The 72,089-nt window shown below is 38.1% G+C and overlaps 2 long non-coding RNA genes across 2 annotated transcripts; both read right to left on the bottom strand.

Moving 5' to 3' along the window:
- Positions 1-40,021: 40,021 nt before the first annotated feature.
- LOC122032130 lies at positions 40,022-42,924 on the bottom strand. The gene is made up of 2 exons (XR_006125961.1): positions 42,713-42,924; positions 40,022-40,307 (listed from the first exon to the last, which is right to left on the bottom strand). It is a non-coding gene; the product is annotated as an uncharacterized LOC122032130 (long non-coding RNA).
- A 10,433-nt stretch (positions 42,925-53,357) lies between these two features.
- LOC122032796 lies at positions 53,358-53,699 on the bottom strand. The gene is made up of 3 exons (XR_006126228.1): positions 53,610-53,699; positions 53,450-53,496; positions 53,358-53,374 (listed from the first exon to the last, which is right to left on the bottom strand). It is a non-coding gene; the product is annotated as an uncharacterized LOC122032796 (long non-coding RNA).
- Between the last annotated feature and the right edge of the window lie 18,390 nt (positions 53,700-72,089).

Raw genomic sequence — 72,089 nt, 5'->3', positions numbered from 1 at the left:
CCTTTTTCTTATAACTAAAATTTTTATTAATTACTATACCTTAAATATTTTTCTCTCCCTCTTAGGCTAACACAGCCCGCGGGCGCAGCCGGTCAGGCGGGTTTTGCTCGAAGCCACAGATTGCAAGTTCGATTCTCGCTGCACACCTTTTTCCTCTTATTCTCCGTTACTAACTTCTATCTTATATACATTTTATTCCCTTCTTGATTAACAAAATACACGCAGACCAGCTGGTTGGGCTGAGTTCGTTAAGACTCGGGTTCGGGTCCGTGATCTTGGGTTCAAAACCCGGGTTCAACACTTTTTTTTTCTCTTTTTTTTTTAAACTTCTTCCTCTTGGTAAAAATACCAAACGAACTCCAAAAATTACATAAAAATACTCTAAAAATTTCTAAAAATCTCTAGAATTTTTCTATAGCATTTCTAGATTTTAATAAGGTCTTTTAGGATTCCAAATCATGAAATTTGGGGTGTTACAATTCTCCCTACCTTATAAAAAGTTCGTCCTCGAACTTAGACTAATTCTGGATATTTCTGTCTTATACTATCCTTTACTAGTGGTACTTCTTTGTTTCTTAATCTCTTAACTTCTCGGTCCTCTAGTATTCATCTCGCATCATATCCATTAGTGGTCTTTGAAAGGCTTAATATCTTCTCTACTCTTTCTAAAGATACTTGTGTATATAAATATAAAAGAAACAAAACTTCCATATTGTCTCTATTCTTTCTAATCTTATGTATCAAAACATAAAAAATTAAAACATGAATTTTCTTCTTTCCTAAGCACATATAAGCAGATACTATATACTGCAAATAATAAAGAAAGCATAAAAGAAAATTAAATACTTTCTTACTTGAAGACGGCAAGGATGGTGCTGATGTGTGATGCTGGAGAATGGGAACTGCTCTGATACCAACTGTAATGACCACCCTTCTTACTACTACTACTCTTTAAGGATGACCGTTACTTAACTACTAACTCTACTTAACCGGTATGATTAAAAATCATATGGAAACCCTATCGAAAAATTTCGACAGAGTCTCCCCTGTACCGGTGACCTTAAACTGACATACATAACATAATATACACAGCCACAGGCGGCTGGAACACATATCAAACACACAAAAGGAATAACATCACCACGCAGTTTAATGGAATCAAATCATGCAAGTAATGAATAGCGGAAACAAAATAAACATACAATTAACTAACAGCGGAAGACTAAATGACTCATCTAATACATTCTTAATAAATGGCAATCTTAAAAAATTCTTAAACTAAGTCCCAAGGCTTCCATAGTCCTGGCATCACACACCATCCGCAACAACTTCACAGCATGCTTCAACAAAATCAAGAGAAACAAGGAAACTCCAAATCCAATTCGAGAAACTCACGGCAGCACACAAAACCAAAATCTTTTCAACATGCTTCAAATTCAAGAAGGAGAAACCAACGGAAAATCCAAGCTACTCTACTGCAGGTGAGTAAGCAACTTACCTAGCGTTCTTGGACATACAACCGAAAAGAAGGCTTCTAATGCTTCTAGGGCTTGCGGAGAACGGAACAATCTGGCTCCTCTTCATGCCCACAAGCTCTCCTCGACGAAAGGATCGTGAGGAGGTGGAGAACTCTCAAAAAAACTCCCTCAATCGGCCGCCGGAGTGAAGCCCTAACCTTCCTTGCCTTCCGCCCGAGCACGGCCGTCGCGCGCAGAAGAGAGACGCGAGGAGGGAAGAGGAGAAGGAATTAGGTCACGGGATAACATCGACTTATCCCTCTTTATAATACCTAGGTATTTTGTTATGGCTAAAGATTATTTCGCTCCTTACCTTTTCACGAAATATTCGCGGAACCGTTGGTTGGTTGCGTTTCCGCCAAACCCCAAGTCATGGGTTCAAATCCTCAGCCGAGCCTTTTTCTTATAACTAAAATTTTTATTAATTACTATACCTTAAATATTTTTCTCTCCCTCTTAGGCTAACACAGCCCGCGGGCGCAGCCGGTCAGGCGGGTTTTGCTCGAAGCCACAGATTGCAAGTTCGATTCTCGCTACACACCTTTTTCCTCTTATTCTCCGTTACTAACTTCTACCTTATATACATTTTATTCCCTTCTTGATTAACAAAATACACGCAGACCAGCTGGTTGGGCTGAGTTCGTTAAGACTCGGGTTCGGGTTCGGGTCCGTGATCTTGGGTTCAAAACCCGGGTTCAACACTTTTTTTTTCTCTTTTTTTTTAAACTTCTTCCTCTTGGTAAAAATACCAAACGAACTCCAAAAATTACATAAAAATACTCTAAAAATTTCTAAAAATCTCTAGAATTTTTCTATAGCATTTCTAGATTTTAATAAGGTCTTTTAGGATTCCAAATCATGAAATTTGGGGTGTTACAATAATAGTTAGAACTAGGACGCCTGCAACCACAGAGTTAATCTTTCTTGCACATCCTACTATTATCTTGCCTAAATTCATATATGAACAGTGCATAATTTAATCGAAAACCAAACACACAGAGCAAGAAAACCTTGCTCTGATACCAATTGATGAGCGCTGGAATTCCATTCTGTTTAAATTTCTCTTGTACAAAAATTGTACAAGTACAGAACTTTTTCTAGCAACCCACATGTTCGATCAGACATGCGTTTGATCAATCAAGCAAGTTCTTGATGGATCAAAGCACACCTTGATCGAAGCACAAAATCGCTGGCTCTTATGTTGGTATTCAGGATCCATACAAAGAAAACTAAACTAGTTACGCAGCGGAATTAAAGAACTAGTTGTACCTTTCCTTGTAGCCAAAAACCTCTTAATCTTCTGCTTTATTCCTCTCCTCTTCTTGGACGTCGTGTGGGCGACGATCTACCAAGACAATAACCACCCTTCTTCTCTTCTTTCTTTCCAAACCGCCGGCCATCAAAAGGAGGCTCTAGGATGGGCGCCTTCTCCTCTCCTTCCTCTCCACCAAGCTGGCTGATCAATTGACCCACCTTTGACTTGCCTGAATCAAGTCCAAGGTTCCCAAAATCCAACATCCAGTCAATCATGACCTGTTGGGACATCATGCTTAGCATCCAGTCACCCTTGTCCTGCTAGGGCTTCTTCACCAAGTGTCCGGTCAATCCCTTTGACCCACTTGGATATTTCTCCTCATGCCAAATATCCGGTCAACCTTGACCCACTTGGACTTATCATCTTGTGCCAAGTATCCGGTCCTCCATGATCCAATTGAACTTCCACCAGATGTCTGGTCACCCTTGACCCATTTGGATTTCCTCGTGCTAAGTATCTTGTCAATCCTTTGACCTACTTGGACTTCCCAACATCAGGTGTCCGGTTAATCTTGACCCACCTGGATTTCCACTTGCATGGCTTCACTCACCAGGTCTTTCCATTGTCTGGTTTCACTCACCAGGACTTTCCATCTGCCTGGCTTCACTCACCAGGTCTTTCACCTAGCTTCACTCACTAGGATTTTCTCATCTGCCTAGCTTCACTCACTAGGACTTTCATATGCTTGGCTTCACTCATCATGACTTTAACGTAGCTTCACTCACTAGGATTTTCTCTTGCCTAACATTCAGTTAGGACTTTTCCAGTCAAGTATTAAGTCAACCTTGACCTACTTGTGTCACGCCCCAGGTAGTCCCTGTCCGAAGAAATTTCGGCAGCATCTCCCCTGTACGGGTGACAATATGAATCCAGAATACATATATCTATACCTCGGCCACACCCGGCCGGAACAATACAATACAAATAAGAAACAAACCACGCAGTTTATATCAACATTCCACACAGCTCAACATATAATCAATCCATGCAGTTTAATAAGGAAGAACGATATAGAATCCTCGAAGATATATGTAAACATCCTACTCCACTACAACGAAGAAAACAAATCCACGAAGTAGTGAGAAAATCCGCAGCGGAAAACAAAAGTATCAAACCCGAATGTTCAATGTCCACAATACAAACCCACAATACATGTATATAAGATGCAAAAGCAAAATATAATCCGACAAAGAAAATCCTCGCGATAATGGGGCTAGCGACTGGAATATCTCCCGACGGCCTCAACCTGAAAAATAGTAACAACGGGGTGAGTTCAAAGAACTCAGCAGGTAATCCAATAGATATGTACAACAATATATAACTACCAGTAGCATCCTAAGGTATAGTCTCCTAAACCATAAAACCTATAGTACAGTCTCCTATCAATATAACACATATGCATAGCTGAATAAACGGTAGTAACCAGCAATAGGCATAAAGTACAATCTATAGCAAGAATAATAAGAAAATGCATAACTGAAATAAATTGCACTCACCTGCGAGGCTTGTGCAACTGACTGTGAACATACACAAATAAAAATAGTCAGAGCAAAAGCATGTATCCTGTATGCATGTCAATCATATGCAATCATCAAAATTCATCATCACAAAGAATGCAATCTGTGCGTATGATGCAAATGACATGCCCTGGTCACCCCTGACGCCAGTCTGCCATCTCACACGCAATGGTGAGACCGGGTGGGTAGGGCTGTGACACCGTGCACTCTGCCATCACTACTCCTGATGAGTGACCGAGTGGACGGGATGCTGTCGGAGTACACCTATCCTCCTACCTCAAACATAGTGAGGGAGCGTAATGCTCTCATCTCCCGGTACGCGAAGACGGGGAGGGATCCCTGTCCTGCTACCACGCTGCGTAACACTAACCCATGAGTGTACCAGCGGAGCCCTCGACAGAGCAACCTACCATACACACCCTGAGTGTTGTGCCACTACCCATGCAGTGGACACGTTGTGTGCAGGCCCTCATGTAGCCGGCCGACGAGCTCAACAATAATGGAGTCGTCAATCGCCCAGCATGCAATCATGCGGTATGGTGCATGCGGCTACATAATGTCATACCTGAACGTATCCTCCTCCATATGCGTAGGTGCCAAAAAGGTAAACACATATATATAACAGAGATATAAACAACATGAATCCAACAATATATAACAAGTATCTCCAGCAACTAATCATGGGTAGATAAGCACTATAAGTAACCATAACCACAAACACATATACACATGGCAGGAGATAAAAGTAAATCAGACTAATGTAAAGCATCTAACAGTAGAAGCATGTGATAGGTATCAACTAAGCTAAGACCAAGGAAGAGATAAATCTACCATCTACTACTAGTAATTATATATAAACTACACATATCATAAGACAATATCAAAAAGATAAGTCAAAGGGTACCCGCCTCAAATAGAAGGTACAATCAGTCCTAATCCAATGTCGAGATGTTCGTCTCGAATCAGAGTCCTGTGTAAATAAATACATTTACTTTTATTTAGCTAGAATACAAACAAATAGCTAAATAAATCCTAAATAAAAATTTAGGAACAAACCCTAAACCATAAACCTCAACCTTTCTAACGGTTAATTAGGGTTAGTTTCCTAATCCCTAATTACCAATTAGATTAGAAATCCAAACTTAGATTAAATCCAATAGTTGACTAGGGTTAATTGTCTTAACCATAATCATTCCATTAGTTTAATCTAAGCAAACAAATCTAATCACAATCGACCACTAATTACAACCTCTAGTCAAACCTACATATGATCATGAAATCAACATTATACTATGATCTACAACTAAGATCAAATACCTACACATAACAACTAATCAATCACACTAATCATGTATCAACATCACTACACGATACCTCAATTCTCAAAACTCTGCTCTTAATCCGCAGCCAAAGAGGTGCTGCTAGAAGAAGTGATGCCGGTTAGGGAAAGCTGCTGAATACCACCTCAATGATCACAATTCCAGCCTCACAGCAATAAAACCTCACTGCTAAAGTCCTTCCCACTGATCGAATGAAGATAACATGTCAGGTAATCAAGAAATCAATCACCACAGAATAGAACAAAACCTCACCTCTTAAAACTCTTCCCCTCTGTTCGGATTAGGCTAACATCTCGGGTGATCAAGGAAAAGAGGAATCGATCACACCATATCTCAACAATCAACTACAAGAAGATGAGGATCAAGAATAGAGTATCGGTAACAAAGAAGAAGACCTAAGCTTACCTCAATCGATTGTCTCCATAAGGTATCACCCAATCCGATCCAACTTGAGGATACATAGATCATTCTGTGAACAGCTCAAGAAGGAGAAAACGAAGGTTAATCGGCCGGAGACAACCAAAATCAAGCCCTAATCTAGTGGAATCCGATGATGTAGAAAGAAAGGGAGAAGAGGATCGGACATCAATAACCAAAAGAACCTAACGGTGACAAAGCACACTGAGAGGAAGATCTCTACCTGTGATGAGCTTGTAGTGTAACGACCCAAATTTCCTCATTTTGAGCCCCAAAAATAATTCAAAAATATTTAGAAATCCTATAGAAAAATTCTAGAGATTTTTAGAAATTTTTAGAGTATTTTTATGTTATTTTTGGAATTCGTTTGGTATTTTTACCAAGAGGAAGAAGTTTAAAATAATAATAATAAATATATATGTTGAAGTCGGATTTTGAACCTAGGACCTCGGACCCGAACCAGGTTTTAACCGAACTCAGTTAACCAATCGGTCTATGAGAGTGTTTGTTAATCAAATATGGAGTGAAATATATTTAAGCTATAGTTGGAACATTTAAAATAAATTGGAGAAAAAGGGGCGCGGCTGAGAATCGAAACCCAGACCTGTGGCTTCGAGCAAAACCTAGCGGACCAACTGCGCCAGCGGTTGATGTTAATCAAACATGCAGCGACAAATATATAAGCTATAGTTATGATCGAAGCCCTAGTTTTAAAAAGGATCAAATTTCTTTTACCCGAACCCTAAATCCTGTTTCCTCTCCTCTGCGTCACGCGTGCGCGGCGCCGATTCCTTCTCGGGCGAAAACGAAGCTAGGGCTTCGTCTCCGGTGGTCGGCGAGCACTTCTCTCCGTCGGTTCTTTACAGATTCAAGGTCTCCTTGTTGAAGAGAGCTCATGGCCACGAGGAAGGGTTGGAATTTGAAGTTTCTCCACGAACCCTAGAGGCTTTCTCCTTCGGTTTGAATTTAAGAATCATGGTAAGTCGCTACTCACCTGCAGTAGGATAGCTCCGAGGTTTAATCTTTGATTCTCTCCTTGTTTCCGAAGCTTTGCATGAGTTTCCTTGCTCTCTCTGTTTTCGGATCATGATGCACAGATTTGCTGATTTGCTGTTCCTTTTTATTTTTGTGGAAGCATGCTTAAGAATCCTGTACAAAATTAACATGCTAGGGATTTAGTTTTCTAGTTTTGATTGTTCCTTCTTTGCATTCGGTACATACTGTACAGAATTAACTTGCTAGGGATTTAGTTTCCTACTTTATTTTCGGAATATGATATACAGGATTGGAGATTTTAATGTAATTTCCAGTATTGGGGAGCAATCTGAAGGGGGGGTATGTCAAGGCTGCGGGCTGTTAAAGTATTTAATGATTTTGTGAGGTGTTCAGAATTTCTAGTGAAGGTTCTGTTGGGGATAAGTATACCTGGACAAATAACAGAATATGGAAGAGGTAGATAGGGTTTTAATGTCTTCCTCTTGAAATGAAAAGGATTTAGTTGGTGCTATGTTCATGGGCACGAATAGTCCCTTTTGAGTTTATTGTTCAGTTCCAGTTTGAGCTATGCATTGGGAATAAACAGATTTAGTTCTAGGAGTATCTAGTTAGATCTTTAGTAGTTTATTAGACTAGTAGTTTGATTTTCTGTGTATTTGTTTTCTTATGTTCAGGTAGGGAAACTTAGCCGACTTTGTGTAGATATGTTTTAGTACTAAATCTGGAATTTGGCAGACTTAAAGACAAGTTTTGCTTGAGGATCTAATACTGTCAGGATTTCTTTGAGTAGACACGGTTTGGTAGAGTTTGCTCTTGGTGATAAAATTCGAGTTTATCCCTGCTAGTTTGATAAATGTCATGGGTATTGCTTGCTGTTCCTTGAAGCACTGGGTCTAGTATAGCAAGTTTTAGTTGCAAATTATCAGTTTCCTCATGCTTTGCTTTGATTGGAAACAGTTTAGAAATTTAGACCTATTAAGTGCAGATTTTTGCATATTATAGCACTACAAATCTTTGCATATTATAGCAGTACAAATCTTTGCATATTATAGCAGTACAAATTTAAGTTTCTTTGTTAGCACAGTATGCAGATTTCTATTAGCTAAATATGCAGATTTAAATTCAGTTCCTTGGCATTGATAAGCATGAACAGCCGTAGCTATTAGTATGCAGTTAGAGGCGTGTTATTACAAGAACAGTCCATAGATCATGAGCATAAGCTTTACGTAGTTTCTGTACATGTATTATGAGCATGCAGCTTTGCTTCTAGTTAGTATATATGCATATTTCTATTTAAGCTTCAAGGCAGGTTCTGTTAAAGCTTATAGTATGCAGAATTTTGTAGCGTAGTATACAGAACTTTAGTGCAGTTTAGATCTCTTGGTTGTGCAGTTTAGTACTTCAATGTTAGAAATTGTTTTAAACATCTCAGTGTCTTTTTAAGAAGCATTCTTTTATGAGAAGTATTAACAAGTATAAGAAAGGTAAAGAAAAGAAAGAAAAAGGCCAAGGCCTTAAGTAGATCCCAAAGTCAAGACTTTAGGGATTTTGGCACACAAGGTGCTAAGGAAAATGTCGAGGCATTATATATTAGAAGTTTTAAAAGATAACAAGTATTTTACTTTTATCAGTGGCACTGTACTGGACTCTCAGTTGTCCTTGGGCTGGGCTCCCATAGTCGTCCCTAGGTTTAGATAACCTAGTAGTAACGGCATGGCCGACGGTCGACGGTCAACGACCCTAGGGTCGCCAAATGGGCCGCCAAATAGGTCGGGTCGTTACAAAAGTAAAAGCAAGTACAATTGTCGGGCCCAAGAAGAAGTTGATTATTATTTTGAAGTATTATAAGTATAAGTTTTTGAACAAGTAAAACGAGTTTTACATAAACATAAAGTATTAAAGATTAAGTTAAAACAAATGAAATAAGTTTCATACAGTTCTAAAAATCGGTAAGTTTAGTTCTTTATTCTACCATGTTTATCTAGTAGATGAGTAGTTTTTCATGTTTACCTATTAGATGAGCAGCATGATTAGCTATTAGAATTATATGAGTAGATTCCTTAGCTTTTCTTTGCTATTAGTTTGATATGAGTAGATATATTTATGCTTTACTTTCTTTTAGAGCATATAGTTTCTAGTTCTTTCTGTATACATGCATATTCGTGTTTTTGTGAGTTAGATAGCGCTTACTAAGCAAATTTTTCTTATAGATTGCACTTCCTCTTACTGGAGATATAGGAAAGGAAAAGATATAGAAAGGAAGGCGACAAGGAGGTGTTCGAAGGATGTGTGATGCCAGGACTATGGAAGCCTTAGGACTAAGAAAGAAGTTTTCTTTTAGTTTCTATTGTCTTTTGCTATGTTAGAAGTATTTGAGATAGTACATGATATTTTGATGTGATTAGGACATAGTAGATGAATTGTGATATGGTGTGATGAGTTGTGGTATTGTTTTCTTTATTTTGGATTTATTATACTGCGTGGTTGATTGATATGTGTTCCAGCCGCTTGTGGCTGAGTATATATTGCATATATTGTTGAATATGGTCATCGGTACAGGGGAAACTCTGTCGAAATTTTTTGGTAGGGTTTCCATGTGATTTTTAATCATACCGGTTAAGTAGAGTTAGTAGTTAAGTAACAGTCATCCTTAGAGAGTAGTAGTAGTAAGAAGGGTGGTCGTTACATGCAGGCGATCGGGATTTGTGGCATCGATGGTAACACCAAGAGGAGAAAGAGATCGATGCTCTCACCTAAGGCTGGAGAAGGTCACCCACGTCCGGATCTGTACCGGCGACTGCTCCCTTGGGTCGAGATCGACGATCGCCGAAAGCCCGTTCGACGACTGCTCCACTGGGTCGAGGTCAACGATCGCCGGAAGTACATCGGCTTTGCTTCATCCGCGAGAGAGAGAGAGCACGTGAGCAGAGGGGAAGAAGGAGATCGGGAAAAAAAAGAGGAGAAGTCGGGATCGACGATGGGGAAAGGAAATGAGGAAAAAGAATATATATATATAAATAAAACATTTCCTCATTTAAACGGGTATCCCAAACAGGATTTATCCGGACCCGTAAATTCGTCCCCTCGAAACCCGTCGTACAGGCTCCGAATTTTCCTAGAAAATTTCTAAAAATTCCGTTAAAATTTTATAAGGATATTTCCCAAATAACCTTATTTATTTAAATTTTCCTAGATCTCACATCCTCCCCTACTAATAAAAATTTGGTCCCCAAATTTTGCTATATCCAACAGCAAACACTAGAATGTAACCAAACAGTATAAATGCTGAAAGGAATTCTAACCCACATACCTCCAGTAAAAAGATGAGGGTATCGAGCTCGGATCATATCCTCCAACTCCCAAGTAGCCTCCTCGTCAGAATGATATTGTCATCCGACTTTAACTAGTCGAACCGTCTTGTTCTGCAGCTGACGCTCTCTGTGGTCCAGAATCCGTATCGGAACCTCCTCGTAAGTAACGTTAGACTGAATGGGAACTGATATATCTGATAGAACATGTGTCGGATCGGATACGTATCTCCTCAGCATAGATACATGAAATACAACGTGAATGTCAGCTAGAGATGGTGGTAGCGCCAGACGGTAAGCTACTGCTTCAATCCTCTCCAAGATCTTGAATGACCCAATATATCGTGGAGCTAACTTATCACGAAGACCAAATCTCTTCACCCCTTTCGTGGGTGAAACTCTCAAAAACACATGATCACCAATAGAGAATTCCAGAGGTCTCCGTCGCTGATCAGCATAACTCTTCTAACGGTCCTGAGCCTCTAACATCCTCCGTCTAATCGTACGAACTAACTCTGCCTCATGCTGAGCTCTCTGAGGTCCTAGCAACTGAGCCTCCCCAACCTCCTCCCAGAGGGTGGGTGTCCGACAAGGTCTACCATACAGTGCCTCAAACGGTGCCATCTGGATAGCCGAATGATAGCTGTTGTTGTAGGCGAATTCTGTTGGTGCGGGAAGCATTCGACGATCGAATCTGAGTTTTGATAATGGAAAAGGATTCAAAGTTAAGGTTTGTGGTGATCTAACGTGTTGAATAAGCGTTTCAGGAAAGTCCTAGCTGCGGTTAGGCAAAGGGAAAATCCTAAGGGGTGGTTGTTGGTTGCTACTCGGAAAACCTAGAGGTTCCACTGTACAAAAATTTTGTACAAAGGTCTGAACCTTTTCCTAGCTACCATGTGTTCTTTTAAATTAAATTTTGGATCGCCTGCGGAACTTAACACGTTTGATCCAAAACTTAATCTATTTGTTCTTTTAGGTTTTGACTTGGATCTCCTGCGGAACTTAACACGTTCGACCCAAGTCACCTTAAGTTATTAATTCCATTAAATATTAATTTCCATAATTGGTTCCCAGTACTGACGTGGCGAGGCACATGGCCTTCTTGGATATGGGAGCAACCACCACCGACTAGACAAAACCTTTTATAGAAAGCTAATATTTAATTTCCTAAAATAACTTTAGGTTAACCGAAAAGAACAATCAAATCACAAGGGAAAGAAAAACAAAAGAACACTATATCGAAAACAAATTCGAAACTTTAGAATCGTATGCCTCTTGTATTTAGTATTATTTCCAAAAATAACTAGTATGATGCGGAAACAAAAATTACTAGTTATACCTTTTAGAAAGACCTCTTGATCTTCTACCGTATTCCTCTTCTAACCTCGGACATTGTGTGGGCAACGATCTTCCGAGATGAGAACCACCAAGCACCTTCTTCTTCCTTACAAATTTCGGCCATCAAAACTTCTCCTAGGATGAAGAGGTTCGGCCGCCACCACCATGCTCCAAGGGATGCTAGAAAAGAGGCTTCTTTTCTCTCCTTCTTCTCCTTCTTAGATCCGGCCACCAAAGATATCTCCACCATGAGAAGGTTTCGGCCACACAAAGGAGAGGAGAGGAAAGAAAGGGTCGGCCACATCCAAGGAGAAAAGAGAGGAAAAATAGAATAGAGTCGTTTTTCTTGAAGCCTCCTCTACCCCCTCTTTTATAATCCTTGGTCTTGGCAAATAAGGAAAATTTAATAAAAACTTCCTTAATTCTTTTGCCATTGAAAAGGAAAATTTATTTAATTAAAATAATTTTCTCTTTTCAAATTATAATGGCCGGCCACTCTTCTCCCCAAAACAAGGAGTTTTAATTAAAACAAAAATTAAAACTTCCTAATTTGTTTCTAGAAATTTATAAAAATTTCTCCAATAATTTTAATCCCTTCATGATTGGTTAATTTTATAAATTAAAATCTTTCTTTTAAACATGTGGATAATTTCCAAAAATGAAAGTTATCTCTAAAAATTAAAATCTCCTTTCAATCTACAAATAAGGAAAGATATTAAATCTTTTCTTAATCTTTTGTAGAAACTAATAAAAGAGAATTTTTAATTTTCAAACTTTCTTTTAAATCATGAATATAATTAAAAGGAAAGTTTTTACCAAAATTAAAATCAACCTTTTAATCTACAAATAAGGAAAGAGATTTTAACTCTTCTCTTAATCTTTTGTAGAATCTTATAAAAGGAAGGATTTAAATTTTTAAACTCTCTTTTAAATTTTATTATCCACATAAGAAAAATTTTAAAATTAAAATTTCTTTTTATTTTAATAGGGACGGCCACATGAATTCACCCATGAACATACCCATGGCCGGCCCTAGCTTGGTCTCCAAGCTAGCTTGGTCGGCCCCTATAGGATGGGTAAGAAGATGGGTATAGGTGGGTATAGTACTCTATAATTAAGAGGCTACGATAGGGACCGAGATGAGGAATTGGTTTTTGTCTCCCGATAAAATTAAGCATCCCGTGCTCGCCCCGAACACACAACTTAATTTTATCAATAATAATTCATTCCACTAGAGAACTATTATTGAACTACCGCACCAATCCCAAATTAAATTTTGGGCTCCTTCTTATCATAAGTGTGTTAGTCTCCCTGTGTTTAAGATAACAAATGTCCACTAATTAAGTAAGTTACTGACAACTCACTTAATTAATATCTAGCTCCAAGAGTAGTACCACTCAACTTCATCGTCATGTCGGACTAAGTCCACCTGCAGGGTTTAACATGACAATCCTTATGAGCTCCTCTTGGGGACATTCTCAACCTAGATCACTAGGACACAGTTTCCTTCTATAATCAACAACACACACTATAAGTGATATCATTTCCCAACTTATCGGGCTTATTGATTCATCGAACTAAATCTCACCCATTGATAAATTAAAGAAATAAATATCAAATATATGTGCTTATTATTATATTAGGATTAAGAGCACACACTTCCATAATAACTGAGTTCTTTGTTTCTTTATAAAGTCAGTATAAAAGAAATGACCTCTAATGGTCCTACTCAATACACTCTAAGTGTACTAGTATAATTATATAGTTAAGATAAACTAATACCTAATTACACTACGACCTTCCAATGGTTTGTTCCTTTCCATTATGGTCGTGAGCTACTGTTTATAATTTATAAGGTACTGATAACATGATCCTCTGTGTGTGACACCACACACCATGTTATCTACAATATAAATTAATTGAACAACTACATTTATCATAAATGTAAACATTTGTCCAATGTGATTCTTATTTCTAGATAAATGTTTATACCAAAAGCTAGGCTTTTAGTATACACTCTAACAATCTCCCACTTATACTAAAAGACTAAGCTGCCATACATCTGATTCCCATGCCTTTCAAAAAACTCTTGCCTTAAGGACCTTAGGTTATCATCTAATGTAATCTAGGCGGCAACAACTTCTCCTCGTTTATACGATTTCTCGTATTGGGTGGTACTTGCGCTCTATTGTGTTTTCTTACTTTATAGACTTATGGTTTCTTCAAATTTACTACTGCACCAATGTTATTACAATAAATTGTAATAATCTTTGGACAAACCAGAAATCATATCTAAGTCTATCTTGAGGTTATTGAGTCATTCAGCTTTTATGGCTATCTCAGAGGCTTGCCATATACTCAGCTTCTATGGTGGAGTCCAGAAAAACACCTATGCTTATCACTCTTCCATAGTTATGACTTTACCTCCTAAAGTAAACATAAAACCCCGAGGTTGACTTATTATTGTCCCTATCCGATTGGAAGTCAAAATCCATGCAACCCACAGGGACTAAATTAACTGCCTTTTAAGCTAGCATATAATCTCTAGTTCCTCTAAGGTACTTTAATATATGCTTTACTGCAGTCCAATGTCCTTTTCTAGGGTTACTTTGATATCTGCTAACTATGCCCTTGACAAAATAGATTTCTGATCTCGTGCATAGCATACATTAGGTTGTCTAACTACCGAAGCATAAAGAACTGCCTACATGTCCTCAATCTCCTTTGATGTCATCGGAGACATCTCTTTAGATAAAGACACTCCATGCTTAAAAGGTAAGAAATCTTTCTAGGAGTTTTGCATGCTTAAAATGAGCAAGGATTTTTCTGATGTATCAAGCTTAGGATAAGTATATTTTTCTTGCGATCCTTTGATCTCAAAAATATATACATTCTCCCAAGTCCTTTATATCGAATTATTTGGACTACCATACCCTTACTTCTGACAACATTTTGATATTGTTTCCAACTACCAAAAATGTTATCTACGTATAGTACAAGAAATACCACCATGTTTCCATCACACCTTTTGTATACACAAGACTTATCCGTTTACTCAATAAATCCATAGGTCTGGATTACTTTGATAAACTGGATGTTCCAAGACCTTGAAGCTTTGCATTAGTCCATAGACTGATTGAGCTTGCACACAAGATACTCTTAGCCCTTTGCAATGAACCCTTCTGGTTGCTTTATATGGATGCTTTCTTCAAGACTTCCATTAAGGAATGTTGTCTTGACATCCACTTACCAAATAGATAAAAGTATCCGGATAGACTTAAGCATGGCTACCAGTGAAAAAGTTTCCTTTTTCATCTAGCCTTGCTTTGAAAGTTTCTACCTTCCTGTCTATCCCTCTTTTCCTATTATAGACCTTTTTATACCCAAAGGCTTTTACACCATTTGGTGGTTCTACAAGCTTCCAGATTTTATTAGAATACATATATTCTAATTCTGTTATTCATTACTCTTTGCCAAGATATTGCATCTTTATCTTGGAGTGCTTCGTCATATGTCCGGAGATCAGGTTCATGTCCTCCAGGGATCGAGTCCAAAAACTCTCCCAAAACATGAATCTTTTTAGGTTGCCTAACAACCCTCCCACTACGACAAGGCACTTTTTGCAATTGTGTATCATTTGTGATACGTGTTGCAGTTTCCTTGTGGTATCTCATCTTGTACAATTGGTACTAGATTAGACATGTCTTTTATTATTTTCTTAAGAACAAATTTTCTTATGGCCACGTGGTTTATTACATAGTCCTTTTCTAAAAATCGGTCATTGATGCTAACAATGACCTTCTGATTTTTAAGACTATAAACCTACTTTCATTTCTCTAGGATAACCCACAAACAAGTGAATTCCTGTCCAACTTATCATTGTCTCTCTTCAGCATATGTGCTGGACTACCCGAATCCGAATATGCTTCGAAATAGGCTTACGCCTATTCAGCAATTCTATATGAGTAGAGAGTTCTGACTTTGGAAGGTACTATATTCACTTCCGTTTCCAGAGTATATCCTAAAAATGATTTTGGTAATATTCTAAATAACTCATCAATCTACTTATTTCCATAAGAGTCCTATACCTTCCTTTTTCTACACAATTCTGTTGGGGTGTACCAGGTGCAGTTAGTTGGAATTGAATCCCTACTTCTGATAAGTGACTCCTAAATTCTCCCAAGAGGTACTTGCCACTATGTTCTAACCATAGTGACTTTTACTTTAACATTTCTCCGCATCAGCCTTGTACTATTTGAACTAATCAAAGTACTTAGTCTTGCTGTACATTAAGTAAATTTATATGTATCTTGAATAGTTGTCTATAAAATAGACGAAATATTCAATACTACCTCTTGTCTGGATAGTCATAGGATCACACAAATCAGAATGAACCAATTTCAATATATCTTTGACTCCATACCCCTTAAACTTAAAAGCTTCTTGGTTATTTTTTCTTCCAAGTAAGACTCACAGGTTGGAAAGATTTCCACTACCAATGAAACCAAAAGTTCATCAGCTACCAACGAATCATACTCAAGTTAATATAACCTAGCCTTAGATGCCAAAGATATTAATGGTTCATTTCCGAAGGTTGCTTTCTCTTAAAATTAGAAGATGTGTTACTAATTTCCATTTGTTGCATCGTGGGAGTTATTGGATTTATAAATTGCCAACCAACGTACCAGAACAGATAACTTCCCTCTTTTTCTTAATAACAACTTTGTTATTAAAAGAGGCAGAATATCAAGTTCTTTGAATAGTTTGGAAACTGAAAACTAGTTCTTTCTAAACTTGGTGCGTAAAGATAATTACTCAAAAATCCATGTTTTATTCTTATCAAAAGATAAACATCTCCCACTGCAACAGCTACCATTTTTACAATAGTGCCCATGTGGACGGTGTTTTAATTTTCATTTAGTTGCCGAATTTCCTGGAACCCTGTAATGAATTGCGGACATGATTGATGGCATCTGTATCTACACTCCAGGTTCTGGTAGATAACACCACTAAACATGTTTCAACTAATGAATTAAATACACCTATATTATTCTTAGTTCTAAGAAGACAGTCTACCTTAATGTCCAAGTCCTATTTCCAATCATTACAATTGGGACTACTAAGTCTTTTCTATAGTATAACAACTAGGGGATTGACAAACATTTTAAATTCTAAGAATCACAAAAATATTTGGTCAAGATCAATTCTTTAAAATCCCCATGAATTTTGTATGCCACGATAGTGTGGACGTATACAAAATCAAAGAGGAGATTTTATCCATTAATTTTATTATCTCGTCAACTTTACTTTATGACGAATAAAATTAATAGTTGATCTGTCTTTGATCAAATATTTAGTCAAAACTTTTTGAATTTAAAATAAAATATTGATTCCTCAAACAATATTATTTAAATTCACCAACACCTCAAACACCGTGAATTTTGCATGCCACGTTAGTGGGGACGTATACAAATTCAACATTTGTAAAAGGAGGGTTTTACCCATTAACTATCTTGTCAACGTATCTTTATGACAAATAAAATTATCTCAAACACCGTTAATTTTGTATGCCACGTTAGTGTGGACGTATACAAAATCAATCATTTGTAAGAGGGGTTTTAACCCTTTAATTTTATTATCTTGTCAACCTAGTTTTATGACAAATTAATAGTTGGTTTCATTTGGTCACACAAATAATAGCAGTGACTCCGATGGGGAGGATACTATTAGATGTGTCTAAGTGTATACCATTACTTGACACTAAGTCCATTAATAAGATTATGCCCCTTCCGTTGGGGAAGATCACACGCTCTTAATTAACTTCCTATAGTCATCCAAAAATGGAAGTCTGTTCTAGTGATCCACAAACAAGCTCATCCGTTATGGAGGAAGGCACTCAGAGCCAACGCGCAAGCTTGTTTGCATCACTTACAAACCAGTAATAGAGACCATGGGATTTATTTAAAAATCCCTCTCCCACTTAGTTATTTATAAACGAGGAATTTTAACTATGCTAACCTACTAGTCATGTATACTAACATGCACACACAGCACAATATAAAAGCAATAAATAGAAAATCTAATTTTCAACTATTATGGCTTTTATCTCTAGTTGTCCTCCGTGTGTTGTCATCCCAAGCTGCTGCCATATTTGGCCACCGCCACCGCGTCTAGCTGTCGCATCCATCTTGCACCTACTTCCGCTGCGCCTCTGGTCCTTAGAAGGTTCCACGCTTTGCAAGATTCGATCCGCGACATAAATAGAATTTTACATTTTGATCCTATATTCCATAAAAGGAATGTACATGTATCTAGATCAAAAATAAAATCCTAATAAAACTAAAAACAGCTCCTGCTGTATTTTAATACAATCATGCACACACAGATAAATGCCCTTGACATGTCCAAGGGTCCAATCACACACATAATAACTAAAAGTCATAATAGTTGGATCCTGCATCTACAAAGTTAGCACATCCTACTATTAACCTGCCTAAATTATGTATGACATGTGCATAATTAAACTAATACCAAATACACAGAGGCAAAACCCTAGCTCTGATACCAATTGTTGGTTGCTACTCAGAAAACCTAGAGGTTCCACTGTACAAAAATTTTGTACAAAGGTCTGAACCTTTTCCTAGCTACCATGTGTTATTTTAAATTTAATTTTGGATCGCCTGCGGAACTTAACACGTTTGATCCAAAACTTAATCTATTTGTTCTTTTAGGTTTTGACTTGGATCTCCTGCGGAACTTAACACGTTCGACCCAAGTCACCTTAAGTTATTAATTCCATTAAATATTAATTTCCATAATTGGTTCCCAGTACTGACGTGGCGAGGCACATGGCCTTCTTGGATATGAGAGCAACCACCACCGACTAGACAAAACCTTTTATAGAAAGCTAATATTTAATTTCCTAAAATAACTTTAGGTTAACCGAAAAGAACAATCAAATCACAAGGGAAAGAAAAACAAAAGAACACTATATCGAAAACAAATTCGAAACTCTAGAATCGTATGCCTCTTGTATTTAGTATTATTTCCAAAAATAACTAGTATGATGCGGAAACAAAAATTACTAGTTATACCTTTTAGAAAGACCTCTTGATCTTCTACCGTATTCCTCTTCTAACCTCGGACGTTGTGTGGGCAACGATCTTTCGAGATGAGAACCACCAAGCACCTTCTTCTTCCTTACAAGTTTCGGCCATCAAAACTTCTCCTAGGATGAAGAGGTTCGGCCGCCACCACCATGCTCCAAGGGATGCTAGAAAAGAGGCTTCTTTTCTCTCCTTCTTCTCCTTCTTAGATCTGGCCACCAAAGATATCTCCACCATGAGAAGGTTTCGGCCACACAAAGGAGAGGAGAGGAAAGAAAGGGTCGGCCACACCCAAGGAGAAAAGAGAGGAAAAATAGAATAGAGTCGTTTTTCTTGAAGCCTCCTCTACCCCCTCTTTTATAATCCTTGGTCTTGGTAAATAAGGAAAATTTAATAAAAACTTCCTTAATTCTTTTGCCATTGAAAAGGAAAATTTATTTAATTAAAATAATTTTCTCTTTTCAAATTATAATGGCCATCTTTCTCCAAAACAAGGAGAGTTTTAATTAAAACAAAAATTAAAACTTCCTAATTTGTTTCTAGAAATTTATAAAAATTTCTCCAATAATTTTAATCCCTTCATGATTGGTTAATTTTATAAATTAAAATCTTTCTTTTAAACATGTGGATAATTTCCAAAAATGAAAGTTATCTCTAAAAATTAAAATCTCCTTTCAATCTACAAATAAGGAAAGATATTAAATCTTTTCTTAATCTTTTGTAGAAACTAATAAAAGAGAATTTTTAATTTTCAAACTTTCTTTTAAATCATGAATATAATTAAAAGGAAAGTTTTTACCAAAATTAAAATCAACCTTTTAATCTACAAATAAGGAAAGAGATTTTAACTCTTCTCTTAATCTTTTGTAGAATCTTATAAAAGGAAGGATTTAAATTTTTAAACTCTCTTTTAAATTTTATTATCCACATAAGAAAAATTTTAAAATTAAAATTCCTTTTTATTTTAATAGGGACGGCCACATGAATTCACCCATGAACATACCCATGGCCGGCCCTAGCTTGGTCTCCAAGCTAGCTTGGCCGGCCCCTATAGGATGGGTAAGAAGGTGGGTATAGGTGGGTATAGTACTCTATAATTAAGAGGCTACGATAGGGACCGAGAGGAGGAATTGGTTTTGGTCTCCCGATAAAATTAAGCATCCCGTGCTCGCCCCGAATACACAACTTAATTTTATCAATAATAATTCATTCCACTAGAGAACTATTATTGAACTACCGCACCAATCCCAAATTAAATTTTGGGCTCCTTCTTATCATAAGTGTGTTAGTCTCCCTGTGTTTAAGATAACAAATGTCCACTAATTAAGTAAGTTACTGACAACTCACTTAATTAATATCTAGCTCCAAGAGTAGTACCACTCAACTTCATCGTCATGTCGGACTAAGTCCATCTGCAGGGTTTAACATGACAATCCTTATGAGCTCCTCTTGGGGACATTCTCAACCTAGATCACTAGGACACAGTTTCCTTCTATAATCAACAACACACACTATAAGTGATATCATTTCCCAACTTATCGGGCTTATTGATTCATCGAACTAAATCTCACCCATTGATAAATTAAAGAAATAAATATCAAATATATGTGCTTGTTATTATATTAGGATTAAGAGCACACACTTCCATAATAACTGAGGTTTTGTTTCTTTATAAAGTCAGTATAAAAGAAACGACCTCGAATGGTCCTACTCAATACACTCTAAGTGTACTAGTGTAATTATATAGTTAAGATAAACTAATACCTAATTACACTACGACCTTCCAATGGTTTGTTCCTTTCCATTATGGTCGTGAGCTACTGTTTATAATTTATAAGGTACTGATAACATGATCCTCTGTGTGTGACACCACACACCATGTTATCTACAATATAAATTAATTGAACAACTACATTTATCATAAATGTAAACATTTGTCCAATGTGATTCTTATTTCTAGATAAATGTTTATACCAAAAGCTAGGCTTTAAGTATACACTCTAACAGTGGTAACCTTAGGTCCTAGGGGGCAGTAACCCTAGATGAGGGAAAACCCTAAGGGGTGGTAACCTTATGTCCTAGGGGGCGGTAACCCTAGGTGGAGGAAAACCCTAAGGGGCGGCAACCTTAGGTCCTAGGGGGCGGTAACCCTAGGTGGAGGAAAATCCTAAGGGGCGGCAACCTTAGGTCCTAGGGGGTGGTAACCCTAGGTGGAGAAAAACCCTAGGGGGCGGTAACCCTTGGTCTAGGGGGTGGTAACCCTAGGCGGAAAGTCCAGTCGGTTTGGAGGACCGGACTGGCATCAGGTAATCTCTCCTGAGGGGAGTAGGTGAGGACGCGTTCCCCGTAGAGGGAACAGTAGGCGTCGGGTCAACCTAGGGTTTCCAGTTGGGAATCCGAAGTCAGACTCGGACAGTCCGAAGACTGTCAGTTATTCCTTACTTTGTTTTATCATATTCTAATATTGTCTTGCAGGGTATTTTGCTCGGACTAACCTTTGTTTGTAGGTGACGAACCTGCTGGAAAAAGGTGGTCCGGGCGCCCGGAACAGGTCCGGGGGCCCGGGACCAACTTTTATCCCCTGCGCGACTTCGCGACGTGGAGCAACCTAGTTAGCTGGCCACGTCACACTCCAGGTGCCAGGAAAGGTCCCAGGCGCCCTGAACCTCATATAAAAGGAGAGTTGAGGAGCAGCTTCAAGAACAACAATCTTCTAAGCTTTTCTTCTGTGAAGTGCTGCCAACGAGACAACCTTGAAGTGCTACTACTCGACGTCGACAACCCAAAGCTCAAACTCTTCGATCTTTTGTTGTCGGTATTAGTTTACTTACTACATTAATTGTAATTCAAAGTGTAATTTTTCGATATTATAGTTGTTGCCCACCGAAAGCGGTCAAGGACCGCGGGCCTTCGAGTAGGAGTCGCCATAGGCTCCGAACGAAGTAAAACATCTGCGTCTGTTGTATTTTGCTTCTACTTTCTACTGCGTTTCAACCCTGTGTTTTAAATCGTTAAAATAGCCACGAGCGCTATTCACCCCCCCCCCCCTCTAGCACTTTCGATCCATCAAATTCCACCAAGGACAGGAGGTCCTCCCAACTGCCTCCGAAGTCCATAGCACAAGACCTTAGCAAGTCCTCCAAAGTCTGAATGGTCCGCTCTGACTGTCTATCTGTCTACGGATGGAATGTCGTACTGAAACAGAGTTGTGTGCCCAAGGCCTGCTGTAGACTCTGCCAAAATCGGGACATGAACCGTGGGTCTCTATCAGATATAATGCTCAAAGGAACACCACACAATCTGATAATCTCACGACAATATAGCTCTGCTAATCGATCCAGAGAATCAGTCTTTCGGATCGCTATAAAATGTGTGGATTTGGTTAATCGGTCAACGATTAACCAAATCGTATCATGACCTCGTCGAGTCCTAGGCAATCCTACCACAAAATCCATAGTAATGTGCTCCCATTTCCACTCGGGAATAGGGATCCTCTGAAGTAAACCAGCAGGTCTCTGATGCTCAGCCTTCACCTGCTGACAAACAAGACATCTAGCTACAAACTCCGCGATGTCTTACTTCATACCGTTCCACCAATAGGAACGCCTCAAATCACGATACATACGAGTTTCACCTGGGTGGATAGCAAATCTAGAACGATGAGCCTCCTGAAGTAACTCCTCCATGACTGGGTGAGACTGAGGTACACATAATCTTCCTCGGAAATAAACAATACCCTCATCATCTCGTGTAAACTCGGTCTGCTGTCCGGAAGTTATCTGGCTGCCAATGAACTATAAATGCTGATCTCCGGCCTGGGCCTCTCGAATCCTTATCCTAATCGACGACTGAGCAACCATGGTAACAAGAATACCCTGCTCTGTCCGTTCCTTCTCCTCAAGGCCCAACTCAGAGAATCCCTGAATCAAGTCCATGACTAAAACTCGGTGACAAGCTAAAGTCCCTCTGGACTTCCTGCTAAGTGCATCAGCAACCACATTAGCTTTACCCGGATGGTAGCTAATAGTACAATCATAGTCCTTCAGGAACTCCATCCATCTCCTCTGTCGGAGATTGAGTTCCTTCTGTGTGAAAATATATTTGAGACTCTTATGATCAGTAAGAATCTCAAAAGTAATACCATAAAGATGATGTCGCCAAATCTTCAAAGCAAAGATAATAGCGGCTAGCTCTAAATCATGTACTGGGTAGTTCTTCTCATGCTCCTTCAACTGACAAGAAGCATAGGAGAATACCCTACCGTGCTACATCAAGACAGCGCCCAAGCCCTGAAGAGATGCGTCTGTGTAAAGTACGAATCCGTCATCACCAGAAGGTAAAACCAAAACTGGTGCTGATACTAATCTCCGCTTTAGCTCCTAAAACCTGGTCTCGCAAGCCTCTGACCACGTGAACTTCACGCCTTTCCTAGTCAGACGTGTCAACGGCATAGCAATACGGGAGAAACCCTCAACAAATCGTCTGTATCTGGTGTGAAATGTTGTCTTCTGAATGTCAGAATCTCTAACTCTCAGCTGATGATATCCAGACCGCAGATCAATCTTAGAATACACTAATGTATCTCTGAGCTGATCAAATAAATCCTCAATCTACGGCAAGGGGTACTTATTCCTGATAGTCACTGCATTCAGCTGCCTATAATCGATGCACAACCTCAGAGTATCATCCTTCTTCTTGACGAATAGTATAGGAGAACCCTAAGGTGGAATACCGTGGAGTTCTCTACAAGGACACTGGAATGCTCCTGCCCGTGCATGCCATATACAGCTGCTGCAGGGGGAGTTGTCCTCTGCTGACGATGCGAAGATTGAGCTTTCGACCCGCCTCACTGAGTTCCAGACTGACCAAATGGTCCTCCCGAAACAGAACCCCGGAAGCTACATGTTGAGCCTTCAGCGAACAGTCTCGGCTCAAGTGCCCAGGCAGTTTGCAATAATAGCAAACTGGCTGTCCCAGAGTGCATGCAGAGGTGATGTGATCTCGGGATCCGCATCGGGTGCAGTAAGGGTCACCAGTGGATAGTTTACGGTTCTGCTGAGAAGACCGGGAACGTCCTGATGAAGATCATCCTGATTTCTGGGGTCGTCCCGATGACCCAGAAGTACCCTGACCCGTCTGAGTACGACTACTCTGTTGCTGTCTCGTAGTCTGTGACTGTTGGATCTGTCCGGAAGTCCGATCAATCTGATTCCTCTTCTTGTCAGCATTCACTCTCTGATGAGAAGACTCAATCATAAGAGTTCTATCCAGTGCCTCTGTGTATGATGAACTACCAAAGCAGGCAATCTTCACCTGAAGATGTCGTCTAGTCCCTAGACAAATTGAAACATATGAGATCTGTCCTCGGCAACCAACTCAGGACAGAATCTGGCCAACCGATTAAATTCGGCATACTCCATCACTGAGCGATTATTCTACTGAAAACTAAGAAAATCCTACCGACGTGTCATTTGATACGTTCGGGGAAAATACTGACTCTCGAATGCCTCCCTATATCTCGTCCAGGTAATATGCTACTCACCTATAATCGAGCGTTGTGTGTCCCGCCAGATCTCTGCCTCATCTCGTACATCAAGTACGCAGTAGTAGGCACGACTGGAGGAGGTGCCGGGTATACTGAAGGTGATACCACTAGTGGTACATTCGAGGTATGCACCTCTGAAGTCGGAACCGTCGGGATCTTATAATCCGACGTGCCTATAATATCCTAACGAGTCAGTGTCAGCTCGACCCTAGTAGATCTCTCTGGAGACTCTATCTCCAGAGAATCTATCGCCCTCTTACAGGGACGACCACATCTCGGTACCGGAACATGTGTAGGTGTCATATCTGTAAATAAAATGTTACCCAGATATCACTACAGGTATAAAAACTATAAAATTACCTAATTTACCTATTTGCCGTCTGGAGATATTCTGTCGCTGCTTAGCCGCCAAATAGAACCAATAGATCCTCGTCAAAATACCTCGGAATTCCGAAATGAATAAGTCGACGAAAATCCGTACAAATCCAAAATACCGAGAAATACTCACGAAAGTAAGCATCGTAAATCCGAAACCCGACAAGTAGGTATCGTAATCAGTTAGGACTTTTCAGTCAAGTATTAAGTCAACCTTGACCTACTTGACTCTTTTTCACACCAATCTAGTCAAACCCTAATCAGAGGGGAATTGCACCAGCAATTTTCCTAAACGGACGATTGCATCTGCAATCTCCACGTATTGTCAAAACATCGAAACCTAAACATCAAGACTCAAGCTTGAGCCAACTCAAGCTTAGTCAACCTTGACCCAGGGGATATTGCACCAACAGGGACCATACCCCATGTCTTCTTGTCCAGTTGAATCAACACTACTACTGAACGACTCGATAAGTCAGATAGGCTTAGAAGTTGGAATGGCTCAAAAGGTCAAATACTACCATATAACCCTTGTGTTGACCAAGTCCTAGAAAATGTCACCCAACCTTCTTGTTGACTAGGTCAAGGGCCTGTTATGTGGGTCATTATTTACCTTAGCATCACTGTTGAAATGATTTTTAAACTTTGGTTTGATTTCTTTTTATGAGCTTGAGTCTATTCGTTTAGATGTTATAGAACTCTCAATTCAAACTTGTTTAATTATTTGAAACTTTTATTATTAGTTATTGATCTAGATAATATAAACTTGTTTGTTCATTTTTTTTTAATTTTTTAACATATTAATAAGAGTTTTATTAATGAATATGGTTCATAAATATTGTTCACGAATGTTATTCTCAAACATTAACGAGCTGATATGTAATGTGTTCAAGCTTTTTTATTTTATATAACGAGTTGTTTAAGCTTGTTCATTTAATTAATCTTATATATATCGAACGAATATAAATAAATTTTTATCAAACCAAACATCAAACTTGTTCATAAATATAATTCAGCTCATGCCCTACATATAAAAATCATAGGTTACATCTACTTATGTCCAATAGTAGCATGGGTAATAGTGGATGTCTAGTCAGATCCATAGTAGTAGTAGTAGTCTAGCTAGCCTATTGAGCTCAGGGAACATAAAGAAAAGATCTTGGAGAGCTCGGAGAGTAGAGCTCATGGAGCTTTAAATGGCGATATTCAAAGAGGAGAGTTTAGGCCTTAGAACACATGTGATAATGGATTGGAGCCATATCAGTATGACCTACTGATTTAAGAAGATAATTATCAGTGTATCGCAATCAATTCTTAAAACATATGTACATTTTAAAAAATATTGATTTATTTAATAACCTTTGGTCTGGTCAGTCAACTTAATGATAATGTGATAGTTCAAACTTATGAAGTGACGGTATGACAATGTGGGTCATGTCTCATTTAGGGCATCTGTATTGATGGATATTATAATACTCACCATCTCATCAAAAAGCAAGAGGCATGTGTCATATATATATATATATATATATATATTAACACCTTCATTCTGACATATTCATTTTAACATTAACACTTATTATTTTAATTTCATCAAAAATATACCATTAATTCAATTTTATTTATTAGTTTTAAATTTTAAATTTTATTTTTTTAACTTTTTAACTTTTTTTAAAATTTTTTAATAAACTCACCTAGTCATGACACACTAGGTGAGATATTTTTTTATTGATTCTGTCCGTAAACTGAGTCAGACGGACCGCCAGGTGAGGTGGATGGAATGTTGAACAAATCGCGATGTCTTGAAGGGCGGATATGCTGAGATGACTTCTATGTTGACCAAGTCGTCAGAAGTCCTTTGGTCAACGCTACCTGTAGCCAGCAACAGGGTCGCCTAGGTCCCTGGTGTTGGATTGAGAAATTCGCTAGAGAGGGGGAGGGTGAATAGCGATTTAGAAATTTAGCGAGTTCGTAGCAGAAAAACGAGAACACAACAACGCTAACACAAAACTAATTTACTTGGTTCGGAGCCTTCGTCGACTCCTACTCCAAGGCCCACACTCGTCGAGTGCTTTTGTTGGGCAATCCACTAGCAATTCGTAAAATATTACAAGTGAAAGTACAAGTGCTTTAAAGAAGAAATACCGACAATAAAAGGAAAAGAAAAATTAGCACTTTGTCGGACAAGCTTCGCAGCGTCGCAGGAGCATAGCACAGCAAGGCAAGCGTTGGAAGACGTTGTAGTGAGTTGTTCTTTACTCCAGGTCTCACCCTCCTTATATAGGAGGCTCTAGGTGCCCGGATCCCTTCCGAGTGTCTGGAGTGTGACGTGGCCCGACCAACCAGAGTGCTCCACGTGGCGAAGTGATAAGGTGATCACATTTACATTCTGAGCGCCCGGATCCTTTCGGGCGCCTGGACCCCCGGGCACCGGTATCCCTTTCGAGCGCCCGAACCCTATTTTCTAGTAGCTTCAACTCCCTGCAATAAAACGTTAGTCCGAGGCAAATATACCCTGAAAACAAAGGTTAGCACAATTTATAATAATCAAACAGTGTATTAATTAGATTTCGTCTCACCGAGACTAGAATCTAGTCAAGATCTCAACTTAGAGTTCCGAAATGGTTCTAAGTTGGATCAACGCCTAAGTTCCCTTCCCGGGAACGCTTCCTCACAGTCACTCCCCTCCAGTGACTTACCTTAACTTATATGTTAGACGTTTGGTCAGCCCGTCGACCCATCTGGACTTCGTGCTAGCTATCAGGTCAACCCGTCGACCTAGCTAGAGTTTGTGTCAGACATCCAGTCAGCCCGTCGACCTGTCTGGACTTCATGCCAGCTATCCGATCAACCCGTCGACCTAGCTGGGCTTTGTGCCAGACATCTGGTCAGCCCGTCGACCTGTCTAGGCTTTGTGCCAGCTATCCGGTCTGTAATGCCTATGTCCGGGCGAGCCCCACTAGAACCGAACCAGGAACGCCACTAGAATTGCCCATCGGGTTGACGACTAGCTCCATAAACCACCGAAGGTCCTTTCAACGTGTTTTGTCCTCACTCGCACACACCCTGGAAAAACTTCCCAAGAGGTCACCCATCCTAAGATTACTCCAAGTCAAGCACGCTTAACTTTGGAGTTCTTAAGTTTGGGCTTCCAAAAAGGAAAGTGTACCTTAGTGATATGGATAGTACCATCTAACCTTTTAAGCCATACTTAACCAGAATCTCAGAACTGAGGTATTACAATCACCCCCACTTAAAGACACAACGTCCTCGTTGTGTAACCACGAATCACACCACAGATAAATCCCAGAATTTCCCTCGCTAAGTAGTGCCCTGGGTGCTCCTGCCACAGGCGCACTCAAGGTCGCAAGGTCGCTCTGATACCATCTGTAACGCCCCGGCCCGGGTGGGTCCCACCCGAACCGAACCGAGAACGCCACCAGAATTGTCCATAGGGTTGACGACTAGCTCCATAGACTACCGAAGGTCCTTTCAACGTGCTTTGTCCTCACTCGTACACACACTGGGAAAACTTCCCAGGAGGTCACCCATCCTAAGATTACTCCAAGCCAAGCAAGCTTAACTTTGGAGTTCTTAAGTTTGGACTTCCAAAAAAGAAAGTGCACATTGGTGATATGTATAGTAACATCTAACCTTTTAAGCTATACTTAACTAGAATCTCAGAACCGGGGTATTACACGGTCAGCCCGTCGACCTAGCTGGGCTTCTCCTGCACACTTGGCCAAAGTGTTAGATCACAATGAAACTAACTTAACCTACTTTGTCATTCATCAAAACATGAGTTAGACCTTTAGTGCTAACCGCTCCAACAATTTCTCCCTTTTGATGCAATGACAATCTGGTTAAGTTAGTGAAAAAATATGGAATAAATAAACACAAGCAATGATGTTAAGTTAGTTTTGTTTTATTTTTGGTAATTTTTGTTGTTAACTAACTTAAATCACTTAACCCTCCCCTTTGACATTCATCAAAAATCAATATAAAAAAGTTTTAAAAAAATAAGCGTTTAAGGAAGAAAAAGAAATGCAATAGAGGCTATGAACTAAAGTCAGAATGACTTTGGGGAGTTTTAAAGTAAAAAACATGTAAAATTTTACTTTAAACTTTATCTTTTAGCTTTTCCAAAAATAGCTAAGTTTTTTTTTAAATAGTTAACTTGATAGCTTTACTAACTTTGTATTTAGAGTAATTTTTAAAGATAAATTTTGCAAAAACAAGCTATCTTTCAAAATAAGCTTGCAAACTTAAAGCAAATTTAAAAATAATTTTCAAACATAAGTTGTATAGAGGCTAATTTTCAAAAAGTAAGATAAACAAAGCCAACTTTATAAAATTTTTAAAGCTAAGTTTGTAAAATCCAAAAAATTAAATTTTAAATTTATAACAATTTTCAAGTATTAAGTTTGAAAGAGTTAGTTTTACTAAAGTAAGTTTATATAAATTTTCAAAAATTCATCTTTAGATTATAAAAAGTAAGTTTACAAACTCTAATTTTCAAAGTCAACAAAATCTAATTTTCAAAACTAAGTTAGTAAAATCTAATTTTCAAAAACTTAGTTTATAAAAGCTAGTTTTCAAAAATAGGTTTATTGTAACTACCCAAATTTCATCATTACGAGTCCTAATAGTGCTTAAAAATATTTTAAAATACTTTAGAAATATTCTAGAGATTTTTAGAAATTTTTAGAGTATTTTTATATAATTTTTGGAGGTCATTTGGTATTTTTACCAAAAGGAAGAAGTTTCAAAAAATAAAGAGGTTCGGTCGATGTTCGAACCCGCGACCTCCGACACGAACCAAGTCTTAAGCGAATCCGGCTGACCAAGAACCCAAGCGGGCCGAGCTGTTTAGAAAAGATAGCGAAATAATTTAAAAGACAGCTAGATAACAGAAATATTAGGGGTTATAAAAGGATAAGTTAAGAGGAGAAGGGGATTATTGTCGTGACCTAATTTCTTCCCCTCCCTTCTCTCTCGCGCACGACGTTTCTGCCCGAACGAAATCAAAACGAAACCCTAGCTTCGTCTCCGGCGGCCGACGAGCACCTTTCTCCGTGAGGTCTTCACACCTTCGTGATCCCCTCGTCGAGAAGAGCAAGTAGATACAAAGAGATCGTTAAGGAAGCACATCTCCAGAACCCTAGAAGCTCCCCTTTGGTTGTAAGTCCAAGAACTCCAAGAATAAGTAAGTGCTTCTCACCTATGGTAGGAGTAGCTTTTGGAAGTTGATTCTTCTTGTTTTTTTCCGAAGTATGATATAGGGAGCAAAGTACTTGATGATCTGCCGTGAGTTTCATTAAGGATACAAAGGAGGAGTTGTTTAGATTTGATATGTAGTTATCATTTGCTATTAGTTAAGCATGTGTAATTTCCTTTGCTGTTAGATGTGCACTAGCAGATATACATGATGTGTAACGACCACCCTTCTTACTACTACTACTACTCTCTAAGATGACCGTTACTTAACTACTAACTCTACTTAACCGGTATGATCGAAACCACAAGGAATCCCTACCAAAAAATTTCGACAGAGCCTCTCTTGTACCGGTGACCTTAAACTGAGATACAAACATAATATACATCAGCCACAGGTGGCTGAAATATATAACAAACTCTCACGCAGTTAAATAACTATCAAACACTACTCACATCACAAATAACCAAAACGTACATACATACTAAACTAAGTACATCTTAGCATGCAATCTAGAACAACAATAATCTCAAATAACATGAATCTTAAAGTACAACTTCAAATGTTTATCAATCACTAAAATGCAAAAACTTAAAAACATCCCAAGTCTCTCTCATAGTCCTGGCATCACACATTATCGAACACCTCCTTGTCGCCTTCCTTTGCTAAAACTTTTCCTTTCCTGTATCTGCAGTAAGAGGAATTGTAAACTATAAGCGAATGCTTAGTAAGTGTTGTCTAACTCACAAAAACTCGAATATGCATGTAAATATCCTGAAATCCAAGAACTGAAAACTCTAAAGAAAATACTACACATGCTCATCTAATAGCAAAAGAACAATGCATACTGGAATACTAAACATGTAAAGCTAATCAGAATAACATGCTAGCATAAGGAAAACTAAAACTTGCTGAATTATAACACTTTCTGAATCTTATTTCACTTGCTTAAAAACTTATTCTTTTATTTCACTTGTTTAAAACTTATACTTTAATACTTTTATACTTATGTGAAACTTATTTTACTTGTTCAAAAGCTTATACTTATAATACTTCAAAATAATAATCAACTTCTTCTTGGGCCCAGGAGTAGTACCATCTTATGCGCGTTCCCTAATAAGTTGGGGTAGCGAGCCACCAATCCTAAAAGAGCAGACATCGGTCTACCAGGGCCAAGACTTCGGAATTGAACACCTGGATTTGTTTAACGACAACCTCGAAAGTCCGGTACTAGCCTCTTCAAAATAAAATATCTTATTATCTTAATTACTTCTTCTTTAAATGCCTTGGCATTTTCATAAGCACCTTGTGTGCCAAAAATTCCTAAAGTCTTGACTTTGGAATCTACTTAAGTCCTTGGCCCTTTTCTTTCTTTTCTTTATCTTCCTTATACTTTTCTTAAACTCAAAATACTGTTAGGGTATTTTTTCCATATGCATCTATAAGTGAAATCAACTAGGTAACACACAATCATGCATATTTAAGGGAAATCTAAAGCCTTGTTCTACAATGCTATCCATAAACTATCTATTAGCAAAATCTGCACTACTAAAGAAACTAAATACTTAAAGCAAATCTTCACTACAATGCTTAACAAAATTCTGTACTGCAATGCTTAACAGAAATCTGCATTTGTAATGTTAAATAAAAATTTGCACACTAATGCTTAATAAAAATCTGCACACTAATACTTAATAAAAATCTGTACTAAAATTCTGCACTACAAGGAGATCTAAACTGCACTAAAATTCTGCACTACAAGGAGATTTCAACTGCATTAAAATTCTGCACTTCAAGGAAATCTAAACTGCACTAAAATTCTCACATGGCAATTATAAACCTAGAATTTCATATTCTAGTAACCAGCTGAGACCAAATGGAATCCTTGATATTGACACATCCAAGTACTTTAATTCTGAACATCAATTATGCCATTAAACTTATGGTCAGAAAGGAATTCTCAGTATGAAATCTATATTGATCAACATATAAATCTCTTTTCTCATCTTCTAAACTAAACTTCTACTCTGAACTTACTACTTGCATATCTAAATTACTCACATACTTCTCACCTGTTAAATTCATTTCATCAATTCAAATCATCTTTAGTCTTAATACATGATACTCACCAAAACAACATATTACATATGCTCATCTTCACTCTTTCATCCACACTTCTGCACTAAAGAGATTACACTACCTACTTCATCATAAAATAAACCAAAATCACTGTCGGATCAACCTCCAATTAGCCTAATAAACCAATACTTAATCCAAACCATTCTATGTTCATTGCCTAATAGGAGAACAATGGGAAACTAAAAGCTTAAAGAAAAATCTAACTGTATACTTGGAATAAAAGGCAATTCATTGCATAGATATATATATATAAACTAAAACTGAAAATCAGGAAAGGACTAAAATCCCTAGCTATTCCAGTTCTGTACAAACCAATCAAACACCTCAAGGAAAAGATGATACTGCTATCAAAGAGTTGATACATGATATACTGGAACCAGAACTTAATGGGTCTACACATTCTAAATTCCTTCCAACTAAGTAAAGCATAAATAGAAACTGTTGCTGTTAAACGTGATTTACTAGGACAGAACTTGGGGGATCTACTTATTCTTAATTTATTCCAACCAAGCAAAGAATAACGGACAGAATTGCTACTGCTACCACAGGTTGAAACGTGATATGAATCACTTCCAACATAACAAAGCATAAGGAAAGAATTTGCTACTGCTAAATGTGATTTATTAAGAAATCTGTAGCTAAAATGCTATACTACGAAATCAATGAATCTAAAACCCATATAACACTTATTTTCATTGTCTAGAAATGAAAATCCGAAACCCTTAAACTCCATATGAACTGATCATGTCCATTAAGATCACCACAGAAAAATCTAACTCAAAATCGGAATTACCAATTATAAGGCCAAAAGAAAGAAAACAACCCTATGCCTAACCTAAACAACTCATCTCCTTACTTTGAAGTTCTCGGTAGCAGACATCAAGGCACTGCCCTTACGACATGCTTCGAAATCAAGAAGGAAACAAGAATCTGAAACCTTAACACATGGCAGAAAACTAAAAGAAGCAGAATTACTCCACCTACACATCCTTTCCTATTCTTCCTCTGAACTCACGGCAAAAATTTCAAAAGAAATGAATGTTGTGCTAAACAAAACTTCACAGCATAAATCCCAAAATCTGTAAAAACCAAAACATATGCCTAACTAACCAATTAATTTCTTTCCTTGAGATTTTCGAACAAAACTAAGTTGCACATAAATCTATAGTTATTTGAAGTAGCAGAGCATTATTGAAATGCATCCATGCAAGACCCACAGCTAAACCAAGAATAGAATCATAGATCATACAAGACCTAACGGAAACCTCAAATTGAACCTATACAAATTCTCCTTCTTTCCTTAGGGTTCATGGCAGCAAGCATCAAAACAAAAACACCTTAAAACATGCTTCGAAATCCAAACAAGAACCTAACTTGAATCCGAAAATAGAGAAAGCAAGGAAACTCATGCAAAGCTTCGGGAACAAGGAGAGGATCAAGGATTAAACCTCGGAGCTATCCTACTATAAGTGAGTAGCAACTTACCATGCTGTTTCTTGGACTTACAGCCGAGGAAGACCTTTAGGGTTTCGGAGAATCCGCAGAACTCGGCGTCCTCTCGTATCCTCGTGCTCTCCTTAACGACGTGATCGCGGCTCTGTGGAAAACCCTCCGAGATGGCCTTGGCCGGCCGCCGGAGAGGAATCCTAGATCCCTTGCTACATTTTCGCCGAGAAGAGCTGCGCCGTCGAACTCGAGAGAAGAGGAGGGAGAAAAGTTTCGGGATAAAACCTAAGTTTCTTTTATTATACTAGGGTTTTTTTATTAGCCAACTACTACTTAAATATTATTCGCTGCCTTACTATTTCACGAAATATCTGCGGAACAGTTGGTTGGCTACGTTCTGCTTAAGGCTCGGCTCGTGGGTTCAAATTTCGGCTGCAACCCTTTTATTCCTATTATTTCCTATTATTTTCAGTTCCAACTATAACTTATATATATTTTGTTCCATACTAATTAACAAAACTCCCGTGGAACACTTGGTTGGTTGGATTCAGTTAAGGCTTGGTTCAGGTCCAAGGTCCACAGTTCGAATCTCAGCTTCAACATTATTTTTGTCAGACCTTCTTTCGTTTAGTAAAAATACTAAACGACCTCCAAAAATTGTATAGAAATATTCTAAAAATTTCTAAAAATCTCTAGAATATTTCTATAGCATTTATAAATATTTTTAAATTATTTTTGGGACTCGAAATGAGGAAATTTGGGTTGTTACATGATGAAGTAGTTCCTCCTTGCTTTGCTGTTTGTGAGCATGAGTAGTTTGCTATTAGTTAAGCATGTGTAATTTCCTTGCTGTTAGATGTGCACGAGCAGATATACATGATGAAATAGTTCCTCTTTGTTTGTGAGCACGTGCAGCTTTCATTTGCCATGAGTTGAGCATGACCAGTTTTCTTTGCTATTAGATATACATGAGCAGATTTTCTAGTTTTCATTTGCTATTAGATAAGAGGATTTTTCATGTTGCTATTAGTAGAGCACGAGCAGTATTTTTCTAGCTTTCCCTATTGCTGTTATTTGAGCATGAGCAGATTTTTAGTTTGCACTTAGTTCCTAGATTTTTTTGTGTAGCAGTAGGCGTGCACAACAAATGAAGCAATGCAGATCTTTAATTTCATTTAGCTCCTAGTTTTCATAGTGCAGTTTAGATCTCCTTGTAGTGCAGAATTTTAGTGCAGATTGTGTTAATCATTAGTGCAGATTTCTGTTAAACTTTAGTGCAGATTTATGTTAAGCTTTAGTGCAGATTTTGTTAAGCATTAGTACAGATTTCTGTTAAGTATTAGTGCAGATTTCTGTTAAGCATTAGTGCAGATTTTTATTATGCATTACAGATTTTTAATATGCATTACAATACAGATTTTTCATTAAGCATTTCAGTTCCAGATTTTGAGTTCCCTATCAGTATTTTAAGTTTTATAAGAAAGCTAAAGGAAAGAAAGAAAAAGGCCAAGGCCTTAAGTATATCCCAAAGTCAAGACTTTAGGGATTTTGGCACACAAGGTGCTTGAAGAAAATGCCGAGGCATTATTTATTAGAAGAATATTAAAGGAAAACAAGTATTTTATTTTAAAAAGGCTAGTACCCGACTTCCAAGGTTGTCGTTAAACAAATCTAGGTGACCAATTCCAAGGTCTTGGCCCTGGTAAGACCAAGGTCTTTACCCTCGTAGGACTGGTGACTAGCTACCATAGTCTCTATTAGGGAGCGTGCATTAGTACTAAGCATGGGCCCAAGAGAAAAGTTTATTATTATTTTCAAGTATAAGATTATAAGTTTTGAAACAAATGAAACAAGCTTCACTTATGTTTAGAGTCAGCAAGTTTAGTTTCTTTTAATTCGAAGCATGCAGTATTAGTTTTATTTGTTTCCTGATTAGTTTATTGAGCATGATTAGCCTTGTCTTCTAGCATACAGTTTTATTCTTGTATATCATGAGTATGCAAATTTTAGTGCTTCGCTACTAGATGAGCATGAATAGTTTTCTTCTTATAGATTCAATTTTAGCATTGCTGTATTTATATGCACATTCGAGTTTTTGTGAGTTAGACAGCGCTTACTAAGCATTCGCTTATAGTTTGCATTTCCTCTTACTGCAGATAAAGGAAAGGAAAAGCTATAGAAAAGGAAGGCGACAAGGAGGTTCAAAAGGATGTGTGATGCCAGGACTATGGGAGAGACTTGGGGCATTATTAAGTTTCCGTGTTTTAGTGGTTAAGAAACATTTGAGATTGTACCTTATATTCATGTCATTTGAGATTATTCTTGTTTTAGATCGCATGTTAAGATGAGTTTTGTTTAGTAAGTAGATACGTTGTGTTTGCATTGAGATATAATTTCATATGTTTCTGTTATTATGAGTTATATGTGCATGTTCTGAATTTTAGAGTATTGTATTGTACTTTAGTCCTGCCGAACAGCATATACTCTATCGAAATTTTAAGTTTTCTGGAAAAATTTAAGTACAGTTTGTTACACTAGTTAAGTAAGAATTTATAGTAGTTATGTAACGGACATCATTAGAGAGTAGTGAGAAGGGTGGTCGCTACATTTATTAAGCAGATTTTTAAAGATAAGTAAAAAATATATTTTTAAGGATTTTTTTTTAAAAAAAATATTTTCAAAGAAAATAAAATAATTTTGTTACTTAGAAAAAAAATTTGAATTGTTCCTCCCCTTAAATCTAACATTAATTTTTTCAAAGTATTAATTTTTTTAAAGTAAAAAAATGAGGTAGGACTTTCAAAAGAGATTTAAAAATGGAGTAGTAATTTTAAAGAGAAATTTGATAAGAAAAAAAATCTAAGAAATTTTTAAGGAAAAAATTAATCCTCTCCCTAAATTTGATACTCCCCCTGAAATTATTGTTCCCCCTTAATTTATCTCTCCCCCTTAAGTCAACATTAGGGTTTGAGTAAAATTATAACTAAGTATATAGGGGATTCAGGTTAGTAACACTTATGTTTATCGAGTATATTATATACATAAGTAATTTTATATACTTGGTATAATTGTTTGATAAAAATAAGATTAATAAAATTAATCAATTATTCTCAATAATAAGTAATTTGTTACAAAGTTAATAATGGTTAATCATTATCAATAATTTATTGATTAACTTTTTTTACTTATCTGATTAATTTCATATTAATTGACTTAATATCAATGGATTCAAAATAATAATTATAATTTATTTTTTATTTTTTATTTACTTGATTTTAAAGTTTTGATTAAGTAACTTAAGTTACGTTTAATTAGGATTAGCTAAGTTTAGAATTAGTATTAATTTATTTTATTTATTTTTAATTTAACTTTAAGTTTACTTGAAATGCTTTTTAAGTTAAAGTAAATTTTTAAACTAATTTTTAAGTTAAAATGATTTTTATAAAAAAAATTAAGTTAAAATAATTTTTAAACTAATTTTTAAGATTAAAAAAAAATTTAAATAATTTTAAAATTAAAATATTTTTAAAATAATTTAAGTTAAAAAGGATTTTTAATATAACATGATTTTTCAGATAATTTTCATGTTAAAATAATTTTTAGTTTAAAAGGATTTTTCAAATAATTTACATTTAAGTTAAAATAGGTTTTAATTTTTAAAATAATTTCTAAAACAAAATTTTAAGTTAATTTTTAAAATAATTTTCAAAATAAATTTTTAAGTTAATTTCTTAAAATAATTTTTTTAAAAAAATTTAATTTTTAAATAAATTTTAAAATAATTTCTTAATAATTTTTAAATAAATTTTTAACTTAATTTTTAAATTTGTTTTTAAAATAAATTTTTGAGTTCACTTTCAAAATAATTTTTAAAATGGATTTTAAAATATTAATATTTTTTTATAGGAATTTAAACTAATATAATTTTTTTATAAAAAAAATTAAAAATAAAATTTAAATAATTTTTAAAAGGAAACTAAAATGATTTTTAAATAATTTTAAAAGGACATCAAAAATAATTATTAAATATTTTTTAAAAAGTATTTTTAAAAGGATTTTTTAAAAAAATAATTTTTAAAAGGATCTTTTTAAATAATTTTTAAACTATTTTTTAATAAGAATTTTTAAAATAATTTTTTAAAAGGATTTTTAAAATAATTTTTAAAAGGATTTTTTAAATAATTTTTAAAGTAATTTTGAAAAGATTGTTTTTAAAATAATCTTTAAATAAATGTTAAACGATTTTTTTAAAAGGATTTTTAGGATAATTTTAAATAATTTTTAAAACAAATATTTAAAAGAATTTTTAAATATTTTTTAAAAGAATTTTTTAAAAGGATTTTCAAAAGAGTTTTTAAATATTTTTAAAAACAATTTTTTAATGGTTTTTTAAAATAATTTTTATATATTTTTTAAAGGAATTTTTAAAAGGATTTTTAAAATATTTTTAAAACAATTTTTTAAAAGGATTTTTAAAATAATTTCTAAATAATTTTTAAAAGAATTTATTAAAAAAAATTAAAATGAATTTTAAATAATTTTTCAAAGAATTATTTAAAAGGATTTTTATAATAATTTTTAATAGTATTTTTTTAAAATAAATTTTAAAAGAATTTTTAATATAATTTTTTAAAAGAATTTTTAAAAAATTTTAAATAGTTTTTAAAAGAATTTTTGAAGAAGATTTTTAAATAATTTTTTTATGCCAAATCTTTTGATTTCACTTAGCAAAAAGTTTTACAAGAAAATTAATTCTAAAAAACTAAGTGTTAATCAAAGTATTTTTATCCCTCTATTTACAAGTTTTCATTTCTCTATCTTTTTAAGCTTTACTGAAAAGTAAGTTTTCAGAAATATTTATCAAAACATGCTAAGGCCTATACACATTTTTTTTACTCTCTTATTTATTTTGATATATGACAAAAGGGGGGAGTATAAGAAAATTCAAAGAAAATTAAAGAAAATTCAAAATTTTAAAGAAAATGGGAGCTTTTATTAAGGGGGAGTTTTTGTAAGCTTCTATTTAGGGGGAGCTTTATATCTAATTTATGCTTGTGCTAAATTTATGCTTATCAAATTTATTCTTATGCATCTCTTTATTGTATTTTTTGCTTAACTTTGAATTTCAGTTGCCATAATAAAAAAAGGGGGGGAGATTATTGGTGCGGGAAGCATCCGACGATCGAACTCTAATTTTGATAATGGCAAAGGGATTCAAAGTTAAGTTGTTTTGCTATCTAATGGATTTGATTGAGCTTGCAGGAAAGTCCTAAGTGTCTTAAGCAGAAGTCCTAGTTGCGGTTAGGCGAGGTGAAAAACCTAGGGGGTGGTAACCCTAGGTGGAGGAAAATCCTAGGGGGGGAGGGGGTAACCTTAGGACCTAGGGGCGGTAACCCTAGGTGGAGGAAAACCCTAAGGGGCGGCAACCTTAGGTCCTAGGGGGTGGTAACCCTAGGTAAAGGAAAATCCTAAGGGGCGGCAACCTTAGGTCCTAGGGGGTGGTAACCCTAGGTGATGAAAGTCCTAAGGGGGGTAACCTTAGGTCCTAGGGGGTGGTAACCCTAGGTGGAGAAAAACCCTAGGGGGCGGTAACCCTAGGTCCTAAGGGGTGGTAACCCTAGGCAGAAAGTCCAGTTGATCTGGAGGATGGGATTGACATCAGGTATGCTCTCCTAAGTGGAGTAGGTGAGGACGCGTTCCCCGGAAGAGGGAATAGTAGGCGTCGGTTCGACCTATGGTTTCCGGTCGGAAATCCGAAGTCAGAACCGGACAGTCTGATGATTGTCGATTACTTAATTTATTATGTTTATTATGTGCTAACTTTGTGTTGCAGGGTATTTTGGGACTAACATATCTTGCAGGTACTAAAACACAAATTTTGCCTCGGATGAACAATGTCCGAGGTGCCTCCATGGAGCTTGGAGACGCCTTGGGTGCAAGGTAGGAGCTGGCTGCGCAAAGGAGCTGGAGGCGCAAAGGAGCTGGAGGCGCCTTAGAGGACAGCCGAGACGCCTTGGATGCTGCCTTTGAGGTGCCTCAGAGTGATGATTGAGTCGCCTCAAGGTGGATAAGAGGTAGCGACGCGAAGCTCATCTCAACGTTCGATCCGGGATAAAAGTTAGGGTTTGAGGCGCCTTGGACTGGCATTGGAGGCGCCTTCAACATCCAATAAAAGGACATCTCGACCAGCAGCTCAAGACATCGATTAACAAACAACCTTTCTACATCCATGTAACGACCACCCTTCTTACTATTACTACTCTCTAAGAGTGACCGTTACTTAACTACTAACTCTACTTAACCGGTATGATTAAAAACCACATGGAAACCCTACCGAAAAATTTCGACAAAATTTCCCCTATACCGGTGACCTTAAACTGATATACAAACACAATATACCTCAGCCATAGGCGGTTGGAACATCTATCAAGCAACTCATGCAGTAAATAATCCAAAACAAAAGAAAACTATACCAGAAATCATCACACAAGATTACAATTCATCTACTATGTCCTAATAACATCAAAATAACATATATCATCCCAAATACTAAAATACAAAAACTTAATAATGAATTACAACTTCTTACTTCCAAATTTTCTTATCATCCTAAATAAAGAATTAATCTAAACAAATTCTTAACTAAGTCCCAGGGCTTCCATAGTCCTGGCATCACACATCCTTCGAGCACCTCCTTGTCGCCTTCCTTGCTAAATCTTTTCCTTTCCTTTATCTGCAGTAAAAGGAAGTGCAATCTATAAGCAAAATTTGCTTAGTAAGCGCTATCTATCTCACAAAAACACGAATATGCATGTGTACAGAAAGAACTAGAAACTATATGCTCTAAAAGAAAGTAAAGCATAAACATAACTGCTCATGTCAAACTAGTAGCAAAGAAAAGCTAAGGAATCTACTCATGTAATTCTAATAGCTAATCAGGCTATACCAGGATAAAACTGCATGCTAGGAATAAATCTAAACATGTGAAAGCTGCTCATCCAATAGGTAAACATGAAAAACTACTCATCTACTTGATAAACATGGTAGAATAAAGAACTAAACTTGCTGATTTTAAAACTATATGAAACTTATTTCATTTGTTCAAAACTTATACTTATATACTTCAAAATAATAATCAACTTCTCTTGGGCCCGACATTGTACCAATTTGCGTGCATCCTTAATATGAGTCGAGGTAGCTAATCCCGAAACTTCTAAGGTACTTCTAGGCGATCTTGTGCCTAGGGGCGATCTAGGAGCCCACCCAATGGACCTTGTGTCCGGTACATGCCATTAAAAAGTAAAATACTTATCTTCTTTTTAACTATAACTTCCTTATACTTGTTATTCTTTAATTCTCTTATAACAAAATGCCTTGGCATTTATTCAAACACTTAGTGTGCTTTTAATCCTAAACTTCTGGAATTTAGGATCAATTTAAGACCTTGGTCTTTTCTTACTTATAATCACTCATAACCCCTAAAAGAGTTTAATAGAACACTATATGCATAAAAATTCTAGAGTTTCACAGAATAAACACAATTCTGTATATTAAGCTACACAATTCTGCAATATAAACTCTAAAGAAACTAGAAACTAATTGTTTTAAAAGGAAGGCTACTCATGCACATCTAATAACATAAGGAACTAGAAATCTTCTCTAAGATTGGAGTTCTGCATATTGAGGTAACAAGGAAACTCAAATCTGTATGCTTAAATGGAAGTAGCATATCTAAACCTCAAGCTCAGATTTAACATAAGCAAATTATCTAAACCTCATGCTCAGATTTAACATAAACAAATTATCTAAACCTCAAATCTGTATACTTAAATGAAAGTAACACATCTAAACCTCAAATCTGCTCGTGCACATCTAATGGCAATAAGGAAATCCAGAAATCTGTTCATGCACATCTAAAAGCAATGGAAAACCAAAATCTGCAATGCTACAATATGCAAAAATCTGCACTGCTCCTAAATGCAAAGCTTAACTAAGAATCTACATACTGCATACTAAAATTCTGCACTTGCAAGTTTAATAAAATCTGCATACCTACCTAACCGAAAATCTGGAATTCATAGTAAGCTGCTCTAATTAACATAACAACAACTAATGCAAGGTAATACCATAATTCAACTCATGCAAAATTTATCAAGGACTATAGCTCTAGTTATTCCATAGTCGTACATCTCCTAAGCCATGGAAGAGTAACTACAATAAGCTACAGCATAGTGTTATCATTTAAGTTTCATACAATTGATGAATCCCAGCTATCCTAATTCGGATAGTATAAAGAAAAATTCACTTAACATGGAAATGTGCATCACATTGAAAAAAAAAACACAACTTCGTTGTGAGTATGTTGAAACCTTGCCAGATCACAGCTAGCTCAAAAGATAACTAAAATCACCATCGAATAAATCTCTAATTAACCTAATCTGTCCTAAAATTGGAAACTATCTGAAGGAAACAAGAACATTCCCAAAATCCAACTACAGACTACTATCTATCCAAAAGCATGTATTCCAACATGAATAAGAAGATAATCCTAGTCAAATTCTAACTAAAATTCCCTAATCTGCAACGATGCAAGAAAACAGAACATCAATCCATAAGAATCCACAGCTATTCCGGGAAACAATATCTCAATGAATTAAACCTCCACCTTCCGAATCTATTCAACATTTTTGAAGCAACAGAACAGCAAGAACATCAACGATCAAGAATTAAAGCTCCAATAAAGCAAATCAACCTTAAAATTCAAAGCTCCACTAGACTCAAAACACCATTCAATCCTCAAGAATTAAAGCTCCAATAACTTCTCGATCAGGCATTTGATCAAACAGGTATTATGCAGAAATCTCACAGCCTCAACAACATGAAAGAAATCAAATCCAAATTCGTTCTTATCCATGTGAAAGCCATGAAAATTGCGAACAGAACCCCACTTGTAAATCCGAATCCCTCAACAAGACTTAAGCAGAATACAAAGCTTTAAATCTGAAAAACTAGGGTTCTATGGCTAACTCAATCTTTACAACTGCAATAAGGGAGAAAGTCACGGTAAAACTCAAGAAAACAAGAAAACACCAAAGCAAAAATCGGAGCAACTCTTACCGCAGGTGAGTAGCAACTTACCCCTTGTATCCTTGAACTCACAGCCGGAAAGGAAGATCTAGGGTTTCGGATAGATGAGAATCCCAGCGGCTTCTTTTCGTTTCCGAGCTCCTCTCGTCGAGGTGGTCACGCTCGGGTGAAGACCGGCCGGAAAACGATGCTCGTCGGCCGCCGGAGACGTGCCCTAGGTCGTCTTCGTTTCCACCCGAGAGAGAGCCGTCGCGCGGCCTCGCGAGCGTGAGAGGAGAAGAAATTTTAGGGCTCGGGAATAAAACGATTCCTTTTTAATACCTAGGGTATTTCGGCATTTAATACCACTTAAATATTATTCACTCTTTCTTTAATTAACATCGGCCGCCAGCACAGCTGGTCAGGCGAGTTTTGCTTGAGTCAAGGGCATCGGCTTCGATCCCTCAATCACGCATTTTTTATTCCAATTTATTTTGAACGTTCCAACTATAGCTTAAATATATTTCACTCCATACTTAATTAACAATACTCTCACAAACCGGTTGGTTGGTGAGTTTGGTTAAAACCTGGTTCGAACTCCAAAAATTACATAAAAATACTCTAAAAATCTCTAGAATTTTTTATAGCATTTAAAAATATTTTTGAATTATTTTTGGGGCTCAAAATGAGAAAATTTGGGTCGTTACAATCCAGCTGCTAACGAGAAGTTCCAACAAAGCTACAGCAAGTTCTCGACGACCCAGCACTCCGATTTCGTTAATTTTCTTATCGTCGGTATATTTAATTGCTGATCATTGTACTTTAAATTGCAACTCTTTTAATGATATTATAGTTGTTATCCACCGAAAGTGATCAACTATCGCGGGCCTTGGAGTAAGAGTCACCACAGGCTCCGAACCAAGTAAATAACTTGTGTTGGCATTTGTTTTCATTATTTCCGCTGCTTAATTCTCTGTCGCTTTATGAATTCGAAACGAGTGAAAGCCACGAGCGCTATTCACCCCCCCTCTAGCGCATCTCGATCCAACACAAGGTTTTCTAAATAATCCTATCCACTGAACTTAGTACAAAACCTTGGTCTAACTAGTTAGGATCCGTAAGGGGTAGTTTTAGTTAGTTCCACTTATTCAAATGCACTAGGTCGAAGCCATATCTTCCTAAACATGCATAGACTAAGCTTCCATAACCTACTATCATCCAAAACTTCACCAGTACCGTATGTCAAGTTAAACTGTTGTCCCTTTTTTAAACTAATCCTAATTACCCTGTCGGGTATGTTATTTTTAGTTACCCTATCGAGTAGATTATTTTTAGAGGTGCCAACTAGTTTGGAGCCTCCCCTAAATTATTGGTTTTCTTTTTTAAGATTTTTTTTATATTTTTATTTAATTTATAATTTAAATTTAAGTTTTAAATTTTGAATTAATTAGATGGGTCAAATTGTCCTTTTTTTAAAGGAGTGTATTTAATGTTTAAATTTTCATTCAATTTTATTAAGTTAATTGAATTATCTTTCTTTAATAGCTTATTTTTAAAGTTTAATTTTATATTAATTTTTAAATTTGAATTAATTAAATTGTTTGAATTATATTTCTTTAAAGGTTTATCTTTTAGCCTTTTATTAATTGTTAATTTTGAATTTTCAAGATTATATTTGTTTAATATGTTATCTTTAACATTTAATTTTAAGTTTGTTAAATTTAGTTTTGATTTTATCAAAGTGTTGATTTTATCTTTTTATTTTTTTTGCCTTTTAAGTTGATATGATTAGTTGAATTTATTAGATTAGTCTTATCTTTAAAATTTAATTTTTTGTTAATTAAATTATATTGGGTTTGGATACGATTTTCTAGATTGATATTGTCTAGATTATTAAATAATTTATTAATTTTATCTAGATCAATATTGACTTTGTCATCTTTATCGTTTGAATTTTCAGATTTGTTTAGGTTTAAATTTGAATTTATAGGTTTATTAATTATTTTCAGTTTTTCTGAATTTTCTAAATTAATTAGATTTATTTTATCAGATAATATCCTAGGAGTGTTTTTGCAAGTATTGTCAACTACACTATTTTCACGTATATTTTCAGAAATATTCAAATTAACATGCATATTTTTTAAACTACTATTAGCAGGGATATTTTGGTGAATATTACTAACCTTGAGTACAACCCCTAATTTAGTAGGTTTTTCCGTTGGATCTGACTCAAGTCCGGATTCAATTTTGACTTGATCCTCTAGCTTGATCAACTGGGTCCAAAGCTCATGTGCATTCTTGTACTTTTATAGTCTGCATAAAATATTGTTAGGTAAAATATTACAAATAAGTTTACTTACATTTTTGTTCAATTCTGAGTCCCGAGAAGGTTTTCTCAATATCAGCACATTATCGAAATCTAGGCTTCCTAAAAATCATTCCATTGATCACCTCTAGTAGTTGAAATCTTCTTGATCGTATGGTGGTGGTTCATGGATACTCTGTCCTTCTTGAAGAGACATTGAATACTGAAGATAGAAAACTAAACAATAATGCCAAGACTTGATCTTGGATTAGCAGTGCTGGAAAAAAAATATATAGTATTTCACTAATTTTTAAAAAATAATAAAATATTAATAAAAAAATATTATTTCAAAGTTTGGTAAATGTGATATTTTTATAATATTAACCAACGGTGGAAAAATGAAAATGAATTTTTTAAAAATATTTTTGGAGGAAAAAAATGAAAGGCGTACCAAATTAGAGCGGTACTTGCTCTGATATCACCTTTTGCCTGATTGGTGGTTGCACTAAATCAGAGTGGTACCTGCTCTGATACCACTTGTTGGATCGAGAAATCCGTTAGAAGAAGGTGAATAGTAATTTAGAAATTTTAGCGAGTTCGCAGCGGAAAAATGAGAACACAACAATGCTAACACAAAATCAATTTACTTGGTTCGGAGCCTTTGTCGACTCTTACTCCAAGGCCTGCACTCGTCAAGTGCTTTCGTTGGGTAATCCACTAGCAATTCATAAAATATTACAAGTGAAAGTACAAGTGTCACGCCCCCAGAGGAGTCCTTACCGAAAAATTTCGGCAACATCTCCCCTGTACGGGTGACAATCTGAGGCATACATACATACAAAATACATCAGCCACATACGGCTGGAATATATATACACAACCACGCAGTTATATGATATATAGTAATCAGCCCACACGGATGTACTAAAATCAACGCAGCGGAAATCACAATCAACGATCACAAAACACAAATCAACTGACTGCGAGCCGGCTCGGCTTGACACAATAATATCAAACCAAATACAAGAGAATACAAATATATAAACAAGTACAAAACCCAAAATACACATAACGTAAGAAATACCGAAATCGTAAAGTCGTCCTCGAATGTGACGCGGAACTGGCGGACAGGATCTCCAGGCGACTCCATAACTCCTTTACCTGTTACCTGGTGAAATTACCAATATGCGGGGTGGTGAGTATACAAACTCAGCGGGTAATAGACAGATAGTGCATGAGTTTAGTAAAACAAACTAGAGATACAAAGGTATACAGTCTCGTATGGAAATAGCAGATACTACAGTGATATCATAATAAGTGTCCATACCTGAAACCATATCCTAGGCTAGTGGTAGAAGGTAAAGTGTAGCAAAGTCCTGCTACAGTACTGCTCATAACTACATGGTATCATGTGAGGTATATACATGTCAACAGTAAGTAGGCCAGTGTCTAAACACATATCACAGGTATAAATCTCAACCAATGTAAGCATAACAGCATAAATAAACATAAGCTAATAACAGCAGCATAGATAAGCAACAACAGCATAAGTAAACAACCAGCAGATATAATAACAACAGCGTATGTACGGATGGTCACCCCGCCCACCTCTCTGCACCATGACCCCTGTATGATCGAGAGGCCGGATCGATGACAACTGTACCACCCAAAGGCCGCCACTACTCTCGAGTGACCGGATGGACAGGTGCATAGTAGCTGAATAGCTACGTCTGCGACGGGGTCCCTGCTGCCGCAACTCCAGCCGCCACTACCCATGAGTGGCCGAGTGTGACACGACAGGACAAGCGGCACGCTCCAGCTACCACTACCCATGAGCGGCCGAGCGTGCGGCCCAGGCCAACGACCGTCTCAACCACAAGGGAGCCAAAGTCGTCGGCTATGCATGCAATGACATGATGCGAAAATGCAGCAGTCATCATATATATATAAACAGAAACAGGTATGCTACATGAAGCCAGCATGCTCAGCAAGGTGTGTAAATAAACAGAAATCAAAGCAGGTAAACATGGTATCAGGTGTCCATATATCCAATACCTACTATCTAATGTCTGGTATCTGGTATCCAATACCTAGTACTATAGTATCTGCTAAATATCATGAATAGCAACAAGAGACTGTATAGATACATAAACGAGTAGCTCAAAGATTGAGTGGAAGTATCAAGCGCAGGAAAAATAAGAGTGGAGTCAAGATAAACATAGTAGCCAACTAAACATATAGCTCATGCACTAAGATCAATGTGCTAAAGAGATAAAGCAAGAAGTACCCGCCTTTATACGTAGTGCGTGTCAACCGTCTTCAACAACTCCAGAAGATCACATCCAACTCGGATCCTACAAATACAGGATACGAGACAAAACTAAGGATCTATAATCAATGTATCAACTATCAACAAACCTAAACCGATTCAACCTCTTTATTCACATACTTCCATTTAATCCAAGAAAGCATAATCAACCCATCCAACTAATCCAGTCAAATTTAATTCCATCGACAACTAAACATCATGAATCGAACATGCATAATTCTCCGCATAATCCATTTCTAACTACCACATCTGACAATCCAACCAACACAACTAATTATTCGTTAATCAGGACACCACAAATAAAAATCTAAATCAGAAATGGATACATAACTATATCCACCCCACACCATCAACCAAAATCAATCAATCCATCACAAGACTACAAACCAATCTCCAAACACACAAATGAATCAATCCTATCTCACAATAAACTTAAATTAGCCACCCAACCACCACAAGAAATCTGAAATCAAACTCCATCAACCACACATGAACAACAAACTACAATATTCAAATCGGTCCAAATCCAATTAACAACGGTCTACCCAAATACTCACCAAATTCATCCATTAATCAATCCAATGCTATTTAATCAACACATCACAACTGAATCCACAACTTCTAATCAACTATCAAGCTAAACATCATAAATCCAATACACTTGAATCAATTTCTATTCCATAAATAAAAATCCATCATGTATCAACTAATCTACAATTAACACATCCATCCACATACTTCTACGGGTTAGCAACAATTAAGCATCCAACTAACTAGATAAAGAAAAACCATCCAAACAATCTAATAATTTTCCCATTCCAATCCTCTTACCTCTTCTTCTTCGGCATCCAGAAATTGATACGGATCAGACGGAGTCAGCCACAAACCATCGGCGATGTGAAGAGCGAAACCAAGCGAAGCCACTGCCTACCAAACATCTACCCCCAATCAACACTACATAAAGATCAATCTCCAAATCTACTGCCAAGTTTAACTAATTACCTTCAAGAATTAATCCAATTCCATAAACTCCTCTCGAATAAATGCTACTGCTGTGATCATGAGCAAAGGCGGCAATGAAGACCAATTTCACTCGGCACCACCCAAAAAGGCAACAACACACAAGAAATCAGCGAAAGGAAAATGCAACAATGCCTCTCACCTGGCCATCAGTGTTGCTGTCCTAACCTCCCTCGAACAGGCATCGTCGGCTAGGGAAAGAAACCAGAGCTTGAGGCTGCTCATGACAGTGAGGTCGAGCCCTGCCCTAGCCTTGGCGATAAATGCCCCAAAGCAGTGGCCAGCGGATGATGCAGGCTCGTGGTCGGAAATGGCAACTTGCGGAGGAAATCTGACTAGGGCAAGCAACAAGAAGCACCGGTGGTGAACGGATCAAATGATGACAGTAAGAATAATAGAGGAGTAAGGGATTTGATTGAGTGCACAACCTCGTCATCACCAAATCTCCCATAGCCGGCGGTGAATCGATGGCGTGACAAGCCGACTCCCGAAATGGACAGCTGCTCTTTTGGTCGGCGACGAAGACAAGATGAAGAGGCGATCACAGCAAGAGGGGCGGAGGAGAAGAGGAAGGGAATCGGGTGGAAAGGGTTCGGCGTCGGCAAGATCAGGAGACGGTGCTGCAGCTTCAAGGTCGCTAGCACGTTGCCGGCTGAGGACTTCACCGGCGGCGATCGAGTGAGGAGGAGCTGGTCACGGCAGCGTGAAGATGAGAGGGGAGGAGGAGGATCGGCGCATTTAGGGGAAATAAAGGATCGGTGGAGGAAATAGGATACCTAGGTTTAATAAACTTAGGGTTTACTTTATTAAACCATAAGTGAGTTCTTTAATCAACTCCCACTAAAATGGTGTTCCAAACAGGCTTTTACCAAGCCCATGAATGTATCCCCCCTAAATACGTCATAAAAGCTCCAATTAAATCTCAGAAAATTCTTAAAAATTCCCGAAAAATCCAATAAGATTATTTGTCCAATAACCTTATTATTTAGATATTATTTGGGTGCTGTATTTTACATTCTCCCCCACTAATAAAAATTTGGTCCCCAAATTTACTGTTCAATTCAGGGATCATCATTCAAGGGTAACAACCAAATAACATACTCATATATCACTCTATCCGAGTATCAAGAATAAATCTCCACTCGTAAGAGATGACTCTGTGGGTTATGAGCTCACTCTGCTTCCGCTACTCCCACACTTCTATCTAGTCAACTGTGGGTAAACCAACTGCCTCCCAAAATCCATAACCCATACTATCAGCAACCCTCTACCGTCCGTATACTGTGCTCCGACTGTCCATCTGCCAGAGGGTGGAAACCTCCACTTCAACAAAGCTCCACACTCACCATGCTACAAACTCTGCGAGATACATAAGGTGAATCATGAGTCTCAATCCAATATAACCCTCGGAGATATACCCTGAGATCCAGTAATCTCTGCACCATATAATCCTGCTATTCGATCTAAAGAATCCATCCTATAAATCAATAACTAGAGAGTAAATTCGCCAACCTAAAAAAAAATAATTACCCCAAAGCATCATATCTTCACCCTGCCCTGATTAATCTCAAAACAGAATCCATCATAACATGCTCCCCACTGCCCTCTAGTATCTGAATGTACTCACCAATTCATACACCCTATAACGGTTGTATCTCATAAGTGTTAAGCAACTAGCTCCACACTTCCCACGTCAGTGGGGGTCATCTATCTAAATGTACCCTCAAAGTCATCCTACTAGGTACATACAATCCATGGTTAAAGTCTCCATAGAATAGGATACATCGATCCTCTATATACTAGTCAAGCCAGCAATGGTATGCAGCTAACTTAGTCAATTCTCCGTCTGTACAAGTCCTGAACTCAAACGTAACTTTTAGGTTATCTAACTAACACAAATAACCCAAAGACCATAATCTCTATGAAATAGAGTGAATCGGTCTCCTACAACCGAATTAATAAAAGTAACTCAGTACTCTACCATCTATACCGACAAGAACGAATCAAACTTCCACTGATCAAGTCAACCAAGGTAGATCGGTCCTCTACTAACCGCACCAAGAGTAAACTGGTTCTCTACAAACCGAACCAACTAGGATAAATCAATCCTCTACTACCCAAATCAATAAGAGTAAATCGGTTCTCTACGAACCAAGGCAATACGAGTAAATTGGTTCTCCACGAACCGAAGCAATATGATATTTAGCAGATACTAACCACTACTAAACTAGTGATAACAGAATTTAATAACACTAGTGGTATGGTAAAAGAAGTCCTATGAGACTGTATTCCTTGATCTCTAGTAGGGTCAACCGGGATCAGTGATTGACCCAACACATTTGATGTATGCTACTAACAACTGGACAGGTACTAACAAAAGCATACTAATACATAACATAACTAACATAACAACCATGCATGCACTAACAGAAATGTAAGATAACGATATGCAAACATACCTCCTATAGCTTGGAGAATCCTGTCACTGCCTGGTCCCAAAACCCGAAAAGTCACATCGAGAAACCCAAATCACGAAAAACCAAACAAAAATAGGCCTCATAAACCTGAAGCTCTGATACCAATAAATTGTCACGCCCCCAGAGGAGTCCTTACCGAAAAATTTCGGCAGCATCTCCCCTGTACGGGTGACAATCTAAGGCATACATACATACAAAATACATCAGCCACATACGGCTGGAATATATATACACAACCACGCAGTTATATGATATATAGTAATCAGCCCACACGGATGTACTAAAATCAACGCAGCGGAAATCACAATCAACGATCACAAAACACAAATCAACTGACTGCGAGCCGGCTCGGCTTGACACAATAATATCAAACCAAATACAAGAGAATACAAATATATAAACAAGTACAAAACCCAAAATACACATAACGTAAGAAATACCGAAATCGTAAAGTCGTCCTCGAATGTGACGCGGAACTGGCGGACAGGATCTCCAGGCGACTCCATAACTCCTTTACCTGTTACCTGGTGAAATTACCAATATGCGGGGTGGTGAGTATACAAACTCAGCGGGTAATAGACAGATAGTGCATGAGTTTAGTAAAACAAACTAGAGATACAAAGGTATACAGTCTCGTATGGAAATAGCAGATACTACAGTGATATCATAATAAGTGTCCATACCTGAAACCATATCCTAGGCTAGTGGTAGAAGGTAAAGTGTAGCAAAGTCCTGCTACAGTACTGCTCATAACTACATGGTATCATGTGAGGTATATACATGTCAACAGTAGGTAGGCCAGTGTCTAAACACATATCACAGGTATAAATCTCAACCAATGTAAGCATAACAGCATAAATAAACAACAGCAGTATAATCTAGCAACAGCAGCATAAGCAACAACAGTAAACAGCAGGTATAATAACAACATGTACGGATGGTCACCCCGCCCACCTCTCTGCACCACGACCCCTGTATGGTCGAGAGGCCGGATCGATGACAAACTGTACCACCCAAAGGCCGCCACTACTCTCGAGTGACCGGATGGACAGGTGCATAGTAGCTGAATAGCTACGTCTGCGACGGGGTCCCTGCTGCCGCAACTCCAGCCGCCACTACCCATGAGTGGCCGAGTGTGACACGACAGGACAAGCGGCACGCTCCAGCTACCACTACCCATGAGCGGCCGAGCGTGCGGCCCAGGCCAACGACCGTCTCAACCACAAGGGAGCCAAAGTCGTCGGCTATGCATGCAATGACATGATGCGAAAATGCAGCAGTCATCATATATATATAAACAGAAACAGGTATGCTACATGAAGCCAGCATGCTCAGCAAGGTGTGTAAATAAACAGAAATCAAAGCAGGTAAACATGGTATCAGGTGTCCATATATCCAATACCTACTATCTAATGTCTGGTATCTGGTATCCAATACCTAGTACTATAGTATCTGCTAAATATCATGAATAGCAACAAGAGACTGTATAGATACATAAACGAGTAGCTCAAAGATTGAGTGGAAGTATCAAGCGCAGGAAAAATAAGAGTGGAGTCAAGATAAACATAGTAGCCAACTAAACATATAGCTCATGCACTAAGATCAATGTGCTAAAGAGATAAAGCAAGAAGTACCCGCTTTTATACGTAGTGCGTGTCAACCGTCTTCAACAACTCCAGAAGATCACATCCAACTCGGATCCTACAAATACAGGATACGAGACAAAACTAAGGATCTATAATCAATGTATCAACTATCAACAAACCTAAACCGATTCAACCTCTTTATTCACATACTTCCATTTAATCCAAGAAAGCATAATCAACCCATCCAACTAATCCAGTCAAATTTAATTCCATCGACAACTAAACATCATGAATCGAACATGCATAATTCTCCGCATAATCCATTTCTAACTACCACATCTGACAATCCAACCAACACAACTAATTATTCGTTAATCAGGACACCACAAATAAAAATCTAAATCAGAAATGGATACATAACTATATCCACCCCACACCATCAACCAAAATCAATCAATCCATCACAAGACTACAAACCAATCTCCAAACACACAAATGAATCAATCCTATCTCACAATAAACTTAAATTAGCCACCCAACCACCACAAGAAATCTGAAATCAAACTCCATCAACCACACATGAACAACAAACTACAATATTCAAATCGGTCCAAATCCAATTAACAACGGTCTACCCAAATACTCACCAAATTCATCCATTAATCAATCCAATGCTATTTAATCAACACATCACAACTGAATCCACAACTTCTAATCAACTATCAAGCTAAACATCATAAATCCAATACACTTGAATCAATTTCTATTCCATAAATAAAAATCCATCATGTATCAACTAATCTACAATTAACACATCCATCCACATACTTCTACGGGTTAGCAACAATTAAGCATCCAACTAACTAGATAAAGAAAAACCATCCAAACAATCTAATAATTTTCCCATTCCAATCCTCTTACCTCTTCTTCTTCGGCATCCAGAAATTGATACGGATCAGACGGAGTCAGCCACAAACCATCGGCGATGTGAAGAGCGAAACCAAGCGAAGCCACTGCCTACCAAACATCTACCCCCAATCAACACTACATAAAGATCAATCTCCAAATCTACTGCCAAGTTTAACTAATTACCTTCAAGAATTAATCCAATTCCATAAACTCCTCTCGGATGAATGCTACTGTTGTGATCATGAGCAAAGGCGGCAATGAAGACCAATTTCACTCGGCACCACCCAAAAAGGCAACAACACACAAGAAATCAGCGAAAGGAAAATGCAACAATGCCTCTCACCTGGCCATCAGTGTTGCTGTCCTAACCTCCCTCGAACAGGCATCGTCGGCTAGGGAAAGAAACCAGAGCTTGAGGCTGCTCATGACAATGTAAGTTAGGGCACGGATCGATGGGATGATGCAGGCTCGTGGTCGGAAATGGCAACTTGCGGAGGAAATCCGACTAGGGCAAGCAACAAGAAGCACCGGTGGTGAACGGATCAAATGATGACAGTAAGAATAATAGAGGAGTAAGGGATTTGATTGAGTGCACAACCTCGTCATCACCAAATCTCCCATAGCCGGCGGTGAATCGATGGCGTGACAAGCCGACTCCCGAAATGGACAGCTGCTCTTTTGGTCGGCGACGAAGACAAGATGAAGAGGCGATCACAGCAAGAGGGGCGGAGGAGAAGAGGAAGGGAATCGGGTGGAAAGGGTTCGGCGTCGGCAAGATCAGGAGACGGTGCTGCAGCTTCAAGGTCGCTAGCACGTTGCCGGCTGAGGACTTCACCGGCGGCGATCGAGTGAGGAGGAGCTGGTCACGGCAGCGTGAAGATGAGAGGGGAGGAGGAGGATCGGCGCGTTTAGGGGAAATAAAGGATCGGTGGAGGAAATAGGATACCTAGGTTTAATAAACTTAGGGTTTACTTTATTAAACCATAAGTGAGTTCTTTAACCAACTCCCACTAAAATGGTGTTCCAAACAGGCTTTTACCAAGCCCATGAATGTATCCCCCCTAAATACGTCATAAAAGCTCCAATTAAATCCCAGAAAATTCCTAAAAATTTCCGAAAAATCCAATAAGATTATTTGTCCAATAACCTTATTATTTAGATATTATTTGGGTGCTGTATTTTACAACAAGTGCTTTAATGAAGAAATACCTATTGGTGCAATATCCCTCAAGTCAAGGTTGACCTGGTTGATCAAGCTTGAGTCTTGGTTTGGGTTTCGATATTTGACAATACAAGACTTCGATGATATGGACAAATACAGGTGTAGTTGTTCATTTGAAGAGATTATTTGGTGCAATTCCCCTCTGATCAGGGTCTGATCAGGTTGGTTGAAGAAGAGTCAAGTAGGTCAAGGTTGACCAGATACTTGACTGGGAAGTCCTAACTGGGATGTTAGGCAGAAGGAAATCCTGGTCAGTAAAGTCAGGTGAAAGTCCTAGTGAGTGAAGCTAGGCAGTATGAAAATCCTGGTGAGTGAAGCCAGGTGAAAGCCCTAGTGAGTGAAGCTAGGCAGTATGAAAATCTTGGTGAGTGAAGCTAGGTGAAAGTCCTAGTGAGTGAAGTTAGGCAGTATGAAAATCCTGGTGAGTGAAGCTACTTGAAAGTCCTGGTGAGTGAAGCCAGGCAAATGGAAAGTCCTGGTCAGTGAAGCTAGGCAGATGGAAAGTCCTAGTGAGTGAAGCTAGGCAGTGAGAAAAATCCTGGTGAATGAAGCTAGGTGAAAGTCCTGGTGAGTGAAGTCAGGCAGATGGAAAGTCCTAGTGAGTTAAGCCAGGCAGATGGAAAGTCCTAGTGAGTGAAGCTAGGCAGTGAGGAAAATCCTGGTGAGTGAAGCCAGGTAAAAGACCTAGTGAGTGAAGCTAGGCAGAAGAAAATCCTGGTGAGTGGTGCCAGGTAAAAGACCTAGTGAGTGAAGCTAGGCAGAAGGAAAGACCTGGTGAGTGAAGCTAGGCAGAAGAGAAGTCCTGGTGAGTGAAGCCAGGCACCGGGAAATCCAGATGGGTCAAGGTTGACCAAACATCTGGTGAAAGTCCAAGTAGGTCAAAGGGATTGATCGGATACTTGGCACGAGGAGGAAAGTCCAAGTAGGTCAAAGGGATTGACCGGATACTTGGCACGAGGAGGAAAGTCCAAGTAGATCAAAGGGATTGACCGGATACTTGGCACAAGGAGAAAAGTCCAAGTGGGTCAAAGGGATTGACCGGACACTTGGTGAGGGAGTCCTAGCAGGTCAAGGGTGACCGGATGCTAGGCATGATGAACCAACAGGACATGGATTGACCGGATGTTGGTTTGGGGGCTTGGGACTTGGTTTTGGGCAAAAACCAATGTCTGGATCGATCAGCCGATCGATTGGCTGATGCCCAATCGATCGACCGATCGATTGGGAAGGTCCCCGCGACAAGCCTCGAGTGGGCAAGTCGCTGAGCCCACAGAACGCCTCTGGATCGATCAGCCGATCGATCCAGAGATCCCAATCGATCAGTGGATCGATTGGAAGATGGCGATGTTGCGCGATAAGCCCTGGATCGATCAGCCGATCGATCCAGGCGATTCCTGAGAGCACAGAGGTGCTCTGGATTGATTAGCCGATCGATCCAAAGCCTCCCCGATCGATTGGGAGCAATCCAATCGATCGGGATCCGACCGTTGGCATCGTATTTAGCTGCAGGCGTTCGATTCCTTCGGCAAGAGCTTCCGAGACTTTGCACTGTTCACTCCAGATCCTCAACAGCAACTCCACAGCTCTCTCTAAGCTCCAGATCGCCAAACCTTGAAGGTTCTTGGAGGCTCTTCCAAGTCAAGAGGCGGATCAAAAACAAGAAGAAGAAAGCTAGGGTTAGGATTTCTTGTATTCATTGTAAGCTTTGCTTATACTTTTGTTCCCTTGTCCTTCTTCTTGTATTGAGAGTCTTGTAGGGCTTCTCCACCCTCGGTAGTTACCGAAAAGGAGTATTTTATTAGTGGAGGGTGCGTGAGTGTGTGGATCCTTGGATTAGTCACCTCCTTTGGAGGTGGATACCAAGTAAATCTACTTGTTAGCGTTGTGTGTGTTGTTTCTTGTATATTTCCGCTGCACATCTTTGAAGAAACAAGCAACGCCGACCACGAGCACGCGGCGAGCTATTCACCCCCTCCCCCCTCTAGCTACATTTTGGTCCCAACAAGTGGTATCAGAGCGAGGTCGCACTTCACCGGAATCATCGCCGGAAGGGGCAAACAAAACAAGCAAATCTAGAGGGTGAAGAAGTTGGAGCAAAATTCTTCAAGTCAAAGATTTCTTCAAGTTCAACTTCAACATGGAATTCCAAGGCGGACTTGGATTCGATACAAGGGTGCCTCCACCATATATATCCACAAGCTTCAATTCTTAGAAATCAAGAATCAAAAATTTTCTTATGATGGAGATAGAGCAATGGTTTGCTCTAATGGAAGGATTTGAAGCTCCAACAAGCTCCAAGGGCAAGCCTCTCAAGAAAAGCAAATGGAGTCAAGAGCAAGTTCAAAGGAGCAAGGCAAACGATAAAGTGACCAAGCTTTTGGTCAACTTATTGCCTAGCCACATTTTGGCTCAAATTGGAGAATTCAAGGATGCCAAGGAGCTTTGGAGCAAGTTGGCAACTATTCATGAGATCCCCTCCACTGTACCAATCCAAGAAAAATCCAAAGAGGGTGACTCATTGGAGCAAGACCAAGGGGAGGAGAATTCCGATCAACTTCCGAAGAAGAAGTCCAAGAAGCTTCATCTTCAGAGGAATGCAATGAAGAGGGCAAGGAGGGAGCATACTCCTTGTTCCATATACAAGATGAAGATGAAGAAGCCTCCACCTCTAGGATTGAGGGGGAGCAATCTTTGGTGATGCCGGATCAAGAAGAAGGAGAAGTTTCTACATCCGGGTCAAGAGAAGAAGTGGAGGAAGAAGCTTCCACCTCCACAAGTCAAGCTAAATCAATGGGAGGAAAATCATTTGTGGATCAAGAGGAAGCCTCTACCTCCGGATCCAAAGGAGAAAGTGTCATCCCTACACATGAAGGTATACATATTTCAATTAATAATAAAAATCATATTATATGTTTTGAGTGTAGGGAGAATGGGCACTACAAGAGCAAGTGTCCCAACTTGGCCAAGAAGAAGAGTCAAGTGGCACCCAAGGGCAAGGAGAAGCCCAAGGAGACCATCCCCACAACAAAGAAGAGCAAGGAGCACATTGTGTGCTTCTTGTGCCAACAAAGAGGGCATTACCGAAGTCAATGCCCTAAGGGGAAGAAGGTGGTCAAGGCTCAAGGAGGAAGCTCAATTCAAGGGGGAGCCTCCAAGGTAAAAAGAAAGGTAACTTTTATTGAGCCTACCCCTTTAAATTATGGTAAAATGCATGCTAGTTCTAACTTATATCATTTTAATGCTATTTACCATAAGAATAGGAAGCATGGAGACATTAATGAAAATCATATGGCTCTACATGCTAAAACCACTACACCTAGGGCTAGGAATGTAGATAAAAATCTAGGCAAGAACACTAAGGTCAATAACTATAAGCCTAGAAATTAGAACGCTCAAGGATTAAATAGAAAACCTAAATCTAGGGATTTATAGGAAGAAAATCAAGTCTTGAGGTCAAGACTTGACAAATTAGAGAGGACTCTTAGAAAAATCACAAATATGACACAAGGGTCCAAGAGTCAAAACTTAGGTCTAGAAGTATCAAAGTCATCCAATGGTCATAAGGGTTTGGGATACAAACCTAAAACCAAGAAGGATGTAATTTCTTACCATAGGGTTCTATATAGTTATGGAACCAACCCTAGGTCTAGTGAGCAAGCCAAAAATACTAGGGAGGTCATCCCTAAGAGTATTTTTGCAACAAATGTGACTAAGACTTCTAAGAAGTCTAAGAAAGTCACAAACAAGGTCACAAGGGAAGCAATCCCTAGAGTTGACCTAGAAAAAGTGACTAAGACTTCTAAGAAGTCAAACAAGGTCACTAGGAAGGTATCTAGGGAAGTTATCCCTAGTGAATACCTAGAGCATCCAAGGAGCACCAATAGGTTTTGGGCTCCTAGGAGCATCTTCTCTACCCTATAGATGGGTTAGAGAGTGTCAACTCTAAGTGGAAGGGTAGTTAACTCAATCATGATGAAGCTGACACTCAAGGAGCATTTTCAAGGTTATTATTAACCTTTGAAAATGAAATGGATTTATGATTTACTCTTTGAAAGAGTAAAATGTGTCAAATTTGAGAAGTATTGATTTTAATCTTAATTGGCACAATTTGGGAAAACATAAGAAATACCAAGTTGGGACTTTGGTATTTTCTTAGTAATTTAAGGTAAATCAAAGCCTTAATTTAAAGTGCTACTCTTATGGAAAAATGAAATATGCCAACACTTGAGGAAAATGCTTAATTTCAATTGGCATAAATTAATCAAGAGAATTAGAAATGCCAATTTAGGTTTTGACACTTTCTTGAAGCACTTTGGACAAATCTAGGGTTTAAGTTTTAGGATTAGCTAAAGATTAAGGATACTTAGATAGTTAATCTAGGTATTTTATTTATGTTAAACCTTGCCATGATTGTTTGCCCATTATATGTCATGACATCATGATTATTTTTGCATTCATACCTTATGATGAAAAATACAAAAATACCATGTCATGACATACATACATCATGTAGTTATAGGAAATTTTCTTTTGAAAATTATTTCTTTTTGATGTATGCCATAACATTATCATGCATTATGTTTATTTCCTTAAAATTAAGGACAAATGGCATTTATCAACAGGTGGAATCAACAAGTGACATCCTAGGTGGATGTTCAATATCCACAAAATGCCTAGATAGATATGCATGATCCTTAGATTAGGGCAAAATCAAATTTTACATCTCACAAAGACCTATAAGATGACTTGTATGTGTTTTAGTACACATTAGATATAAGTGAGATGTTAGGATAATGAACAAAACTCAAGATGTTGATTTAGTGCCTTCTTTTGAGTTTTAAGTTCATCAAAACATATAGTTATGTGTTTTCCCATCATTGGGAAAGCTAATGTACAAGTCATGTGCATTAAGCCCAAGGAACATGGTGGGATATTGGTTTTGAAAATGTTTTTAAAATGATTTTGGAAAACCTTGGTGAAGGCTATCTTTTGATAGTAATCACCATTGAATAGTTAGACACAAACTTGAAGAAAACACGTTTGCAAGTTTTCAAGTTTTTGTCAATCTTTGAAAATATGAAGTATTTTCTTAGAAAACTATTTTTCCTTGATAATATATGCCCTAAATAATGTCTACACAAATTTTCACAATTTTTAGATTTTTATAGAATTTTCTAGGGGTTTCTGAAGTTGACTGAAATGGAATTTCAGCAACTATCAGAACTCCAATCGATCACCCGATCGATTGGAGTGCCTCAATCGATCGGGCGATCGATTGAGAAGGTAAATCCCGCGAGCAGAAGTTCACTGGATCAATCCACCAATCGATCCACACTACCTGAATCGATCAGTGGATCGATTCAAGCTGGTTCAATCGATTGGAACCCAACTCCAATCGATCGAAGATGCTGATTTTGGCTGGGAAAGCTTATTTTCAGCATTTTGAACCTATTTCAGTCTAGGAAACCATTCCTAACCCCTCAAAACACATTTGTATACATTTAGGGGGAGTTTTCATAATGAAAACAAGAATGGATTGGTTAAGGGAGACTAAGTAGAGGTTTAGGTTGAGGTTTGGTTTCAATATTGAATTTATGAACCTCAAAACTTCTAAATTTGGGTTTCCTAAAGGTTTAGGGATTCCAAGTCATTGTTGGTGCAATGACAGAAGGTACGACCATGTCTTTAGGGGGAGGCACTCTTTAAAGACATGAAAACTATTTTTCATGAACCTTGGAAGGTGGTTAACCTTCTTTTAAGAACATGCTCAAGGTTGAGCGTTTGAACTTTAATGGGGAGTGGCTATCCTCATTGTTCAAGTGGTTCAAGTTGGTATATACTCATGGATGAGCATTCGATACAAATGAAGGCTATGGGACCTTCATTTGGGTTATTGGACCTTGTTAATGCTCAAGGGCGAGTATTGATGATAATGAAGGGTATGGGACCTTCATTATCGTGTTGATCACAATGAGTGAAGATGTGCACAACGATGAGCAACTCTTCAGGGGGAGAGTCTCAAATGGGAGAGTTTTCAACAAGTGAATTTGTTGATGTGTGCAAATAGGGGGAGAATGTAGGGTTTAAGTTAGGCCTTCATTATCTAAGAGTGAGTTTGTCTTCTTAGTGGGAGAATGTAGGGTTTAACTTACGCCTTCATTACCTAGTGGCATGAAGGAAGTTGATGTTGGATGCTACTCGGAAAGCCTAACGGTTCCACTGTACAAAAAATTTTGTACAAAGGTCTGAACCTTTTCCTAGCTACCATGTGTTCTTTTAAATTAAACTTGGATCGCCTACGGAACTTTACACGTTTGATCCTAAGTTTAACTTATTTGTTCTTTTAGGTTTAGACTTGGATCTCCTGCGGAACTTAACACGTTTGATCTAAATCACCTAGGTTATTAATTCCATTAAATATTAATTTCCAAAATTGGCTTCCAGGACTGCATGGTGAGGCACATGGCCTTCTTGGATATGGGAGCAACCACCACCGCCTAGACAAAGTCTTTTAAGGAAAGCTAATATTTAATTTCCTTAAATAACTCTAGGTTAACCAAAAAGAACAATCGAAGCACAAGTTCGAAAAGAAAACAAAAGAACACAACATCGAAAACTAATTCAAAAACTAGAATCACATGCCTCTTGTATTTTGTATTTTTACAAAGAAATAAAACTAGTATGATGCGGAAAATAATTACTAGTTATACCTTTCTTTGTGAACTTTTAATGACCTCTTGATCTTCTACCGTATTCCTCTTCTAACCTCGGACATTGTGTGGGCAATGATCTTCCGAGATGAGAACCACCAAGGCATCTTCTTCTACCTTCCTTCAAGTTTCGGCCAAGCATATCTTCTAAAGGATGAAGAACTTTTTTTCACCAACCAAGCTCCAAGGGATGCAAGTTTTCTCTCCTTCTTCTCAAGCTAGATCCGGCCACCTCCTCCAAGCTCCAAGAGATAAAGGATTTCGGCCACACAAGAGGAAGAGAGAAAAGGAGAAGGGCCGGCCACACCAAGGAAGAAAAGAGGGAGAAAATAGAATAGAGTCGTTAGCCATGAAGCCTCCTCTACCCCCTCTTTTATAATCCTTGGTCTTGGCAAATAAGGAAATTTAATAAAAAACTTCCTTAATTCTTTTGCCATGAAAAAGAAAAATTATTTAATTAAAAATAATTTTCTTTTCTTAATAACAATGGCCGGCCACCTCAAGCCCCAAATCAAGGAAAGTTTTAATTAAAACAAGAATTAAAACTTCCTAATTTGTTTCCAGAAATTTATAAAAATTTCTCCAATAATTTTAATCCCTTCATGATTGGTTAATAAAAAGAAAATTTTATAAATTAAAATTTTTCTTTTAAACATGTGGATAAAAAGAAAGTTATCTCTAAAAATTAAAATCTCTTTTAATCTACAAATAAGGAAAGATATCAAATCTTTTCTTAATCTCTTGTAGAAACTTATAAAAGAGAATATTTAATTTTTAAACTCTCTTCTAAATCATGAACATGGTTAAAAAAGAAAGTTTTCTTAAAATTTAAAATCCACCTTTTAATCAACAAATAAGGAAAGATTTCAAATTTTAAACTCTCTTTTAAACATGTATATGATTTACAAATAAGGAAAGTTTTTGACAAAAATTAAAACCATCCTTTTAATCTACAAATAAGGAAAGAGATTAATCTCTTCTCTTAATCTTTTCTAGAAAGCTATAAAAGGAAATTTTTAATTTTTAAACTCTCTTTTAAAACAATGATATCCACATAAGAAATAATTTTAATAAAAAACCTTTTTAATATTTTAGTGGCCGACCACCTAAGCTTGGGACCCAAGCTTTGGCCGGCCACCAACTTGGCTTATCCATTTGGTCTTGGCCGGCCCTAGCTTGGGTTCCAAGCTAGCTTGGCCGGCCCCATTGGATGGGTAAGAAGGTGGGTATATGGTGGGTATATATCTCTATATACAAGAGGCTACGATAGGGACCGAGAGGAGGAATTGGTTTTGGTCTCCCGATGAAATTAAGCTTCCCGTGTTCACCCCGAACACACAACTTAATTTCATCAATAATAATTCATTCCACTAAAGAACTATTATTGAACTATTGCACCAATCCTAAATTATATTTTGGGCTCCTTCTTATTATGAGTGTGTTAGTCTCCCTGTGTTTAAGATGTCGAATGTCCACTAATTAAATGAGTTACTGACAACTCACTTAATTAATATCTTAGTCCAAAAGTAGTACCACTCAACCTTATCGTCATGTCGGACTAAGTCCACCTGCAGAGTTTAACTTGACAATCCTTATGAGCTCCTCTTGGGGACATTATCAACCTAGATCACTAGGACACAATTTTCTTCTATAATCAACAACACACACTATAAGTGATATCATTTCCCAACTTATCGGGCTTATTGATTTATCGAACTAAATCTCACCCATTGATAAATTAAAGAAATAAATATCAAATATATGTGCTTGTTATTATATTAGGATTAAGAGCACACACTTCCATAATAACTGAGGTCTTTGTTCCTTTATAATGTCAGTATAAAAGAAACGACCTCTAATGGTCCTACTCGATACACTCTAAGTGTACTAGTGTAATTATATAGTTAAGATAAACTAATACCTAATTACACTACGACCTTCCAACGGTTTGTTCCTTTCCATCTTGGTCGTGAGCTACTGTTTATAATTTATAAGATACTGATAACATGATCCTCTGTGTGTGACACCACACACCATGTTATCTACAATATAAATTAATTGAACAATTACATTTATCATAAATGTAGACATTTGACCAATGTGATTCTTATTTCTAGATAAATGTTTATACCAAAAGCTAGGCTTTTAGTATACATCCTAACAATCTCCCACTTATACTAAAAGACTAAGCTGCCATATCTTCTGCCATACATCTGAATCCCAACTCTTCAACATACTCATCAAAAGCTCTTGCCTTAAGGGCCTTAGTAAAAAGATCTATATGTTAGCTAGAGCCCTAGAGCCAATCATTTGATGATTGTATTTTGGACTTGTTGTATCATATTCTATATAAATAAAGGCATTTGGTTTTTGGTTATTATACTTACATGTATTGGTGCCAAATAAACTAAGTATAATAACGTCCTTGAGTAGACGGTTCTCACCTATATCAATCGGTTAGTTGAACCGATAGTGAGATGATATAGGGAACACTACTCTTAATCATTCCTAGTCGAGTATTAACATTCAGGGACAATGTTAATGCAATAAGACTAGCATGTAGGTCAACTCGATGACTTGATCTCACAAGTCATGGATATAGAGATATCAAGTTGACACATGGGTATGCATTAGAGAATGTATACTGAATGACCCGCCATGAGAAAGTATCATGGATCGTTATATGAGTGTCATATACTTTCTCATGTGGCTATTAATATGACTACTAGTCCTTAGACCTGAAGTCACCATGGTTCCCTACATAAGGAGTTATGTACTTTGGTTTCGTCAAATGTCACCCGTAACTGGGTGGACTATAAAGGTGATTACTGGGTATGTAACGAATTATGCCGAGGGATGTGAGTGATGTAGATGAGATCTATCTCTCCTATATGACGGGAGAGACATCGGTATTCTTGATAGAGTGAGACCACGAAGTGCATGGTCATGCCCAAATGAGTCAATATAGGATATTGAGCTCATTTGATTGAGTGAGTTTACTTGGAGTTCAAGATTTAGATTGATTAGAGGATGACACGGTCTATGCCTCACATTGATCAATCTAGATGTCTAGGATAGAAGGACACTTGTCATATATTGTGAGGAGTCACAATTAGTAGTCACAAGGTGATGTTGGATCTCAACATTCTTGTAACTTGGGTAGTAATGATGTATTGCTAGATACCGCTCATTACTTATGTTTCTAAATGAGTTTAGGGGCATTGCCAACGTTACAAGAACCTATTGGGTCACACACAAAGAACAAGTGGATGGAGATTAGGTTCATATGATGAACCAAGAGGATTAGATTCATTTGATGAATCAAATTGGATTAAGAGTAATCCTAATTGGGCTAATTGAGTTGGACTCAAGTTGATTCATGTGTTCAATGAGTCTAATTTAGATTATGACTCATTGAATCAATTTAATTAAATGAATTAGATTTATTATATTAAATTAGCTTGAATTAAATGGTTGGATTAGATCAACCATGAGAGAGATTAAGTCAAGTTTGACTTGACTTGAGAGGTAGATGAAGAGTCAAGTTTGACTTGACTTTATGCCACCTCATTGGTGAGTTGGCATTAAGTGGACCAATGATGATGCTCCACATCATCATGGTTACTTAAGTGAAGTGCCACCTCATGGGAGTTACCAAGAGTTGTGACTCTTGGTATCCCATGGAGGTTACAAACCACTTAATTAGATGAAAAGAGTTTCATTTTGCAAGTGTAACTCTCATTCAAGTGATCTTCCTCCTCCTAAGCTCTCTTCTTGCTCCTTCTCTTCTCTTGGTCGTGGGTTTCAAGCAAGGGAGAAGAAAGGAGAGTGAATCTAATCCAAGAAGAAAGGTTAGTGAAAGTCACATAGAAATTTTAAAGGAGTGTGTTCTCTTCTTTTCCTTTCTTCTTCTTCCAATCCTACCCGAGAGCCCTAGAGAGTGCTAGCACACTTGTGGTGCTCTCTTCTCCATCCTTGAGTGTTAGAGAACACTTCTTGTTCATGTGGATATCACTAGAGAGTTGTCTACGTTGACAACTTCGAGATCCGGCGTACCATTGGACGAGCGGGATTTGCGAGGGCACGCTTCAAAGGTATAAAATGTTTTTCCTTTGTAGATCTACTGTAGATCATAGTTTGAAACTCGTACTCATATTTTTGAAAGTTTTCTTCGCACGGATCCAATGGCTAGGGGGGTTTCAGGGTTTTCGCAACGCGAAAAAGCGGTTTTCGCGGCCCGAAAAATCCAACACTATAGGTCATCATCTGATGCAATCTGGGCAACAACAACTTCTCCTCGTTTATACGATTTCTCGTATTGGGTGGTACTTGCGCTCTATTGTGTTTACTTGCCTTATAGACTCATGGTTTCTTCGAGTTTGCTACTGTACCACTATTATTACAATAAATTGTAATAATCTTTGGACAAACAAGAAATCATATCTAAATCTATCTTGAGGTTATTGAGTCATTCAGCTTTTATGACTACCTCAGAGGCTTGCCATATACTCAACTTCTATGGTGGAGTCCAGAAATGTAACGACCCACCTTCTGGGTACTGACTGTAAGGCCGGTCGCTACAATTATGCTAAACTATACTGTGCGGAAAGCTGGGCTAATTAAAAATTTTAGTCTACTAATGACGGATACAACTGCTAAGAAAGGTCTAAAGAACTTCTTTGCTGGTATACATATGCTGAGGAGGGAAACTGAACATCCCAACTGGGCTAGGGACTAGAACTAAACTTCCCAACTAACTACAGTCCTGCCGATCGATCCGCAGATCGATCGAAGCTATGGGGCATTTGGTTCCCAACTGGATCGGTCGGGCAGACCGATCCATGTGTGGCTGGATCGGTCGGGCAGACCGATCCAGGTGTGTCTGGATTGGTCGGCAGACCGATCCAGGCACCCGACGCTGGATCGGTCGACTGACCGATCCAGGAGGATACAGTAGCATACTGTATTTGTCTGGATCGGTCGGCTGACCGATCCAGAAGCCTGGCACACTACTGGATCGGTCGATAGACCGATCCAGCGTCTGATTTCCTGATACGAAATTAGAAATGCTGATTTCGACACCTTGTCATGCCAAAACCCCTGCAACCACTCTAACATCAATGGAAATACATTCTAACAACTATTAACCAGCATTCTAACATAATTACTAACAAACTAAATAAAACTCCCATGATTTAAACACTCTAAGGTTCAAAATTGCATAAAAGAAGAAATACTAAGACTTCTACTATTTAAGCTTGCTAAAACCCCTGAGGATCTTTTATCCCAGTTCCTTCCACACACATCTTGATCTGCATTGACCTTCAGCCTCCACTGCTAGTCCACTTTTCCTTTACCTTTATCTGCAGTATAAGAAAAGTAGTATCTATAAGCTAAAAAGCTTAGTAAGAAACCATCTACCTTACAAAAACATGCAACGATGCAAATATGATTTTAAATCATGCTGTTCAAAACATAAGCTGAATATACCGAATAGACTAAGCATAGCATAGCATATAAGCATACAATCATGGCATACCTAAAGCTGAACATATAAACATGTATAACAACTACACATAAAGTTATTATGCATATTCACACGGAAAAACTAAGCTGGAGCATGATACTGAAACTGAAACTGAACTAAGCTAAAACTGATCTTAAACCATATTCACTGGATTAGATTAAGAGTTTGAAAGCTACTATCATAATAAGTGAAAATAGTAATCATGTTGTTTGGCTGGCAATCGTACTTGCTATGCGCATCTCTAACTAGACCCAGGTTTGCAAACCCGAATTTAGTAGAGCTACTAGGTTATCTAAACCTAGGGACCGACTATAGGAGCCCAATGGATATCTAATCCGATACAGTGCCAACTGAAAAGTAAAATCTGAGTATAGCTTGTATTGCTATTTCTAGGTTATCTGAACCTAGAGCTAGGTTGTCTGAACCTAGAGGCGACTGTGGGAGCCCACCCATTGGACCGTAGTCCCATATAAGCTAGAATAAACTGATTTAGATGCTTCTAATGCATTCAACTGTGCTAATAAAAATGCCTAGGTTGCATTTTTATTCTAAGCTAGTTATTTAATCGACCACATAGTGTGCTTTAACCCCCCCCCCCCCCCCTCTATTAGGAAGACTACCTTTAGGCACCCAACAGCATCTAAACCTCCAACTGAAGGAGAAAAGACGTGTCCGACCCATCCAAAGGTACTCACTAAATCCCTAAACCTGCGAGGAGGGTTGAATACACCCTATGTGTCGGAAAAATACGCATATAACTAAACCAATGCACGGAAAATCAAACGGTAGCTATTATACTGTAGGTGAGGGGTTTCTTACCTCCTGTTCGTAATTTCTTACGATTTTATTCGCTAGAATTCCGGTGGAGATGATCTTCTCGACGATCCGCTCGCGTCCATGCGTTCTTCTCGCGGAGGGGAACGTCCTCGTATCGAAGATCTCACCGAAAAGTGCTCCTAGAGCCCTTGGGGCTTGGTGTGCCGAGAGAGGAAGAAGAGGAAAGAGACGGCGGTGAGGTTTCGGTGGTGAGGGTTGAGAAGTTGCCGAACCCAAAAATAAACTCAAACCAACTTATGTTTTCCTATTTATATTAAGTAATTAATGTTGGTGCAATATCCCTCAGGTCAAGGTTGACCTGGGTAACCAAGCTGAGTCTTGGTTTGGGTTTAGATGTTTGACAATAAGATATTGATTGAAGAAGAGTCAAGTAGGTCAAGGTTGACTGGATACTTGACTGGGAAGTCCTAACTGGGATGTTAGGCAAAATGAAAGTCCTGGTGAGTGAAGCCAGGCAGAAGGAAGTCCTAGTAAGTGAAGCTAGGCAGATGGAAATCCTGGTGAGTGAAGCCAGGTGAAAGTCCTAGTGAGTGAAGCTAGGCAGAGTGAAAACCCTAGTGAGTGAAGCTAGGTGAAAGTCCTAGTGAGTGAAGCTAGGCAGATGGAAAGTCCTAGTGAGTGAAGCTAGGCAGAGTGAAAACCCTAGTGAGTGAAGCTAGGTGAAAGTCCTAGTGAGTGAAGCTAGGCAGATGGAAAACCCTAGTGAGTGAAGATAGGTGAAAGCCCTGGTGAGTGAAGCCAGGCAAGGGAAAATCCAGATGGATCAAGGATGATCGGACATCTGGTGCTGGGAAGTCCAAGTAGGTCAAAGGATTGACTGGATACTTGGCATGAAAGAAAAGTCCAAGTAGGTCAAAGGGATTGACCGGATACTTGGCACAGAGAAAAGTCCAAGTGGGTCAAAGGGATTGACCGGACACTTGGTAAGGGAGTCCTAGCAGGTCAAGGGAGTGACTAGATGCTAGGCATGACATACCAACAGGTCAAGGTTGACCGGATGTTGGTTTGGGAGGTTTAGGACTTGGTTTTGGACAAAAACCAAGTCGGATCGATCGATGGATCGATCCAGCTCTGGATCGATCGGTGGATCGATCCGGACCTGTCCGGAGAGCGAGCCCGGATCGATCCGTGGATCGATTCGGTCCCAATCGATCGATGGATCGATTGGGGGCTTCCTTCGCGCGATAAGCGTTGGATCGATCCGTGGATCGATCCGGGCATTTTAGCAGAGACTCGGATCGATCCGTGGATCGATCCAAAGCCTCCCCGATCGATTGGGAACATTCGAATCGATCGGGATCCGACCGTTGGCGTCGTTTATAGCTGCAGGCGTTCGATGGCTGCGGTAGAACTTCTCCGATTCACTCCAGAGCTCTCGCTAACTCCTCCACAGAGCTCACAAAGCTCAGATCGCCAGTTCTTGAAGGATCTTGGAAGCTCTCCAAGTCAAGAGGCGGATCAAAGCCAAGAAGAGAAGCTAGGGTTAGGGTTTTGTACTCATTGTAAGCTTGTAAGCTTGTATTTCTTGTATCCTTTCCCTCTCTTCTTGTATTGAGTATTGTAGGGCTTCTCCGCCCTTGGTAGTTACCACAAAGGAGAGTTTTATTTAGTGGAGGGTGTGTGTGTTGGTGTGGATCCTTGGATTAGTCACCTCTTGTGAGGTGGATACCAAGTAAAACCAACCGTGTTAGCGTTGTGTGTTTGTTTCTGTATTTTCCGCTGCACATCTTTGAAGGAACAAGCAACGCCGAGCACCGAGCGAATGCGACGAGCTATTCACCCCCCCCCCTCTAGCTACTTTTGGTCCTAACAAGTGGTATCAGAGCAAGGCCGCTCTTCACCGGAATCATCACCGGAAGGGTCAAGCATAACAAGAAAAGCTAGAGGGTGAAGAAGTTGGAGCAAATTCATCAAAGTCAAAGAATTCAAGAAGCTCAACTTCAAGATGCAATTCCAAGATGGACTTGGATTTGACACAAGGGTGGCTCCACCATACACATCCACAAGCTTCGATTCTTGGAGATCAAGAATTGAAAATTTCTTGATGATGGAGATAGAGCAATGGTTTGCTCTAATGGAAGGTTTCAAGGTTCCAAGAAATTCAAAGGGCAAAGTTCTAAAGAAAAGCAAATGGAGCCCGGAGCAAGTCCAAAGGTGCGAGGCAAATGACAATGTGACCAAGCTTTTGGTCAATTTATTGCCAAGCACCATTCTTTGCAAAATTGGAGAATTTGAAGATGTAAAGGAACTTTGGAGCAAATTGGCTAAGCTTCATGAAGAGATCCCCTCCACTGTACAAGATAATGAAGAATCCAGAGAGGGTGACTCTTTGGAGCAAGACCAAGAGGAGGACTCCGAGGTTGAGAGATACTCAACCTCCGAAGAAGAGGAAATCCAAGAAGCTTCATCCTCAAGGGAATGCAACGAAGGGAACAAGGAGGACGCATACCACTTGTTTCATATTCAAGATGATGAAGCCTCCACCTCTAGGATTGAGGGGAGCAATCTTGGTGACACCGGATCAAGAAGAAGAAGAAGCTTCTACATCCGGGTCAAGAGAAGAAGAGGAGGAAGAAGCTTCTACCTCCACAAGTCAAGAAAAATCAAATGGAGGAGAATCAAGGTCCGATCAAGAGGAAGCTTCTACCTCCGGATCCAAAGAAAAAGATGCCACCCCTACAAGCAAAGGTATAAATATTTCAATTAATAATAAAAATCATATAATATGTTTTGAGTGTAGGGAACATGGGCACTATAAGAGCAAGTGTCCCAACTTGGCCAAGAAGAAGGGCCAAGTGGCACAAAAGGGCAAGGAGAAGCCCAAGGTGACCACCCCCGGGACAAAGAAGAGCAAGGAGCACATTGTGTGCTTCTTGTGTCAACAAAAAGGGCATTATCGAAGTCAATGCCCCAAGGGGAAGAAAGTGGTCAAGGCTCAAGGAGGCACTAGGCAAGGGGGAGCCTCCAAGGTAAAGAAGAAGGTAACATTTATTGAGCCTACCTCTTTACATTATGGTAAAAAGCATGATAGTTCTAACTTTTATCATTTTAATGCGATTTACCATAAGAATAGGAAGCATGAGGGCTTTAAGGAAAAATATATAGCTTTTCATGCTAAAACTACTACACCTAAGGCTAGGAATGTAGGTAAAAGTCTAGGCAAGAACTCTAAGGATTGTAGCTACAAGCCTAGAAACAAAAATGCTCATGGACTTAATGGAAAACCAAAAACTAAGGACTTAGTGATGGAAAATCAAGTCTTGAGGTCAAGACTTGATAAAATGGAAAAGACCCTAAGAAGGATGGAAAATATCTTATTAGGCCAAAATGAGCATAGCCTAGGTCTAGGAGCACAAAGGTCATCCAATGGTCATAGAGGTTTGGGATACAAACCCAAAGCTAAAAAGGATGTGCCTAGTTATCATAGGGTTCCATATAGCTATGGAACAAACCCTAAGTCTAGAGGTCAAGTCCAAGATACAAGGGAAGATATCCCTAGAAGTATCTTTGCAACCAAAGTGACTAAGACTTCTAAGAAGTCTAAGAAAGTCACTAACAAGGTCACAAGAGAGGCTATCCCTAGAGTTGACCTAGAAAATGTGACCAAGGCTTCTAAGAAGCTCAACAAGGTTACTAGGAAGGTATCTAGGAAGTTATCCTAGTGAGTACCTAGAGCATCCAAGGAGCACCAATAGGTGTTGGGTTCCTAGGAGCATCTTCTCTACCCATAGATGGGTTAGAGTGTCAACTCCGATTAGAAGGGTAGTTAACCCAACTTTGAGGAAATTGACACTCAAGGAGCATTTTCAAGGTTTTTGTTAACCTTTGAAAATGAAATGGAATTATTATTTACTCCTTGAAAGAGTAAAATGTGCCTAATGGTGGAAAATTGATTTTATCTTAAAAAGGCATAAATTGAGAAAACCTAGAGAAATACCAAGTTGGGATTTTGGTATTCTCTTATAAATTTTAAGGCACTCCGGGCCTTGATTTATGTGATTACTCTTGAGGAAAAATGGAATATGCCAACATTTGAGGATAAGCTTAATTTCAATTGGCATAAATTAATCAAGAGAATTAGAAATGTCCATTTAGGTTTTGGCACTCTCTTGAAGCACTTTGGGCAATCTAGGGTTTAAGTTTTAGGATTAGCTAAGATTAACGATACTTAGATAGGTAATCTAGGTATATTTTATTTATGCTAAACCTTGCCATGATTGTTTGCTCATAATATGCCATGACATCATATTTTATCTTATTTGTATTTTGCATTCATGACTTATCATGAAAAATACAAAAATACCATGTCATGCCATACATACATCATGTAGTTATAGGAATCTTTCTTTTGAAAGCTATTTTATTTTGATGTATGCCATAACATTATCATGCATTATGTTTATTTCCTTAAAAAATTAAGGACATATGGCATTAGTTAAACAAGTGGCATTTGTTTACAACAAGTGGAATAAACAAGTGACATTTGTTTAACAAGTAAATTGACAAGTGACATCCTAGGTGGATGTC

The sequence above is a fragment of the Zingiber officinale genome, chromosome 11A (genome assembly GCF_018446385.1).
Source record: "Zingiber officinale cultivar Zhangliang chromosome 11A, Zo_v1.1, whole genome shotgun sequence".
In the NCBI taxonomy this organism is placed as follows: Eukaryota; Viridiplantae; Streptophyta; class Magnoliopsida; order Zingiberales; family Zingiberaceae; genus Zingiber; species Zingiber officinale.
Note: the sequence above shows the minus strand (reverse complement) of the source record. Positions and strands in the feature narration are given on the sequence as shown.